General features: G+C 43.8%; 1 protein-coding gene across 1 annotated transcript; it reads right to left on the bottom strand.

Moving 5' to 3' along the window:
• Positions 1–15,756: 15,756 nt before the first annotated feature.
• Positions 15,757–58,485, bottom strand: ZNF704 (zinc finger protein 704). Its single transcript, XM_021706863.1, has 7 exons — positions 58,362–58,485; positions 53,928–54,160; positions 37,271–37,371; positions 29,466–29,733; positions 24,357–24,461; positions 18,501–18,598; positions 15,757–17,116 (listed from the first exon to the last, which is right to left on the bottom strand). Exons 1-7 carry the CDS (start codon positions 58,483–58,485, stop codon positions 17,005–17,007), a joined length of 1,041 nt encoding a protein of 346 aa, XP_021562538.1. The 3' UTR covers positions 15,757–17,004.
• Positions 58,486–72,089: the final 13,604 nt, after the last annotated feature.

The following is a 72,089-nucleotide window of genomic DNA, read 5'->3' as shown; positions in this document are numbered from 1 at the left end:
ATATATTTACTATATGCATATATTAGTTAGATACAAACAACTAAATGATCACCATAATACCCAGGTCCCCTTCATAAAATAGTGCCTATTATAACATTTTTTCTTTTGAGTCAGGGGTCTCCCTCTATGTTTTAGGCTGGAGTGCAGTGACAAGATCACAGTCCTACAGCCTCGACCTCTAGGGCTCAGGTGGTTCTTCTGCCTCAGTCACCTGACTAGGCGGACTACAGGTGTGCGTCACCATACTCTGCTAATTTTTAAATTTTTTTGCAGAGATGAGGCCTCACTATGTTGTCCAGGTTTGTTTCGAACTCCTAGGCTCAAGTAATCCTCCTGCCTTGGCCTCCCAAAGTACTGGGATGACAGATGTGAGCCACCGTGCCCGGTCTTTCTGTCTATTATATCTCAGTGCAGGCCTAGATTCTTTCTCCTTTTGAGTGACTCAGGTCCTAGTGATATCATTCCATTTACTGTGCATACTTGCAACAGCACAGACCTATGTTGCAGTTCATTTCATGGAAGAGCATTCATTTTTGTTCATTTATTTGTCGAATTCTTGCCCTATGCAGGACATTTCCACATGAAATAGTATATGCTACTGTATACTTTGTCCTGTATTGACTAATGATTAATCAATATAGTCATTTGGAGTTGACAATTTTGAGAAGGCTCACATTCTTTTTTTTTTTTTTCTTTTTTGAGTTGGAGTCTCACTCTGTTGCCCAGGCTGGAGTGCAGTGGCACGCTCGTGGCCACTGTAGCCTTGACCTACTGGGCTCAGGCGATCCTTCTCCCTCAGCATTCCAAGTAGCTGGAACTGCAGGCGTGCACCACCACGCCCAGCTCATTTTTTGATTTATCGTAGAGACAAGGTCTTGCCAAGTTGCCCAGGCTGGTCTCGAAGTCCTGGGCTCAGGCAATCCTCTCGCCTCTGCCTTCCCAAGTGCTGGGATTACGGGCATGAGTCACCGCGCCCAGTCAGATTTTTAAACAAATTTTTAAAATACTGCTTAGTCCAAACAAATTTCTATGCCAGTCTTCAACATATTTACTTCTTTCCTCTGTTTTGTTCTGGCAATGGTAGGTTGAAAACAGAGAGTATATCTAAAGCCTGAAGAAATGCTCTGACAATGTATTCATTCATTCATTTATAAATTTACTGACCACCCCTATGTGCCTGGTAGTGTACCACACAAGGTGGATAAAACGACTAGGATGTGGTCTGCACCTTCAAAAAAAGTAAGTTCTTGGAAGGTATTTGAGAAGGGAGCTTTCATTTTTACATTCAAATAGTTTATGGTCAGGCGTGGTGGCTCACACCTATAATCTCACAGCTCTGTGGGGGAACTATCACTACTATTTTATCTAGGAGGAGATTTCTTCATAAAGGTTAAGTAGGCCGGGCACTGTAGTTCATGCTGTAATCCCAGCACTTTGCGAGGCTAAGGTGGGAAGACTGCTTGAACCCAGGAGTTGGAGGCCACCGTGGGCAACATAGCAAGACTTGTCTCTACAAAAAAAAAAACGGTAGCCAGGCATAGTGCTGTAGTCCCAGCTACTTAGGAGACTAAAGCAGAAGGATTACTTGAGCCCAGGAGATCAAGGTTGTGGTGAGCTGTGATCGTGCCACTACACTGAACCCATCCAATGGTCCTTCTGTGTTTTTAAGGGATATTAGTATATAGATCTCTTGGGAGTTATTGAAGATAGGGCTAACCTTTCTGAGAAAACTTTCTGTGAAAGCTACCTTCTCAAATACCCTCCAAGAACTTAGAACTTAGAGCTGTTGAGAGAATTAAATGAGATAATCACATGAAAGCGTTCAGCATTGCCTAGCACACACTAGGAGCTCGACAGGCTTGGTCCTATCTCCTGCCCCACTGTATCTGAGGAAAAGTCAAAGAGCTTAGCGTTCCCTGTGCTGAATACAAGGACATAGAGGTTCTGTGACTGTGTGGTGGGCTAGGCTAGGGATGTTGCGGAACAAAGTATGTCTCCAACTGCACCACCCTCTTGTTCTCAAGTAGTTTGAGCTATGAAACTCAATCACATGGTCCATTCTGTTAATTTTTTAAAAATGATAATCGCGTCTCAAATGTACTATAGAGATTTTTGTTGACACAACAGAAACTATTTGTTGAATGAACAGTGTTAGGTCTCAGTGGAACCTCCAAAAATGTTAGGGTCACACTCCCAGCAGGGCCTCCAGAATGTTAGGTTAGGGCCACTGGGGAGGTGGGGTGTCTGGTGTGCGATCTGTTGCCGCATGAGAGTTTTGCACAGAATTGCAAAGAATTGCACAGAAGTTAGATTAGAAAGCACGGTTTATTTAGAAAGTAAATTAGAGAGAAAGAGGAGATTCACCTCCCCAAGGGAAGGGAGGGAGCCAAACCTTAAGAAAACACGGGCTGGCCATAGCTCAAAGAGCACATGGCCACACTATAGCTTAGCAAGGCAATGACAGTGGCAGTGGCCTAGCAATGGCCCATTCTGTTAATTAATGCAAATAATGGCGATCAGGAGTTGCCAAGAAAACATTCAGATGTGGTGTATATGTTGTTTACTAAGGCAGGACATTTTCATTTTTTTTTTTTTTTTTTCCAGAGACAGGGTCTTGCCTTGTTGCCCAGGCTGGAGTGTTGTGGCGCCATCATAGCTCACTGCAGTCTCAAACTTCTGTGCTCAGTTGATTCTCCTACCTCAGTCTCTGGAAGAGCCAGGACTGCAGGCACTCACATTGTACCTGATAATTAAAAAAAAATTGTGTTGCCAAGGCTAGTCTCAAATTCCTGGCCTTAAGCAATCCTCCTACCTTGGCCTCCCAAAATATTGCCAGGGCTGGTCTCAAACTCCGTGTCTTAAGTGATCCTCCCACCTTGGCCTCCCTAAGTGTTAGGATTACAGGCATGAGCCACCGTGCCTGGCCTCATTTTCTTTTACTTTTTTTGAGTAGGAGTCTCTATCACCCAAGTTGGAGTGCAGTGGCACGCTGCTCACGGCCACTGCAACCTTGACCTGCTGGGCTCAGGCAATCCTTTCCGCCTCAGCCTTCCAAGTAGCCACCACGCCCGGCTAATTATTTTGGTTTATTGTAGAGACGAAGTCTTGCCAAGTTGCTGGGGCTGGTCTTGAACCCCTGAGCTCAGGCAATCCTCTTGCCTTGGCTACCCAAAGCACTAGGATTACAGACGTGCGCCATCGCGCCAGGTCTATTTTCATTTTAAAAAGAATCTTTTTAAGAAACTGAAAAGAGAAAATCCTGGTATTTGAAGGTACTCATCCTGGATATCTGAGGGTTCTGGAAAGTTGAGCATCCGGGCGTTCTTTTGTGGAATACTTCTCTGTGCACTGTGACATGTATTATTTCAGGTAATCCTCACAATGGCCCCAGGATATAGGAACTTCTCTGAACCAGGAGTAGGCCATATTCCTTCCCATCCTTGACTAAAGCTAATTAGACTAGGAATAATGATATGGTCCAATCCAGGCCTATCAATTTTCCTCTTTTTTATGATCATTCCTATTCTAAGGAGGAGATTAATAAAGGGTAAATCACTTGTGTAGTTTATCCATCTAGTAAGAAGGGGAAGTTAGATTTGTGCCCTTGTTTGTTAAACCCTAAAGCCTGCTACCTCGCTGAACATATGCATATATAGTTGGCTTTTAGGGTGAATATATCAAGTTCTAGTAGACAGAGATTTGGCCTGGGGAGTGTCTGCAGGCTGGCTTGGAACCAGCATGGACATTGTTTTTCCTGTGTTCTACATTGCATCTACTTGCTTGGGACAGCGATCAGCAGCACAGGGTGAGCAGCTGATGTGTCTGGATAGCCATTGCCAAGGGAATGGGTTCACGCTGTCATTAGCAGGGCTGAACACCAGAAGAGAGACATGCCTTCCACCTGTTTCTGAAAACAGCCTTGATGGTGAAAAATTGCTATGGGGGAAGATACCTCCTTGGTTTTTAATTATTTTTTTAAAAACTCCTAAGTACAACCCCAGACCCTCTAACCACAGAGAGCTTTTGGGTATAAATTAGTTATCCTGTTCTTTTTTTTTTTTGAGTTGGAGTCTCACTCTGTCGCCCAGACTGGAGTGCAGTGGCTGCTCCCGGCCACCGCAGCCTCGACCTGCTGGGCTCCAGCGATCCTTCCGCCTCAGCCTTCCAAGTAGCTGGAACTACAGGCGCGCGCTACCACACCCGGCTAATTTTTTGATTTATTGTAGAGATGAGGTCTCGCCAAGTTGCCCAGGTGGGTCTCTTTGTTTTTTGAACCCGCAGGCTCAGGCAATCCACTCACCTCAGCCTCCCAAGGCGCAGGATTACACTGAGCTACCGAGCCCGGCTTAGTTATCCTGTTCTTAAATAAACAGTCCTCAAATAGAAGCAGATACACAAAAACTTTTATTAAGTGGAAGTTAGACTGACTTCATGGTCATTAACCAGTTACAAGTGCATTTAAGTTCATGGGTGTGGACACTGTCAAGGTCGGAACGGTCTCACGGGAAGTCCAGTGTTCTGGCGTGTTTGTGCCAGTGTAACCCCAGGTGGAACCAGACACAAAGTAAGTACAGGTCAACGATGACGTCAGACTCGACTGGCAACACCATGTTCATTGTTACAGCTCAGCATTACAGAACAGAAAAGTCCAAAGACCAGAAGACTATTACTAAAGTGATTCTTACTATAAGCCTTTTTTTCTACTTCAATGCTTCCGGAGGACCAGTGTTGCAAATCCTCAACTCAGGAGGGACAGACCACATCTGTGTTTCACGCTTACATGGGCCACAGAAACTGTAAACATTTGGTGGTCCTCCTGACGCCCCAGTTCAGGGAGATGCCAGCTGTCCCCTTGGAAAAGTGCAGTTTAACTGGTGTGAGCATTTTATATTGTACATCTCCAATCTGAAATTTTTCTTCTGTTTCAATTAGCACCAGTTTATTTTAAAATATTTTTCCTGGTGTTAAATCTTTAGGAAACATTTTTTTTTTTTTAAACTAACACACAAAGTCCAAAAACAATGGAAAGCAAAAAACATTCAAAAAGTTGTTTTCGAGAACAGCATTTAGAAAAACAACATCATTTAAACATTCGACAGATCTATTTACAATGTGCCAAAAGCTGGCAAGGAGCATGGCTGAGGAACAGTCACGTCAAAGGAGTATCAACCTGAACCCCCACAGGTTGTACTGACAGTCAGGTATTCAGAAATGTAGTATCAGAACATCTGAATTTGGCTAAAAATCATATAAAAAGACACATTGCCTGTACCCCAAGAACTTCTCATTAGGTAGCAAACAATCCAGTATAACCTTAAGTACCAGGTTTAGAAGTGTGTTTTGTTTTTTCATATTTTACATACAAACAGTCAAGGAACTTTCTCCATGGGCACTGAAGAGAACCAGAATGGTAGAGAAATGGAGTTCTTGATTTCCACATTGTCAGATGAAGGAAAGAATATTTTTTTCATGCTAAGTAATGTAGTCAACCACTAATTAAGGAGCAAAGACAAATTATTAGGGGAAAGATTTCATGAAAATACGAACTCAACCGGAGGGCTGAAGATATCAGTGTATACTCTATACAGACTTTCCAAAATATAAGTAATCATCTCCATGGGTTTTGAAAGAAGATCGATGATTTGCTTTCTTAGACAATATTTTCATATTTTGTTTTTTGAAACTACATGACCCAAACCCTTTGAAGAACTTTTTCTCAGATTGAGAATTAAACACAACAGATCCAAACCTATGCTATATTTATCCAATGCGATATACTTGTTCACTTTATGCAGTTTCGTTTGCTTGTTAATGCAGCATTCCTAGGACATCCATCTCCAAAGAATTGGCCACGTTTTGCTACAGCCAACATTTCCCATTTATGCTTAAGAAGTAAAATATACACCATTTCCCATGTATTTACCTTAAAGGTGGAATTTTTTTAGAGCCTGAAGTTTCAGAGTAAAGTTTCAATATACCATCTTTAAAAACATCAGCTAGGAGAATATGGATGGGTGTCCTATATCCCGGTAAGGATATGTGTTCATGTTGCTTTTGAATAATTTCCAGTTGCGACAAGTAGCTATGAAAAAATTTTACTTGGATTTGATACAAAATACATGTTAATCTTTGCAAATGCATAGTTTATAATTTTATACATTCATTCACTAATATTACTTTTGTAAGCAAGTACTTACCCCCGAATGGTGGTAAGATTGTATTTCAAAAGATCTCTAAACATCAGATAGCACTGCCACCTAGCTTTTGACTTAGTGTCCCTGACATGTGAGCTCCTGTCATTTTCATGTGATGTCATACAGGAAAGATTGGTGTTTCCTTTCTGGCTTTCTCCTTTACTTGTTTAGCGGTACTAGAAAACAATGCTTTCTCTACTGATTGCATTTCCACTAACTATCCAATTTAAAATATTCAGTGATTTCATTTTAATATTTTAGATTTGGTGTAGACAACAATATGAAAGATAGCTTAATTTTTAAAAGCAGAATTATCTTAAGCTTTATCATGGACTAAGGGCAACAGAGATTTGCAATTATGGTATAGTTCTCTCTCCCCAGCCTGTTCCTTTGAAAAAAATGACTGTAGGCCACTTGGCATTTGCATTTGATGATAGTCGTGAACCCTTTGGGACCTAGCGATTTTTTTTCTTATCCTGAGTTCGTCCAAGTATATAGGATTTTGATACACAAACCACTTTGGACTCTGATCTAGAGTCTGGTTATTCCAGAAAGTACGTTTAAATGGCTGACCATTGACCAACCATTAATTACAAAAATAGGAATTTTAGGGTATGTTATAGGAAAATATTGATTAAAGGCATTTTTTTTTTAACATATATGATCCACAGTCCTGGGTTAATTTACACCCAGAACATTTTCAGCTGTTGAAATCATGGAACTAGCAAGTTTTGGGGGTATTTTTGAGTTCTTCCCTAAGAATCTAAGTCTATTCTAAAGCTTTCTACCAGTGACTAAAAAGATTCCCCAAGTATCTGGGATACAGTGGAAGGAGGGGCTTTGCTATGATCACAGGGGTGGTCAGGTCACAGCCATTGATTTCCAATAAGCAGAGTATAGGAAAAAGGTTTAAAAAATAAAACAAGCTTGTAATCTACAAAGTTATGCATCGCTCCTCTAACTTTTGTGGGGGACATGGGTAATTTATCATTAAGCTCTACTGTAAGTCCCTGAGGGGTGATTTGCACTTGGCGGCTGTTGGCCCTAAGAACTCTGCATCGCCCCCTTGGTCCCAGCCATCTGTGCCCAAAACATGGGAAGCAAACTTCACCAGAGTGAGGGACAGGTAGTTAGCAAATGAATTGAAGTCATTTTCCCTTTCCATAAATAAGGAATTAAAACAATTACAATCTGCAGGAGCCACTTCCTTTTTGCATATGAAAGGCCAGTTCTGTTTCCATGCTCTGTCATTGTGGGCAGAGGTCAGAGCTTGGAATAATTAAACATGGAGCCCTCTGACTTTGCCCTAGGTGTCCCCTCCTCACCTGGATCCCAACTCGTGCTGCTGGCTCAGATCACTCTATTAGTCTCACGTGTGGAAGGGACTGGTGGAGGGGGCCGGTGACTTGAATGGCGGGGCTTTGAGGCACAGTGAGAACATCAGGAATCTGCCTTGTCATCCTTGATTGGAGACTCTGAGCAAGTGTTCTGTGATGAGTGTGGCTGGCTGTACACTGACTAAGCCGCTTTCCTCACGATCACCTAAAACTGTTCAGCGAGTTGGAAACTTCTCCCCCGGAGGAAGGTGGTAGCCACATTGACTGAGCCTAACGTACCAGTCACGGTCGTATGTATCCCCTTGCACCTTAATTTAAGAGAGAGAAATCAGTAGCACACAAGCAGGAATGTCCCAGTAGGGGTTTTGGAAGCAAACAAACCTAATAGCCTGGCCTCTGATTTGGGGAGAAGAGAGCAAAGAAGGGAGAGTAACATTTCACTAGCACATTTGTAGGAGGTTGCCAAGATGGAGGAGACAAGACTGGAAACCAGAATGGGGACTGTTCTTTTCTCTCTTTTAAAAGCTCAATGTCTTCTCCAGAGTGCAATTTTTCTCTTAAGTTAGGGATGTAGAGAGAATTCAGAAGAAAATAGATAAACACCTTTTTTTGTTTAAAGAAAATCTCCTTCTTTAATAACAGCTCTCTTGCCTTTTTCAGGAGTTGCCACTGTCTACTCTGGCTTATTTTTTGAATAAAAAATTTAGGGAACTGGCTCTAATAGGAGACTGTAGTCATTAAATATATGTAAGAATTAATTTTTAGCATTTTCATAATATAAATAAAGAGGATCTTCTCTTGGAAGTTGGGAGTTAACTATGTGGATGGTGCCCAACATGAAAGAAACTTTTAAAAAAACAAGGACTGCAGTGTAATTACCATCTCTGCCTTCTTTCAAAATCTAGTTATCTGCTTTTGGAATCATAGCCTTCTTGTTCCCTCAAGCAGGGACTTTTTAAGTCCTGTGGCTGTCATACTGATGGTGCTAACCATGATAAAATGGGCTTCTTTTCCATCAGAAAAGGATCCATTAGAAAGCCTGTTAATGAAGTAAGTGTCAGGCCAAAGGTTTTCTTGTTTTGAGCTGTCTTTCAGGCTGGAGTACAGTGGCACAATCATGGCTCACTGTACTCCAAATGGTTTTTTGAGGCTCCTGGCCCAAATGGTTTTTTGAGGCTCCTTCTAGCTCCATGACTAAACTCCCTGTGAGTGGCTTTACTCTGAACTCAAGATGTCACACCGGGTAAATTAATGGGAGAAGGGTAGAATGAAATCCACTCGTATACTGGACTGCCTTTTAATTATTCACAATGGAAGAAATCTCAGGCATTGCTAACATCGTGTAAATTGCATTCATATCTAAACATGACTTTACTACATTACCAGGCATTTCCAACTTTGAGTTTCCAGTATGTTTTAACTGGATCACTGCAAATTATACATTTGAGCTGGTTTTAAATTTTCTGGCATCAACTTAAGTTTATATATAGAGAGAGATAGCAAAGGTATGCTAGCAGCAAAATGAATTTTTCCAAAGAAGTCAAAATTTTATTCAGACCATCACATCATATAATAAACTCCTACAATTAACCACCTAATTGGTTGGAATTTAGGAATTATGGATTAGCTACAGTAAAAGATATGTCTGAGGGTAACACAATTTGTACGTAGTAACATGAATGAGGAATAAGGGGGTGTTTTAATTCTATGCTGAGAGACCTGGATTGGAAGGATAGGTTGAGAACATGGCAGGTCCCTGGGTCTTCTCATATCTTGAGTCATTCTGGGTGACTGAGGTCAGAGCCAGCCCTTTCAAGAGTCCTTTCTCTCCTCCTTGCAAGCAAACTGAGATTGACTTCCAGGTTCAAGACTATCCTGGGTTGGCCTTAGAGGTGGGTAATGGTGACTCTGAATATTCCTATTCTACACCGGATTCTTATGAAGATCAAATGAAGTGATGTGTCTGAAAGAGATATATTCTATTATACATGTGAAAGGGTTAGTGATTATCCCAATACGAATAGGACTCTGATGTAAGGTTCGGTTTAAAATGACTCAGTCCATCCAAAGGAAGGAAGCAACTTCTGATTTTTTTCATGACACACGTTTTCCCATTTTGGTTTTGCCCTAGACAAAGATGCTAAGGTTTTCTATGTGGAAAAACATTCTTTGGGGGTTGGTGGGTACTCTACAGTACCTGAGTGCTGACGAGTTCTGAAGCCAGGCTCTTGCGACAGCAGAGGCGAAACAATGGTAACCTGACATTGGAACGAAGACTCATGGGGCAGGTGGGGGAGGGAAAGGGTGTGGAGAGGCTGGCAAAGGGCTTTGGCACAAACGTGTGCTGTCTTCAAACTTCAGAGGCTCCTGGCTGCTTTCTCTGAAGGCACAAGGCTGCTCTTTGCCAGCCCCTCATCACAGTGGTCACGGTAGTGAAACAGTAAGAAAACTGGGATTACAGCTATTCAATGCTTTGGGGGTCTGGCCCGGGCAAGCCAGGAGGCAGAGTGAGAGAGCTGGATGATGCAGTATGTTTTGATCAGATGCAAGGCTAAAGACACATTTCTATATTCAAGTCTTCCATGAGCATGGTTTCTGGGGAGAGAGGATTCTCTTTTCCTTCTTTTAATTTAGTTGCCCAGACAGTGCCAACATGTGAGTTTGGGGGGCTGATGGATGGACTTGACCTGATTGATGTGGAGTGTGAAATCTACTTCCCCCAACAGTTGAAATTGGTGGCCCCAGGCTGGACCTGCCCACATCCAGCTTCTCTTTGGTCTGCACAGTGTTGGCCAAGAATCTGAGTTAGTTGTCAGCACTTAAATGTCAGGTAATATCATATTTCCAAGTCAGAAGATTTAGTAGCCCTGGCCTGATTTCTTGCATGGTTCTGATTGTCTAGAGCTGAGTGTGGGTTCCTCTTTGAAGGGGGCATGTGTTCTCCATTCAACTGGTCTTTACCATTCTCTAGCATCCTCTTTGCCTGATCTGCATCATCTATTTAACTTGTCTGGCCCTTCTAAGGCATCTACATTTGCAATCTCTGCCATACCAATTAAAAAGCTTCTATTTAAAGAGGAAATGAGACTCATTTGGCTCAAAACTGTACAGCAATAAACATTTCTTGGGGACTTTAATGCTCATAATGGAGATGTTCCAAGGAATGGAGATAGAGATTTGAGATGAGGTTGCCTCGTCTCAAAGACTGGGAGTCAAGGGAGTCCCTAATTCTGTGCATTCCTGGTTCTCATGTGTGCAAATTCTAAAGCCTATTTGAAACCAAGGTTTCAGTGACCTTCTGACCAACTCAGAAGAGTTGCCCAACGGGTATGTGGCCCTTCTATCTCAGCTTTTCTTTTGATGTTATCTGTATACTTGGCTAATTAGGCTGGCTTTTGGATTACTAAACTCTTAGAAAGAAAAGATGCTTTCTTGTAACAGTGAGTGGGCTTGAAAAACCATACGGCGTTATGACATGGTTTTGGCAAAGCTCAGAATTATTTGTGCAGTTAATCAACTCTCCGCAGCTCCCCTCTTTGTCTCCTGACTCCTGGGAACAGTCACTTTCTGATCACAACCTCGTGTGCCTGTGAGCTCTTCACAGTGAAAAGTCAAGCACTCGTTCTGATAGGGAAATTACAGTTATGTAGTTAGTGCTTAGGACAAAATTATTTTAAACGCTGCTGATCACCTAAGCATTCTCTCTTTGGACCTGTAGACTGATTTTAGACATCGCCACCAAATGGCACTTGCTAGTTAGGTGCAAGCATCTGTGGTTCTGGCAGGGCAAGTGGAAAACTTGTCACTGTGGCATAGAATTTATCATTTTAAACTCTTAAAAAGATTTTATAAGAGTATTTCTCCCATGGCCTATAAACATATCTGTTAACATTTTAGGTTTGCAACATATGAAATGATTCTTAAAGTGTCTTTTCCCATAATATTTTGAAAACACACTGGTAATGATAAAAGGAGTAGTTGTTGCTGTCTTGAGTCTCTTGGAATAACCATTCCATAGATCTGCATTTCTACCCTTGCTGCAGAGGGTGAGTCAAAAAGACATGCAGCAAAACACTTGCTTACAAGAGGCATAGCCCTTTGTTTGGTGAGCAGGAATTGCGTGTAATATTAACACTTCCTGTCTGGTAAAATAGTCTATTTTAAAAAATAAGCTACAATGTATAAAACCAAAGTCATTTCCCACAAAATGTTCATGTTCTTTGTGATTACAAAACACTGTATCTTTTAAAATATTTCCAGTTCTGAGGAGTTGAATACTCATGCTTCTTATAAAAGTGTTACGTCTCTTAGAATTGTAGAAGCCTAAGCAGTATATTTCTTGTGTTACTTGGAAAATTGAGTTTTAATTAGTATTGTTTTTAAGATTGTATTTGCCACAACATATTACCATTGTGATTCCCAGACCAACAAAAGTTATAAAACATGAGATTGTCTTCAAAAAAAGGAACTATTTACAGCACAGGACCAGAAGTAAAATGGCCATTTTGGTTCCTGGTCCTATGAGCGATACACCTTTTAAAGCATATATATCATTGGACATGGGCTTTTCCAAAGTCAGTCACGATAAGCAAACCAGTTGGTCTTAAATACATTTTTATACTTTCTTGTTCTATTGGTGTGCATTACTCAGTGATACAATTGATACCTAAAAGTGCTAGTCTCACTTTATTTATTGACTCCAGATCTGGCTAATTACAATGCAAAAAAGACACAATGAAACAGTTCCAAGATGGAGGAGACCTCCACAGGTATGAGGGACGGGGACAGTCTGTGTGCTGCCAGTAGGGTTACTTGCTTGGAAAAATGAAATTTCTAGTTGACCTGTGTGCCCACTGCCTTCTCCAGAATGATTCACATCCTCATTCATATTCATGAATCCTGCTCTGTTTCCACTCATTTGTATGCACAAATCCTTTCCCGAGTTCACGCAGGTCAATGCTACAGATGATGTGGTCGATAGAAATTCTACAGGGTCATGAGAAAAAGCAGCACCTTGTCCACAAAAGTCCATGGAATTTTGTTCGTTAACATGCTATTAAAGCAAAATGTACATTTTGAACGGCTTCCTTTCACCTACAGAATTCTTCTTATAGCTAATAAACAGTCACCCAACTGGGTAATTATAAAAAGGACTGGCAAGGCTTTGTATTCACAATTACATTCAGAAAAAGCCTCACAGGAGTCTATGAGTACCCTCAGGCACTGTGCTGGGGGTTCAGATGTCAACCATGGACTACAGGTCAGCTACCAAAAAAACAGCCCCTTTGCAGAGGGTATCCCTCACACCCCACAAATGTCGGTACTATCCAGTTCCCGTAATTTGTCTTGAAAGGTTATTACATCCATTTGGAAAAATGGTATTGACTAGAAAAGACTTTAGGGATAATAAAACTCTTCCTAGTCTCAGGATTCTCCAGACCTATTTTTCGCATGCCCTTTATTTTCCCTGAGGAAATGAATATTATTTACAGTATTTTGCTACTCAAGGTATTCTCTCCTAGGTGTCCAGTTCTTGCCACTGTTTTCTGAACCTTCTTGAGTGAATGCTGTACTTTCGTTTTCCAATGAGGAAGGGGTGGGGGGGGCATGGATTTCACAGGGCCAGCCCATTCAGAACCCAGGGCTGCTTTCCAAAGTGTGCCTCAGTGTGACATCAGACTGAAAGCCTGCATCTTGAAACGTAATGGGGGACAGTGCAGTTTCAGAAGTCTTTTGCAACACACGTGACTATCTCTTTGAAACGTGTTGGCTGGGTTCAAGAACCGCAACACGCATCGTTCTCTGTTGATAATTTTCATCTGCAACACAGTCATGGCCAGGCGAGGAACTGTCTAACGAAGGGTACCTTGCTGGTGCTCAAAGCTGCAGGTGGGCACTCTGCAGCTGAGCCTACACATTCCTGGTCAGGAACCTATTACTTTCCTCACACTGGCTTCTGCCCCGAGGGAGGGCACCTTCAGTTGCCAAACGAGGAAAGAAGTCCCCACGTGCTAGAGATGGCGACTCGAGATGTGCGTGGGGCCCTGACTCTAGCCCAGAGTCCCTTCCCCTAAGGTGGCACTCTCCTGGCTTCAGGCAGCCACTTCCAGAGGGAGAACCCGGCCATTCTCGGGGAGGTGTTCTGGGACACCAACCACTGGCTGCCCAGCACCCCAAAGACGAGCGAGAGCCATGTCCACAGGCCTCTTGTATCTCTTCCCTGATCCACTTCCCACCCGGGTGCTTTCTCCGAGTTGTCCCACTACCTCCTACCAACTGAGCACACGGCTTCTGGGGGGGATGAGGGCTTAACATCCCCGCCTGATGAACATTCTGCTTTGGAGCTCTCTGGAGAGTGCCTTGCCAGTCGCTATGAAATGCCTTCTTTCGAGAGAGATGAGAGGCCTTTTCTGAAGGAAGGGGCGTTGGGGGGAAAAAAAACCAAAAGGCTATAACTATAACATGCCTTATTTAGACATGTTTTGGGATCAGAATTCACTGTACCGCCACTCATTTTGCACAGACAGGCCTCTGAGCTCCCGGTGGAAGACGGGGTTCCAGTCATGCAGCAAGCTTGCTGTTGGCCTCTCTCCTCCCACCCTTCCCCTTCCTCCCTGCCAAATGAACACAGAAAATAGCAAAAAATGGAAGTCTGGCTTAACTTGGCACTTCATGTAGTTCCAACATATAACAAAATAACTCTACATTTTACAAAAATTAACTTTTACAATCAGTGGCTGTATATTGAAATTCATAGCTTTCTGGGTGGCTTGTAAAAACGTAATCCCTTTTTTTCCAAGGCCAGTCAGGTGTCGCCTGGTGGTCTCCTTGTTATTACATGCCTCAGTACAGGGAAGTTGTGTCTGTGTGTCCAGGAAGGTACTGAGGGTCTGTCTGTACCTGAAGCCAGAGAAGTACATAGAACCCTGGGCTAGTTGGCAGAAAAGAGGCCCGACCTGGCAGGAGATAAAGAACAGTTTGTGTGAAGAAGCCTTCAGGAAGAAGTAGTCCCGGGAAAGTTGTATCCAGCGTTACAGTTCTGATTACATCCGGGGACTGGCTAAAACCCAGGTAAGGAGTGAGGTTGGCTCAGCTGAGGCAGAACTCAGAACTGCTCATGGGCCATGCCTCAGTGGGGAGAGCCCCGAGGCTTTGCTCCAGCACTGCTCCACAGCAAGGCTCTCTCCTTCCTTGTGTTTCTAAGTTCTGGTAGGGGAGACGGATTCCAATCCCTCCTCACTGGACTATTTTTTGATTAGTAACAATTCAAGGATCCAGGGCCAGGGATCTCTGCTGAAGAGCAAAACCTTGAGTCTAGGATTGTACCCTGCTATTTAAGTACACCATAAACTTGCTCAAACATCTGACTAGCCCTGGCCTCCCATAGCCACTAGCCATTGCTCGGGGCCGCCTGGATCAGGCCGGAGCATCATCTCACAGCAGAGGCTGTAGGTGAAGGGACAGGATACCAGAAGAGAGGACATGTGCTGGAGGAAGCAGACACATCACTGCATTTTAAAAAATGCCCTTTCCTGGCTGATCTTGCAAGTACTAAAGCATACAGCATAGCTGGTGCTGTGGCTAGTATGGGTTGGTAATCAAGATACAGAATTAGATGAAGCTCTTTTTCTGTTCTCTTGAAATAAGTGTTTTTAAAGAAAAAAAAAAAAAGAAGGAAAAAACCCAGGATCTCTTCCAAGGAATAATTCTTAAAAAGTTATATGAGAGTTTAAAAAATAAAACAGCCATAATATATGAATGCACACATTGTAGCTGCTGCACTGTAGAACTTCCTTATACTTTCCTTTGCTTATATTTATATATATATAAAGGATATCTGATATTACTAGATGACTTCTTTCTACTCTTTAAAAAAAGTGTACGTACAATCTCTAAACATATATTAAACTTTCCTCTGTGCAATTTCATTTAACATTCCTATGGCTGATCCCAAGTCCTTGGTCCCTACACAGTGCCTCCCATAAGGTGCTCTTACTTCTTTGCATACGTAAAAAGAACTCTTTAGCAGGGCAATTGAGAGCAGGGTGGATGGAGAATGAGCTTACTCACAGGGGCTTGACAGTTACACCCCTTTTTCCACACTACTACCACCAAAACACACACACAGGCAAGCAAATACACCAGTTTAGAAAGCCCAATCACGGCACATAGTGCCAGCCCTGGCCCTACTAAATGGAGAGGTTCCTATACCAACATGCATTTTCTTTTTGGTGTTCTGCATGTTCCCTTTTGAGTGAATGCTTAATTAATAGCTCCAATCTTTTCCTAAGAAAAATAAAGGTTTGGGCCTTCCATTTACCCATGTAATGTTTATATTGTTCATCAGCTAATCTCCCAGACATGCTAAAGCATCAAACCTAGAAAAGTGCACTCAGGATGGAAGGGGTCTGTCGACCTAACTTGACGTTCTGAACGGTGGTGACATGCCGGCTATGCTCTGTTGTTGAAAGCAAACTTGCTGGGAGAGTCTGGAGATCTCTACCTTTCCTGAAATCAGTCAGTGGTGGAGTTTGGAGGGAAGGACCCATAACCCACCGACCTGGCTACAACCTTGACAGACAAGCAATAACAAATAGAGCCGAGCTGCTGTTTGTGTCACATCCCTGAAAGAAGCATCGAGGCTTACCCAGATGGCTACAGGTAGGTGCCAGTTCTTGATTGAGTCGTGGCAGGTGGAGAATGAGCTGTGCTACCCTTGGGGAAGAGCTTCTTACTGATTCAAGGAAGACTCCTAGGTGTTTCCCAACAGTGACAGCTGGATTTCCTGAACTCAGCTTGGGGCTGAAGTCTGCTGGTGATTTCCATGGCCAATTGCGTTGTGAGTTTATGCCATCTGGGGTCCTTCAAGCTCACAGCTCTACCACGGTTCAGTGTGGGGCCATTCTTAAAAACAAAAACAAAAACAAAAAGACATAGAAAAGATCCCCCAAGTGCTGCACTTCCTTGCAGCACATCACGGTGTGGAGTGCTCCAAGAAGTCAAATGGAAAACAGGGAAAAGACTATTCACAACAAAAGTAGGTATCATTCTTTGTACAAAAGCTACTGAATAATGTGTAGCTTATGTGTTTTTTTTAAGTGTCAAAAAATTTTGGAAACGGCATAATTCAGAAAGCTTATCAAAATATTCCTCCTTTCTAGGTAAAACGGGCTTTGTTGGTTCAATTGTTACAGAACCACAGTTTTAAGACTAGACATACAGCAAAAAATGTTGACTTTTCTACTGAAGGAAAAACTAGTCAGAGCTGCTCTAGTCTGGGTTCTTAATAAGAGCAGTAAGGGTGGTGGTTTTCTTTTCTTTTTTTTTTGCTGTTATTCCACCAAGTCTCCTGGAAGTGCTTTTCCTGGGCTTCAAGTGTGTTTTATTCAGAAGGAAAAGCTCTTTCCAACACCTTCAGCGGAAGGCCAGGGCAGGAGTGGTGCAGGGCCCCGGGCCCCTGTGCCTAGGGCCTCTCAGTCGATGAACCTCTGGCAGGCTTTCTTCCAGCGGCAGGCGGTGCACCACATGTCTCGGTTCTCCATCCCATACACCTTCCGGCACTTCTTGCCCTCTCCCCTGGGCTTCCTGTCAGACAAGGAAGATTAGTTTAGTGGGGGTGGGAGCGGGGGAGGATTCAATGGGCATTCTGTGGAGAGCTCTAAATCCCTTAAAAGAGTGAGGAAAAAGTTAGGAAAGACAGTGGGCTTCTCTCTAGGTTCAGACTTTAGTATGTGCTGTTTGTTTTCACAAGCACTAAGTATACTTAACTGTTAAAATTTACTCCTAGAACACTTAAGCATCTATTCATTTGTGGATATATCCAAATAGTCATCTTCCTACAATTGCATTCAATAAGTAAATACAAGAAATGCTAACAGAGACCAATGTCACTTTCAAGTTTTTAAATATGTACTGTCAAGTGCTCTGTCAATTTTCAAATGTATACTACAGTAGTCTCCACTATCTGTGGGGCACGTGTTCCAAGACCCCAGTGCATGCCTGAAAATTGCAGACAGTATAATACTGTGCATGGATTTCTTTTTCCACTTCCACAGTGTCATGAATAGAAGACTCATTCTTACTGTAGATTTTAGCAACCTCAGGAAGTGTTTTTTCTGTCCTTAGTAAGTCAGAAACTTTCACCTTTAAAAAAAATATTTTAAAGATGTAGTGTACAATTCAGGATTAGGTATACAAGTGGTCATCATACAACTTTTATCTTTTCACCTAAAGGAAGCACTTCATGGCTTCTCTTTGACATTGCTGAATTCCAGCATCACTACTCTGACACTCTGGGGCCATTATTAAATAGAAGGGTGACTTGAACACAAGAACAGTCTGCGACAGTCAATCTGATAATCCAGATGGCTACTAAGTGGCTAACAGGCGGATAGTGTAGACAGCTTGGATACGCTGGACAGAGATGATTTGTGTCCCAGGCGGGATGGAGCTGGATGGCACAAAATGTCATCACACTACTTAGAATGGCACGCAATTTAAAACTTACAAATTGTTTACTCTGGAATTTTTCATGTAATATTTTTGAGCCACAGTTGACTTCAGGCAACTGAAACTGCAGAAAGCAAAACTGTGGATAAAAGGGGACTACTGTATTCTGGTTAGGAAGCGCCTGGGGAGAAGAGCCTCCTTGATTTGCCTTAAAAACTATAACTTAATAATTCATTTAATATGGAGGCTAATGCAACATGGTTTTACATAGACTCCATAATCATCAAGACCTTTTCGGAAAAAAAAACTCTACACCATTACTCACTCCCCTCCCCACCAAAAAACCCTAGCAAATCTTTGCTAAAAGTTAATGGATAGGAAAAACCATGAAAAGAAGAGAAAAGATGTTTTGTTGATTGAGGAGAAATTTTATAGAAGACCCTGTCTGGTTTCTCTTCACTGTTCTATCTTACAGTGAATGCCTTTGAGATGAGGTTTGTGCTGTTTCAAGCAGTCATACCTTAGGCTGACCGTCCCTCTGGGTGGAGAGGACAGGACCGTATGGGCGTGCTGTCTCTGCTCCCCTGTGCCCACTGGATGATGATGTGTTGGTGACACCTGGTAAATACATGGAAAACAAAGTTGATGGGGCAGGTTCTGAACTGTTGTTAGCCTTTGCTACAGAGGCAACAGTCTCTGCACGTTCCACGCAGAGATGAAGTGCTTTCTTCACTGAGACCACAGGTTAAAACAGATGGGGGATGCTCATGGCAGGATTTAAATGCATTCTCAAACAGAAAAGACCTATCAGCAGCCAATATTTCAGAAATCTTTGTTACTTCATAACTATGTCTTCCAAGTTGCCCCTAATATCACATTTTCACTTGAATACTATTTCATGCCTTCAAGTACATTCCTGTCTATTTCATTTAGCCCTCATGAACTCTGTCATGTAGAGCAAGCCTCGTGATTCCCTCTTTAGAAGATGAACAATACCTAGCGATGTTAAGAGATTTATCTAAGATTATACAGCTAGTCAGTGACAATGACATAACGCATAATGCTCTATTAGATCAATCACAGTCACTAAATAAATGGATCCTGGTATAAGACACTCCTGCAGCAGACACGTTCCAAGACCCCCAATGGATGTCTGAAACTGCAGATAGTACTCAGCTCTGTATATACTAGGCATGGATTTCTTTTTCCTTCTTCATAATTTCACAGATAGAGGATTCATTCTATTCGTGGGGCCCAAACAGGAATAAGGACGAAGAATAAAGCCTGAGCACCTCAAGACCAAATGCCATTCATGGAATACCCACTGTGCACTCCCTACCTGCCAGGTATGCTGAACACAGCTTCAATTGTCACAACTACCCCATGTAGTAAGTACTATTCTCGTTCCCATTTTATAGATAAGAAAACCATGGCAGAGGGAGGATAATAACTTGCCCAAGGTCATGGCACGGGAAACCACACAGCCAGGGCTGTGCTGTGGCTCTGCCCGCTCCAGGGCATGTGTTCCAGCCCTCACACCTCTGCCCCTCCATCATAAGTGAGAGGTAGGCAGGCCCCTGAGGTCTCCATCCTTCCGGGGGTGGGAGAGCACCACTTTGTCCCTTTGCTCTCTTCACACTAAATATGTTCCCAGCTCCTGAAATTCTCAAAAGCAGCACAAACATTAATTTTCAGAACGAAAGAAAAATGTTTCAAGTAATTAAATGGTATTGTCACACACAGAAAAAGCAGATGTTTCATAAATACAAAAATTAAATTCAATAAAAATTAAAAAACATTTAGAAGCCAATGTGGCCATAGAAATACGACTGCCAGTGAATAATCACAAAGCATTCCTGAGACTTACAGAACTGATTTTCTCCAGTATGGGAACTGGTACTTTCTCTTTTCTTTTAAGGTAAAGGAATATGTATCAGTGTTATTTTCCCAGACATTCATTTGAATGCTATGGCTTGAATTTCCCCTCCAAAGTTCATGTTGCAAACTAATTGTCATTGTAACAGTTCTAAGTGGTGGGACTTTTAAGGGTGATTAGACCAAGCCAGCTAAGCCTCTGACACTTTAGGTCTGGAGACCCACCCCACCAGCCTGAAGCCTCCTAGAACTGCGCTTGGGGAGCAGGCTGACAGCTCCTCTTGCTTGTTTGGGGCTCTTTTAGGCAGAATGTTTGTATCCCTCAAAATTCATATGTTGAAGATATAACCCCCAGTGTGGCTGTATTTGGAGATAGGGCCTTTAAGGAAATAATTAAGGTTAAATAAGGTTACAAAGGTGGGGCCCTGTTCCAATAGGATTAGTGTCCTTATAAGAACAGATACCAGAGGGCTGGTGCATCCACTCATGCTGGCTGGCTCTCTTACCCTCTTGCTTGCGTTTTCTCTGTCTCTCTCTCTCTCTCTGTCTTTCTCTCCTCCCTCTCTCTCTCCCCATCCCTTCTCCCTCCACACACAAAAGACAGATGTCAGGGAAGACATAGGCATCTATAAGCCAGGAAGAGAGTCTTCCTCAGAAACTGAATTGGCTAATACCTTGATCTTGGATTTCTAGCCTCCAGAACTGTGAGAAAATAAATTTCTGTTGTTTAAGTCACAAAGTCTGTAGTATTTTATTATAGCAGTCTGAGCTGATTAATAAAGGGGCTAAAAGCTCTTAGTTTTCTGTCATGAAAAGACAGAGAAAGAAATGGAAATAATTAGAAGAAAAAGCAGGTCATTAGGGAAAAACATGTCAAAGAAAGTTGTAATTAATGAAGGTCTCCTTCCTACCCGTCTCCTCACAGCCTTAGGCTAAAAAAGACTGAACTTCCAGTTACATTTGTAAATATGCAGCTCAGCCTTCTGGCTACACACCTCCGGAAAGAGGTCTTACCCAGGGAACTTATTAAAGCTCGATGTTCAGAAAATCTAGCATAGGCAAATGCATAAATAAAATCTTGCAACCCTTGAGATTTCTCAGAAAGGGACTCTGCCCCCCACTCTCTAGGAAGTGTATAAGAGCATCTTCTCTTCAATGCCAGGTCTCAAAGATGTGGGAGAAAAGTAAAACCCTAAGTGAGGTTGACAACTTTGGGATATTTGTTTTGGAGTACAAAGAAAAAGGGTTTTTGTTTGTTTTTGCAAAGCATTTTATAACACAAAAACTGTCTATTCAGTTTGGACACAGTTATAACCATCATGGATACTAATTCATTATAATTTAAAACTTTCAAACTTATTATGTCAATTTAGAAGGTAGGAATTAACAGGTTCTTAGATTCCACCTGGTCCCCTATCTTCTAGGTGTTGGAGTAGCATGTCTGGAGAATCAAGGGACAGTTGCTGGCACCCAGTCAGTGGGTGTGTGACAGTCTTTCACGTAAGTGGTATGGGCCATCAAGAGAGCCAGCCCATCAGAAGGAGGAGGAGAGCAAGCCTCCACTTATTTTTTTTTAAGCATGGATAGAGAGTTCAGCAGTATAAACAGCATTCTTATAGCCATCTTGTCTTTCTAGAGTGAAACAAAAGCTTTTGAAAAATACTACCCTCATCCTTACCTTTAAATAGGAATGGCAGACCTGACTGCTAAAAACCATCTAAGGTCTTTGCTAAAACAAGTCACACAACCAGAAAGATTGGGAACTCTCTGGTGAAAGAACAGATTAGAGGTTGGCATAGGATTTTTGTGGAATACCTAGTTTATACACTACTCTATGTACTTTCTGGCAAAGCTCTTGTCTAGAATGTCCCTAGTAACCAACAGAGTGAAACGAGGCAGTCTGCAAAAAATCAAGGGTACTGAGATGAGGATTGAAATATACACAGTGTCCATTGCAGAGTTTTAAAATTTCATTGTTGAAAAACAATATAAGGTATCCTTGGCTGGTATGCTACTGTGCAAGACGTGTAGGAACTGTGGCAGGTATACAGCTAGTGAAAAGTCACTTGGGGCTGGGCACAGTGGCTCAAGTCTGTAATCCTAGCACTTTGGGAGGCCAAGGCGAGAGGACTGCCTGAGTTCAGGGGTTCGAGACCAGCCTGGGCGACTTGGGGAAGACCTTGTCTTTCCAATAAATCAAAAAATTAGCCGGGTGTGGTAGCTACTTGGAAGGCCGAAGTGGAAGGATTGCCTGAGCCCAGCAGGTCGAGGCTGTGGTGGCTGTGAGCATGCCATTGCCCTCCAGCCTGGGCGACAGAGTGAGACTCCAACTCAAAAAAACAAAATAAAATGAAAAAGCCACTTGGAATCATTTCTATCTACTTAGGAAGATGATTTGAAAAGCAAAGGAAAAAAAAAATCCAGTTTGGTTGGTCACAGAGATTGTCTGAGAAGGTGTTTGACCTGGGTTGCTCCATTTACACACTATACTTGTCTTTACACCAGAAGAGCAAGATGGTATATGCTCTTGAGAATTCTTACTGAGTCAAAGATGGGAATTAACAGGATGCAGAATAGCAGTCTCAATAATTCTGTAGTTGTAGCTGCTGTAGTTTACACAGGACTCTCAAAAGTGATATCAAGAGCCACTCTGGGTCTTTTTATGTAGCAAAGAAGAAAGTCCCCAAAAGGACAGTGTTAACTTCTGACACCCACATGAGTGGATCAATGTTCTTGCCAGAAGCAAAACCAACACTAACACATCTAAGCAGCTCTTTTCTCATGTCTACTAACAAGGTCGCTCTTGCAGAGCAAGCAGCAGTTACCATTGTTCAGTGAAACAGGCAACTTTAAAAATGACACCAGATCCATAGTATTGTTTTTTTTTTTTTTTAAATCACATTCTTGGTGTATTTTCTGGAAGCCATCATCTTTAAAATTGCTGCCAGCAGGATGGTTTTTATTGTTGGTTATTCTTCTATGGAATTTAATAAATATTCATCGACAGAGAACAACATAATTCATTCAGCCACTTTCATTTTTATCAGCTCCACAGAAGGCTTTGGACTTTTCTGGAAACCTCTGGGAGTCACCAGTGGTTGACAATAAGCTGCTTTTGTGAGGTCCTTGGGTAGACGGGTGGAGAAGAGAAAATAATATCTGTTCTAAGAAACCACTTTCTGAGCTTTATCAGGAGCTATCCACCACTGTGAACATCAGCAGTGTGCAGGTCTATGGGTACTCCGTGATAAGCTATAAAAGACCCAATGTATTTTAAAATGAATGCTTAGGAATCAAGTTAATTCATGGTGATTTATCAGACAGCAATCATTCAATATGCCAAATAAATTCTTATGTACTACTTAAATCTGATCGCATATTTCAGCACTCATTTATTTTCAAATTATCCATCAGTATGGGTTATTCAGGCTTTGAAAGAAAAAAATGATTTCGATTTTTTTGAACCTTCAAAATGATACCTACAAAACATTAATTTAAAAGTAATACATGCCGGGCTTGGTGGCTCAGCCTGTAATCCCGCGCCTTTGGGAGGCTGAGGTGAGTGAATTGCCTGAGCCCGCGGGTTCGAGACCCGCCTGGGCAGCGAGACCTCATCTCTACAATAAATCAAAAAATCAGCTGGGCGTGGTAGCGCATGCCTGTAATTCCGGCTACTTGGAAGGCTAAGGCGGAAGAATCACCAGAGCCCAGCAGGTCGAGGCTGCGGTGGCCGGAAGCGGCCACTACACTCCAGTCTGGGCGACAGAGTGAGACTCCAACTCAAAAAAAAAAAAAAAAAAAGTAATACATTTTATAGTTACCATTACAGTTATCATTTATACTGTAAACACCATTTTTTCGACAAAAGGACTGAGTTTAGCTAATGATTTTATTGTCTTTGGAAACGCACAAATATGCCACCCATACAAAAAAATCTCCACATCTTTCCAATAAGTTGTTTGTCAACAATTGAGGCTAGGCACGATGGCTCATGCCTGTAATCCCAGCACTTCAGGAGGCAGAGGTGGGAGATTGCTTGAGCCCAGGAGTTTGAGACAAGCCTAGGCAACAAAGTGAGACCTTGTCTCTACAAAAAATTAGCTAGGCATGGTGGCATGTGCCTGTAGTCCCAGCTGTGTGGGAGGAGGAGGCAGGGAGGAGCCTGAGACCAGAAGGTCGAGTTGTGGTGCCCTGATTATGCTACTGCACTCCAGCCTGAGTGACAGAGTGAGATCCCAACTAAAAAAACAAAAACAAAACAAAAAACCCCACTGAAACTCTCTTCTAGTTTGCTAAAACACCAGTCAAAACACTTTTTCACAGAGAGTTTGGATCGGCGTGGATCATGTTGCTGATGACTTTACAAATATCACTTAAGAAATATAGCATGTCTGGCATTCTGACTTTTGCCTTCTTCCTTGCATGTTTCTATAATTTGCTCTCTAAATTTACTCCACACTGGCTTTGACCAGATTTCTGGCTTTTCTGTTTTTCTTCTTACTGGAATGCCTGTGAAAGTGACCGGAGGAGACTGCCAGGAAATGCTGAAGCTGCTGCCATTGGGGGTGAACTTGGCCGATCCTGGAATGGTCATGGGGGGTGTGGCCTGTTAAACAAAACACAGAGAAAGCTGTTATGAAAGGACATTTTCCCCTCAGAGTCTTAAGCTCTCATTACCAAAAGAGGGCCTCAGAAATGGTCTCAGCTGCATTAATTACTTAGAATAATTATCTAATAGAAGGAGATTAAACAGGGCCAACGGGAGGAGCTAGACATTAACTATGTACATATACCTAGGTAAGGTGTAAAAGAAGATGGTTTTTGATGGTCTATTTCTGAAAAAAAAAATTCATTATATGTACATATACCTATTTTAGGACACCTGTGAGATATAGTGCCTCATTATCAAATTGGGAAATAGACACTCTCATACTGTGATGGTGGGTGTATAAATTAATATAACATAATTTGGCAATATGTATTAAAATTCTTAGCTATGTAGTAGCTGTTCCACTTCTAGAAATTCATTCTAAGGAAATGGACACAAGGATGTTCATAGCACATATATTATTAAAATACTGAAAACAACACAAATGCCCAGCCATAGGGAAATAGGTAAATAAATCATGATATACCCACAGAGTCATTAAAAATGTTGTTAGAATGGTATTGGTATAAAAACAGATAAGAAGACCAAGGAAAAGAATAGAAAACCCAGATATAAGCCCACATATTTACAGCCAACTGATTTTCAGTAAAGGTTCCAAGAACATACAATGGGGAAAGGATACCCTCTTCAATAAATGCAGGGAAAACTGGATATCCACATGCAGAAGAATGAAACTAGACCCCTGTCTCTCACCATATACACAAAGAAACCAAAATAGATTAAAGGCTTAAATTAAGACCCGAAACTATGAAACTACTGGAAGAAAACATGGGGGAAACACTTGAGGACACTGGTCTAGGCAGGAGTTTTATGGCTAAGACAGCAGAACCACAGGCAACAAAACACAAATAAATGGGACTATATTAAAATAAAAAGCTTCTGCACAGCTAAGGAAACAATCACCTGAGTAAAGAGACAACCTGTTGAATGAAAGAAAATATTTGCAAAGTATTCATCTAACAAGGGACTAATACTTGGAATATACAAGGAACTCAACTCCACAAAGTGGGCAAAGGACTTGATAGACATTTTGCAAAAGAAGACATAAATGGCTAATGGGTTCATGAAAAAATAATCACGACTTATCAGGGAAATGCAAATCAAAACTGCAATGAAATATGATCTTACCCCAGTTAGAATGGCTATTATTAAAAAGACAAAAAAAAAATAACATGTTAGTGAAGAGGCAAAAAAAGTGAACTCTTATACACTGTTGGTGGGAATGTAAGTTAGCACAATCATTTTGGAGAACAGTAAAGAGATTCCTCAAAAAAACTAAAAAGAAAAATACTATCTGATCCAGTAATCCCACTAGTGGGTATTATCCAAAGGGAAAAGTCAGTATATCAAAAGGTTACTTGCACCCCAAGTTTACTGTAGCACTATTCACTATTCATAGCAAAGATATGAAATCAACCTGTGTCCGTGGATGGATAAAGAAAAGGTGGTACATATACAGAATGGAATACTATTTGGCTATAAAAAAGAATGAAATCATATCATCCACAGTAATATGGATGGAACTGGAGACCATTATGTTAACCGAAGTAAACCAGGCACAGAAAGACATGTTTTCACTCATACAGGGGAGCTAAAATAATTGATCTTATGAAGGTAGAGAGTAGAACGATAGTTACCAGAGGTGGGGAGGGTGTGTGCCATGAGGGGCAGGGGTAATGTAAAGGTTGGTTAATGGGTTCAAATATCCAATTAAACAGAAGGAATAAGAGCTAATGTTTGATAGCAGAGTTAGGGTGACTATTTTAAATTTCAAAGTCACTAGAAGAGAGGACTTGAAATGTTTCCAACACATAGAAATGATAAATACATGAGGTGATGGATATCCTAAATACCCTGACTTGATCATTACATCTTCCATGAAAGTAACAAGATATTACATGTACCCCATAAATATGTATAGACATTCTCAGTTTAAAAAATTCCCTTGTTGAAGAAGACTCATAAGCATGGGACAATGTTCATGATATATTAAGCGGAAAAAACAAAGCATAGTGAAAACAATACTACAATAGATCCTTTTTAAAAAAATGTATACATGAGGGGAAATGTGTATATATAGACAGAGAACTCTTAAAGGACATACAAAAAAATATTAACCAAGGGGCTGTCTGGTCCCCTTGGTTAATTAGGGAATTAGGGATGAATTTTCTTTTGTTGCTGTGTTTTTAAACATTTTCTATGTTGAACATTTACAGTATCTATAAACAGAAAAGTCCCATTATTATGAATATATGCTTTGGGAAGGACCTTCTAGATTAACTCATGTTCCAGCTTTCTCATTATATAGATGAACAAAATGTTCTGAGTTGGTTTAAGCTCATGATTTCTGACCTAAGTGCAACACTGACAAATAAGAAAAAATGAATTCTTTTTTTTTTTTTTTTTGAGTTGGAGTCTCACTTTGCTGTCCAGGCTGGAGTGTAGTGGCACCATCCTGGCTACTGCAGCTCTGACCTACTAGGATCAGGTTGTCCTTCTGCCTCAGATTTCCAAGTTAGCTGGACTACAGGCATGTGCCACCACACCCGGCGTGTGTGTGTGTGTGTGTGTACGTATGTATGTATTTATTTTAGAGATGATATCTTGTCATGTTGCCCAAGCTGGTCTTGAACTTCTGGGCTCAGGAAATCCTCTCACCTCAGCCTCCCAAAGTGCGGATTATAGGATTATAGGCATGAGCCACTGTGCCTGACCAAGTTACTATTATTTTTTTTTTACCAATGTACCAAGAGTCAGGAATAAAATTTACTGTACCAACTAACTTAATATTTACTCTATTCCACTGCTCCTGAGTCTGCTAAATAAGGGTCTGAATTCTTCCTCTATCGATTTGGTGAATCCAACTACAAATATATTTGCTAGTGACAGTGGTCTTTGTAACTGGCACCACTGGAAAGCATTCTGGCAATACACAAGAGCCATAAGTTGTTCATTACTATGATATCCTCTGACTCAATAATTTATCTTCTGAAAATTTAAAGAAAAAAGCTATAGGCAGAAAGATTTTCATAGTAAAGCTATTAATGATGGTGAAATAACTGGATAAATTAAAAAATAAATTCTTAACAAAATGATTAAAACAATTTGGTGTTTCAATTTAATTGCACACTATTCAGATATATGAAAAGTTTTTATAAAACAAGATTAGGAGAACACAATTACAAGCATGTAAAAGATATTTTATAAGTTGCATAAGGTAGTTGAAAATTATGGGAGAAATGATTTCTCAAAATTTGAATGTGTTGAAATTTTATTAAAACAAACCAACATTTAAAAGAGTTATATTTTAGGCTGGGCATGATGGTTCATGCCTGTAATCCCAGCACTTTGGGAGACAGAGACAGGAGGATCACTTGAGGCCAGGAGTTCCAGACTAGCCTGAGCAAGATAGTAAGACCTCGTTTCTACAAAAAAAAAAAAAAAAAAAAAATTAGGCATGGTGGTGTGAACCTGTAGTTCCAGTTACTCAGGAGGCTGAGGCAGAAGGGTTGATTGCCTGAACCCAGAAAGTCAAGGCTGCAGTGAGCCATGATCATGCTACTGCACTCCAGCCTGGGCAGCAGAGTGAGACCCCAACTTATTAAAAAAGAGTTGTATTTTATAAAATGTAACATAATTTCTGGGGGTAAGGAAAGGCATCTCAACCATGTCCTAATTTGGCAGGATTTGTCTCTAAGGTCTCGTCAGACTTTGGCATGAATCAGAATTCCCTGGAGGGCCTGTCACAAAATGCTGGGCCCTAAACCCAGCTTCTGATCTAGTAGGGCTGGGGTGGTCCCAAGAATTTACATTTCTAGCAAGTTTTCAGGTAATGCTGACACTATTGGCTTGGGGAACACTAGAAACCAGTACTCTAATCAGACAGGCTTAATTACCCACTTAGAAGGCAGGCCGTGAATTCCCAGATTTGGGGTACAGGGTGATTCTGTCATTGTGCCAAAGCTTTCCAGTGCTCACCTTTCTATTTATTCAATTTTAAAAAATTTAACAGATACTCATGCAATATGCCAGGCACCATTCTGAGGACTTTAAAATATTAAGGATTTTAGTCTCATAATGACCTCTAGGGGACTGGAGCTACAGTTAGCATGGGGGAGTCTGAGAGTAACCCACAAGACCCATCTGTGTGAGGTCTTGGCTTAAAAAGGAAAAAAGAGGCTGGGTGCAGTGGCTCATGCCTGTAATCCCAGCACTTTGGCAGGCTGAAGCGGGAGGATTACTTGAGCCCAGGAGTTTGAGACCAGCCTAGGCAACACAGTGAGAACTTATCCCTAAAAATAAATAAAAATTAAAATAGAATTAGTCGGGTATGGTGGTGTATGCCTGTAGTCCCAGCCACTCAAAAGGCATTGGCAGAACGATCGCCTGAGCCCAGGAGGTTGAGGCTGCAGTGAGCTATGATCATGCCACTGTACCCCAGCCTGGGTGACAGAGCTGATACCTTGACTCAAAAAAATAAAAAATAAAAATAGGCCAGGCTCGGTGGCTCAGCCTGTAATCCCAGCACTTTGGGAGGCCGAGGCGAGTGGATTGCCTGAGCCTGCGGGTTCGAGACCAGCCCAGGCAACTTGGTGAGACCTTGTCTCTACAATAAATCAAAAATTAGATGGATGTGGTAACACGTGCTTGTAGTTCTGGCTACTTGGAAGGCTGAGGCAGAAGGATTGCTGGAGCCCAGCAGGTCGACGCTGGGGTGGCCATGAGTGCATCGCTGCACTCTAGCCTGGGCAACAGAATGAGACTCCAACTCAAAAATAAATAAATAAACAAATAAACAAATGAAGAAAAATAAAAAGTGAAGCTACTAGATTGCAGGGTGTGATACTGCTTTTCTACTGAGTTATCTTTTACCCAGTGGCCGATGGCAACTGCTTTTGGTCAAGGTCAAAATGATTACCCTCCTGGTCCCTTGCGCATCACCTGGTAAGCATGGTCGGTGTGTACGAGGTAGAGGGTAGTGGGAGCTGAGCGGCTCAAGGGTGTCATCAATTTAGTCTCGGTTTTGGCACAAGGAGTTTCTGTTCGGCTTGACTCTGGGATGGGGAAGGTGGGAGGCGAAGCCAGGGACTGGGAGGGCGACACCGGGGCCAGGCTGCTCAGTCCATCTGCCACCGAGTCTGTGTTGAGCTTGATCTCAGTGTAGTAGAAGTCCTCTTCTCCATCACTGTAGTCAGAGTCCCCAACACGCCTAATGCGAAAGAAAGCAAAACAGTCCTACTAAGCCGATCTGTTTTCTTGCCTCGAAATTGCCCAGGAAGCTCCCTCTGTCTGGAATGCTTGTCCTCTTTCTTGTCTGGGAGGCAGACTCTTGCTTATTACGCAATACTCAATTCAACTGTTCATCCCTGAGAACCCTCCCTTGACTTCTTAAAGCAATTCATTCATTCACTATTTCCATCAATTATTCCACAACAATTTATTGAGAATCTGTATGTCCAGGCACTGTTCTTTGGTTTTCTGATATTACAGTGAATAAAACGTAAACTGTGCTCTGATGGAACTTACAGTTTAGTAGGGATAGCAGACAGGAAACCCACAAAAATAGATACTTAACAAGTGGGAGCTAAATAATACGGACACATGGACACAAAGACTGGAATAATTGACACTGGAGACTTGGACGAGCAATTATCTGTCGGGTACAATGTACACTGTTTGGGTGATGGCTATGCTACAAGCCCAGACTTCACCACTAAGCAATATGTCCATGGAGCAAAACTGCACTTGTACCCCCTAAATCTGTAAAATAAATAAATAAATAAAATTTAAAAAAGAAAAATAAATATAGCAGGTGTTGACAAGTCCAGAAGGAAATGAAGCAGCATAATAAGAGGGTCCTTAAACAGGGCAAGTGATGGGAGGACACTATTTAAGACAGAAGTCTCTCTGAGGAGATGACATTTGAGCAGAGACCTGCCCGAATGAAGAGAGACTATGCCGGAACCTGTGGGAAGAAGACACCTGGGAAGAGCCACACGGAGCCCTCAGGTGGGCGAGCCTGGCAGCGAGGCCAGCAGGGGTGGGGGGGGGTGGGGGAAGCAAGGAACAGGCGACAGGAGTGAGAGCGAGCCAGAGGCAAGATCTCTCTGTGGCCCACAGCGAAGGCTCTGGCTTGTATTCTGAATGTGATGGGGAATTTTGAGAAATTTAACTTATTTTTGAAAAGGATCACTCTGGACACTGTCTGGAAAATAGAGGACAGGAGGAAGAGGCTTCCAAGGAGCTGTAGTCAGCAATAATCCAGATGAGCACTGACAGGGGCCGGGCAGGGGTAACAGTGGTAGAAGTGACTAGAAGTCAAGTTCTGGGTATATTTTAAAGGCTAGGCTTTAGGACTTAACTCCTGATAGTTCTCTGTGCTCCCTCTGACATGTGTTCATCCCTTTAATTATGGGATATATTTCTGCAATTTTTTAAAGACTCTTTGTCACCTCACTATGACTGTGATTCTCTAGGGCTACCGTCTTGTTTATTGTTGTGTCACTCCACACACACCAGCGTATTTGGCACAGGGTAGATACCTATTAAATGTTGAATGGATGAATGAATGAAGCTGAGAGTACTATAGCACAATGATTAGGACCCTGGATTCCAGAGTCAGACCTGCGGGGTCAAATCCTGACTCCTGCGTGTTCTAGTTGCGTGTGTAGACTTCGGCAGCCTACATGTAGCCCTGTGCCTCTGTTTTTTCATTTATAAAATGGGACTAATGTTAGCACCTGGTTGTTGTGAGGGTTAAGTAAATAATTAAAAAGTGCTTACAAATGTACCTGCAGGCCAGGTGTGGTGTGGCTCATGCCTGTAATCCCAGCACTTTGAGAGCCTAAGGCGGGAGGAATGCTTGAGCCTCTAAATTTGAAACCAGCCTGGGCAGCATGAGACCTTGTCTCTACCAAAAAAAATTAGCCAGGTGTGGCGGCATCTCACCTGTAGTCCCAGCTACTCAGGAGGCTAAGACAGGAGGATGGCCTGAGTCCAGGATGTCGAGGCTGCAGTGAATTGTGATTGTGCTGTTGCACTCCAGCCTGGGTGACAGAGGGAGATACCTGACACAGACCTCTGACCTATAATACTCACTATGTAAGTGTTTATTAAATAAAAACAAGGACGGGAAGATCTCCCTTCTTACTATCACGAGGAAAAGTATCTTCTCGGGGAATCTGCTTTCAAAGTTCTTCTCCCTGAGATATGGAACACTGTACTTTTCCAAAGAAAGTTTTGAGTAAAGTAAAATAACTTTCTACAACCTCAGGAAACATGTATTAGATGTGTTGGTTTCTAAAGAAGAGGCATGTATCTAGCAACCTGGGTTTATGGGATGGCTGGGCAGAGGCCATGGTGGCCCCTCAGTTCAGGGTGCCTCCACCAGCAGCAGGTTACTGACTCAGAACACATTTTTTTTTCCCCACTAATGAGCTCTATATAGAACCCCAAATAAAAATACACCCCCAAACTATCCTCAGGCTTTTCTGTTTGTCCAAATCAGTGGCTTGTCCCAGTCTAATTCCATTTCCCCTAAGCTCTTCGGTTGAGGCGCCCGGAGAGGTATCTTTGTACCATGTCAGGTCTGACCAGGCTTGGATTTCTAACCAGCATACCATTAAAGACCCCAGAGAGCGAGACTAAGAATGAGCGTCTGTTCTATTCCTGTCCCCACTTCCTTTCCAGTTAAAGGCAGACCAAGTTGCTGCTGGCTGCCAAGTACTACTAATAGACACACAGGCCTGGGGGGAACTGTGTCCTGCAGGGACAAATCAGTATCAGCTGCTGGTGTACAAGAACAGAGTGAGATTTTTTTTTTGAGTTGGAGTCTCACTCCATTGCCTAGGCTGGAGTGCAGTGGCACACTCACGGCTACCCCAGCATTGACCTGCTGGGTTCCAGTGATCCTTCCGCCTCAGCCTTCCAAGTAGCCAGAACTATAGGCATGTGCTACCATGCCCGACTAATTTTTTGATTTATTGTAGAGATGAGGTCTCACCAAGTTGCCCAGGTCGTTCTCAAACCCGTGGGCTCAGGCAATTCCCTCACCTCGGCCTCCCAAAGTGCTGGGATTACAGGCTTGATCCACCATGCCCGGCCCAGAGTGAATTAAGAGAAAACAGCGTGTTTTTTTTTTTTTTGAGTGTCACCCAGGCTGGAGTGCAGTGGCAGGATCATGATGATCAGGTTAATAAAGCCTTGACCTGCTGGGCTCAGGCAATGCTTCCATCTCAGTCTCCTGAGTAGCTGGGACTACAGGCGTGTGCCACTGTGCTTGGCTAATTTTTTTGCAGAGAGGAGGTTTTGCTATGTTGTCCAGGCTGGTTTTGAACTCCAGTGACCCATCTGCTGTGGCTCCCAAAGTGCTGGGATTACAGGCACGAGCCACTGTGTCTGGCCTGGTGTACTTTTCATATTGACATGTTGTGTACTGCGGATACATCAGATGCAAAGATGTGTTTGGGCTTTGATATACTTCCTTCCTCATCCTGATACAGAGACCCGCTATTGTCTGTCCATATTGCCACAACCCCTAGAGAAGGGTATCGCCAGGGTTCAAGTGCTCCTGCCTCTGTCAACATTCCTGAGAGCTAACAAAAGGTGTGCTTCCCCTTATCTCCTATGCACCCCAATAAGTGACTTCATAAGAACTCTTGATTTCCTCCAGACTGTGCCTAATTAACTGAAAGATGTAAACTCCCTTTTCTTAGTAGTCCAGGTTTGAATAATCTAGTATCCAGGTCATCCTTGTGATTTGTATAACTTTTGCATATAACATGTAACAATGTATGATGTCTTAGGCCCTCTTAACTACCTTTACTCTATGGCAAGCTTGATTAATACTTCTGATGGGTGTTACTGATAAAAAGCTGTGAGATACCTCTGGTAACTGGCGCCAGGAAATGTGGACCATAAAATGTCATTATTAACAAAATGCGGCTATGACTTAGGTGTTATACAATGCCCTGTTAGTCACGTAGTCAATGTATAGGCAGCAACTACGCTGAACTTATAAAAGCAGACCGTAAAACTTATAGGGTAGGCAGAACCATTTTAAAGGGGCCAAAAGCCCAGTTCGGCTCCCTGGATTCGAATTCAGAAATAAACCTCTTTCTACCAGTTCCCTGCCCCTTTGATTTATTGGTATCAAGGGAGAGCAGCCGAGCGTTACTCGGACTATAACAATCCCCCTGATCCCCAGTCAACTTATTAAAAATCACCTTATAGTCACGTAACAGAGTTCATGGATTAAGGCAGAGGTGTGCTGTCTCTCCCAGTCCACGGGAGAGCTCAGGCCTCCGGCTTCACAAACATAGATTAGCCCTGCGGTCCTGATAACCCAGGCCTATTCCTGTGCAGTGGCTGGCAGGGATGTGGCCCATCACTCACCAAGGCAATTCTAAAAGCATGTCAGGGGAAAGGGGGTCCTGGGGAAGCAAATCAAGTGGCTTCATTTTGAATTCCACCCATTGCAAGAGCACCCCGGGAGCACAAAGGAAAATGGTGTGATCCACTTCCTGCCTATGAGTACATATTCATAGAATGTGCTTCTGAGTGGAGCTCACTAGGGTTCCATTTTCTGGGCAGGCAGATGAAAACAAATACCACACCTTCTGGCAATAGCTTTGGGAGGTTTTTTCTAAACCTTTAAATAATGCTGGCTGAGCCCTTTACACAGTGAATTGTCTTAACAGTGAGATCTCAGGGGAGACACTGCAGAATTTCCTCCCCTGAAGGCTTGTGGGACAGAAATGAGGCTTCCGCCCTTAGGTATCTCAGTGTGCTGCTGCTGCTTTTTTTTTTAATTTTTATTTTGAAATTGTGGGGTACAATTCAGGGTTAGGTATACAAATGTTCATTGTGCAAGTACCCTTATTGATGAGGTGTGCCCCCCCTTCCCCAGGTGGATATCGACTGCTGTCAATCCCAGTTATCCCCCCACCCTCCTCCCCACAGTTTCCCGCTACTTTCAGTCCCTTTCCTACAGAAAAAAAAGATACATGCACACGTATGTTTATTGCAGTGTGCTGCTTCTTCTTTTTTTTTTTTGAGTTGGAGTCTCACTCTGTCACCCAGACTGGAGTGCAGTGGCTGCTCCCGGCCACTGCAGCCTCGATCTGCTGGGCTCCCGTGATCCTTCCGCCTCAGCCTTCCGAGTAGCTGGAACTACAGGTGCCTGCTACCATGCCCGGCTAAATTTTGATTTATTGTAGAGATGAGGTCCCGCCAAGTTGCCCAGGCGGGTCTTGAACCCGCGGGTTCAGGCAATCCACTCACCTCAGCCTCCCAAAGGCACGGGATTACAGGCTGAGCCACTGAGCCCGGCTGTGTGCTTCTTCTTAGACATGAAGGTAGGCCTTCTGGCTAGGGGAGCAGAGGTTGGCTTCTCTGGGCCATATCCCCAGTGCTTGTGACCTTCAGGGCGCTGTGCTCTGGAAGGCTCTGGTGTATCCCCATCCATCAGCCTGAAGGGTGAGAAAGCTAGGCCCCTGTTTCTCTCCACAGCCGCCGAGGAGCCACCCTTTGAGCTGAGCGACATCACCTGAGAACCTATTTTTGTCTTCTGCCTACACCACTTGTTGTGGATGACGCATTTCCTAAATTTTATCCCTTGCTGTGTTAAGTGACTGTTGCGTTGATTTCCCCACACTTATCTCGCCAAAAGGACTCCTCTGTGTCTGTGCATGTGGGAGCTTGGTCATGCATTTGTGTTCTCCTTAGGAACACTGGTTATGACTCACAGCTTCTCAAGGTCTTGTCTACGTTCCGGATTCCTGGACAAGACAGACTGAGGGTGAAAGCACAAGCTGCTGGACCGCCACGGCTCCCCTTGGTGACTCTTAACTGCTGTGGCTCCTAAACCTTCATTTCTCTTTCCTTTAGAAAGATGGTTGTATAACAGGAGGTCAAGTGTAGATTTTACAAATAAAGGGCTTATTTGAACAGCAGAAGGTGATCGGGATAGATCATTAGGCATCCTAAGAACAGCAACAGCGAAAACAGGCACGGTAACTCATGCCTGTAACCCTAACGCTTTGGGAGGCCAAGACAAGAGGACTGCTTGAGCCCAGGAGATTGAGACAAGCCTGGGCAACATAGCAAGACCTCATCTCTGCCAAAAAAAAATTTAGCTGGGTGTGGTGGCACACACATGTGGTCCCAGTCACTCAGGAGGCTGAGGGGGAAGAATTGCCTGAGCCCAGAAGGTCGAGGCTGTGGTGAGCAGTGATCGTCTACTGCACTCCAGTCTGGGGGAAAGAGCGAGACCCCCCCATGCAAACAAAAACAAAGAAATAAAGGAAGAGCAACAGCCGGACTGATTTGTGTGGTGATTCTTACACCCTTTTTATTCTATATACAACTTTAAGACTCAAAGTCTTAAATATTCTCCATTGAAAAAACAAATGTACGTTTCATTTCACAGATAATTTCAGGGGGTTCAAGGACCTCTTGGAGTCCAACTAGGGTAGGGGATCTCAGTCAGGAACCCCTACACTGGTGTTTTATACTGTACAAGTCTCTCCATAAATGAGAAGGAAATCCCCCAAAACGTCAGAATTATGTGTTGGAGGGCAAGCCCCTAGTAGTACAGGCTTCCTCCACTAGGTCAGTGTTCTAGGGACCCATCAGCATCAGTGTGCCAGACAGTGTTGTTTGTGAGAGGCTGCATTTGGCTTCAGTGAATTTTTGGAGATTCTTTCAAAATGTTTGCCCATTTCATGACTGGTGATTTATGTGTACACCTGTCCACACTGTGCTGAGGGTTCAACACTTTTTGATTAAAAAATGGAGCCGGGCTCGGTGGCTCAGCCTGTAATCCCGCGCCTTTGGGAGGCTGAGGTGAGTGGATTGCCTGAGCCCGTGGGTTCGAGACCCGCCTGGGGAGCGAGACCTCACCTCTACAATAAATCAAAAAAAATCAGCCGGGCGTGGTAGCGCACGCCTGTAATTCCGGCTACTCGGAAGGCTGAGGCGGAAGGATCGCCGGAGCCCAGCAGGTCGAGGCTGCGGTGGCCGGGAGCGGCCACTGCACTGCACTCCAGCCTGGGCGACAGAGTGAGACTCCAACTCAAAAAAAAAAAAAAAAAAAAAATGGCATGACAAGCCCTATGCCCCACACTTCTTAGTCACCCAATTTTGCCCCGAGAGACTTTTTTCTGTTTCCCTGGATGAAAAAAGTCCTCAAAGAGAAACATTTTGCTGATGTGGAAGTGGTGAAACAAAAAATGGCAGAAGCACTAAAAGGCATCGAAACTGATGGGTTCAAAAACTGTTTTGAGCAGTGGACAAAGCATCTCGATAGGTGAATTGCAGCAAACAGAGAGTACTTTGAAGGTGACTGAAGTTTAAACATGTAAGAATAAATACACAATTTTTATAAGTAAATTCAGGTTTTTGGGAGGTCCCTCTTTTACACTTTATCTCTGACCCTCACACATGATCCTGCAGAGCTGACATTATTATTCATGGTCAGAGGAAACTGGGGGCTCAGAGCAGTGACTTGCCTAATGTGACTCAGGAAGTAAATTAGGAGGCTTTCAAATATTAAATCCTCATTCTTTCCACTGTGCTCACAGGCCTGGATTATCTGCAGTGGCCCTGTCTCTAGAGATTAGGAAGTCCAAACCAGCCCAGTACCCAGGACTTTTAATGCACGACGTGGTGTGTGCTTTCTGAGTGCGGGTGGCCCCAGTCTAAAATGACAGAGACAGCATCGAGCTCTGAAGGAAGGGCTTCCTTACCCCAGGTGGATGGTCCGGATGTGCTTCTGGATGCCTGCCGCAGTGCTCAGCACCTTGCCACAGTTTTTCCAGAGGCATTTGAACATCACCTTCATGGAGTTCTATAAAGGGGAGAGAAAGGTATAGCAAGATGAAAACTATTTTCTAGCAACATTTTCCTTCTCTCATCCCAACATATTTTTTCCTTCATTAGAAAAGTAATAGCTTCCCACCCTTTTTGACTGTAACTCGGTGTGTTCTGGGATCTCCCCTACCCCCACCCCAGGCTGATGAGTACCTCCGACATTTTCCCACATCTTTCATGAGAACTGAGCTTTGCTGGAATATTTTAGATCTTTCTCATGAAGGTGGTCACAGGGCCATTTAGGCTGTAAAAACAGAGGCCAATATTCACTGAGCACTTACTATGTGCCGGGTAGTGTCTTATATGTTTATCTCATTTAATCCTAAAAGATAAGATACTATACATGTCTCCATTTTACAAATGCTTAGAGAGCTACAGTAAAAAGTGTCCAGTCAATGAACCAGTTACTGGACGAGCTGGAATATGAATCCAGGGAGTCTAGCTCCAGAAATCACCCTCTCTACCAGTACACGATTTCACCTTCTTCAGCGAGGGTCTCAGTGTTTTCTAAAAACATCCAGCACTGTGACTAAGACCACTGACTTTGGACTAACGGTGAAAATTTCATTTTTATTTTTTTATTTTAAAATTGTGGGGTACAATTCAGTGTTAGGTATACAAAATATTCATTGTGCAGGTACCCTTGATAATGAGGTGTGAACTATGAAAATTAAATGAGGTCATAGAAATGAATCAGTTTGTAAAATGGTGACAGGAATAACCATTCAACCAATAGCAGCTATTATTTATATTTATTATTATATTATTATAGTATTATTATAATTATGCTTTCTGCCATGAATTTTATAGGGAGTTTTTCCTCCAGAAAGGTCCCTCGTTATTGGGATACCATCTTTTTGCTGATTGTTCCCTCGTTTATGGTAACAGTCATTTCCATGTGTTCACCAAGACCCATTTCCTTTCCCTCCTGGGCAGACAGCAGAACAGCACATGAGTGAATTAGGAAAAAGTGACATGCATTCTTTCTTAGCCTCACCCCTAAACTTCCCAGTGTCACCCCAGCCTGCTCTGCTGACGAGATGCAGAAACCACCAAGGACTTAGGGGACAGCAGAACCACTAGATCAGGCATTCTTAATCTCTTGTTTGCCATGAACCCTTTTGGCAGTCTGGTGAGACTTATGGACCCTCTCTTGGAATAGTGTTTTTGGATGTTAAAATGAAATACATACAGTTACAAAGCAAGGCAAGAGTACTGAAACACACTTATAAAAATATTTTGTGATGTGGCAATATATGTACGCTCTAATTAACAGATGAAATAACAAGATCTTGAAGTGGGTCTAATAACTACCATAATATTTCATGATGTTTACTAAAATTGTAAATTGATATGAAATATCTATGATTTCTTTGGGTATTAAAGTAACACAGGTGGTGCTAATATTATGATGATTTAATGCCTTCAAATCATAATTGCAGACAATGTGAAATTGTAGTTAAGAGGTTGGTGACGATATACACATCTTCCCCCATTCAAATTCTCAGACTCCCTGAATTCTGTGCACCCCTTTGGGGATCTGTGGACTCCAGATTAAGAAACCCAGCACTAGACGCCTAGGACCCTGGAGGGCTGTTTGAAGCAGGGACACCCCACACCTTTCCACCCACCCCCCTCAATGACCTGACTGGACTGTGACATGAGAAAGAAATAAACCTTCACTATATTAAGCTACTGAGGTTTGGAAATGGGTTGTTCCAATAGTAAGCCTACCCTGACCAACAAACACAGTGGTGATGATACCTTCCCTGAACTGATGAAACTGTTCTATTGTGGTGTATGCATCTGCTAGGATTTCTGCCATCAAGTACTTGTGGTGCCCACCATCATACTCCTGGTTCTCAAAGGAAACATTTAGAAGATGACTCATCTGGCTATTACTGACGGAATCAGTATGTGGATGACTTATCTAGACAGCTACTCCCAATGAAGACTACCTCTAGGTTTCTGAATTGAAAAAGGTACTTGGGGCAGGGGCAGGTGCTATGGCTCACACCTGTAATCCCAATGGTTTGGGAGGCTAAGACGGGAGAATCACTAGAGGCAGGAGTTGGACACCAGTCTGGGCAACATAGTTGAGACCCCCATCTCTTTACAAAAAAATTAGCCAGGTGTGGTGGTGTGCTCCTGCAGTTCCAGCTACTCAGAAGGCTGAGGTGGAAAAATCACTTGAGCCCAGGAGTTTGAGGTTACAGGGAGCTGTGACTGCACTCCAGCGCTCCAGTCTGGGTAACAGAGCAGGACCCTGTCTTAAAAAAAAAAAAAGAAAAAGAATGAATGAAAAAGAAAATGGCACTTGGAAATGTCCAGAATTGAGGCATGAGCACATGTTGGTGAATGGTTGCTTTTAACATGGCAAGCAGAAGACAAAGCATGGCAGCACATTGCTGCAATCTGCTCGAGGAGACTGACAACTGAAGGAGCCTACCGTTCACGTGGGCTTTGTTAGCCCGGTGGTCCACTGTGTCCCAGAAGCACGCCTGGGCAGCCACACTCACAGCACAACCACCCAGCTGTTCATTCTGTAGCTCCTGTACCACACCCAGCTCAGTGATGCTCCCCCTGTGATGTGCAGTGTTGAGCCATGGGTGCCAGAGCCGAAGCTCTTAGAGGGATGTGAAGTAACTAAGAAATACATAATACAGAGACTTTAAAGACCATGATCCTCATGAGTCTGTGTTTACTCTAAGGAGACAGTTCACAAGTTTCCCTGATCTCCTTGGGCCACTGACCTAAGATGTCATGTAAGATGAGGCAGAAGGGGCTCATCCCACTTTGCCCCCAACATCCAAGGGTCACAAAAAGGATTTCTGCTTGTTCTGTTTTATACAAACCATAAATTTGACTTAACTATATTATATTAGTCCATTCTGTATTGCTATAAAGGAACACCCGAGGCTAGGTAATTTGTAAAGAAAAGAGGTATTTAGATCATTGTTCTGCAGGCTGTACAAGAAACATGGTGCTGGCATCTGCTCAGCTTCTGGTGAGGGCTTTTGTGCTGAGTCAAATCATGGCGGAGAGGAGAAGGTCAAAGGGGAAACAAGCGAAAATGTGCAAAGAGGGATCAAGCCTGAGGAGTGTCTTTGCTTTATCATAACCTACTTTGAGAATGAATCCATTCCCTCAAAAATTAATCCAGTCCCACAAGAGCGAGAACTCACTATTAGAGCACGGCACCAAGCCATTCATGAGGGATCTGCCTCTGTGACTCAAACACCTCTCATGATGTCCCACCTCCAAACATGGGATCAAATGTCAACCTGTGATTTGGTAGGGTCAAACACACCGTATCAAACCATGGCAAATACCAATGAACAAATCCTCATACTATGAGTGACTTCTGCCCATTTTTCAAATGATGAAGCTATACTGTAGAAAATATCTTCCACTTAACGACATTTACGACTAAAACCAAAATTACAGGTACCCAAGTATATGTCTGGAAATGAAGTCATGATAGATGAAAATATTTTGATTTATTCCTAACTTTTTTGCCAATGGCATTCTTTCATTCATTATACCAAGTATCTATCTAGCGAGGAATATTCTAGGTGCTGAGGACAGAGAACAAAAAAAGAAAAGAAGCTGCTTGCAAGGAGCTGAAATTCTCATGGGGAAGAGATGTAAATTATAATACGCAAGGATCACTTCAGATATAGCCCGAAGCCTTGAGAAGGTGATTTTGAGTTTGAATTTGAACGCTAGAGAAGGAGCCAGCCAAGCGAAGAGCTAGAGTTTTCCATGTAAAGTAAAGAGTTGAATACAATACCAAAATCAAAAATGTTGATTAATTAAAAAAAAAAAAGAAAGAAAAGGCAAAGGCCTGAAGATGACAAAGAGCTGAGCTTGTCAAAGGCCATAGAGAAAGACGGTGTGTGTGTGTAGAGTGAAATGAGAGAAGGAGTGATCTGTTGTAGATAAGGTGAAGTGGCAGGCCTGACCTCACAGATCATGCGAGGCTTTGCAGATAAAGGCAAGGAATTTTGATTTTATGCTAAAGAAGTTACTGAAGGAACAGAGTGACACTATATGATTTAGGTTTATACAAAAAGATGATTCTGTTTCTGGGGAGAGAACAAATAAAGCCACCAATGTGGATACTCCTGCAGGTTAGCAGAGATGGTGGCTGACAGAGTTGGGATTGCTGTCCCCTCCAAATCTCAAATTGAACTGTGATCCTCCGCGTTGGAGGTGGGGCTCAGTGGGTGGTGACTGGGTCATGGGTGTGGGTTCCTCACAAATGGCTTGGTGCTGTTCTTGTGGTAATGAGTGAGCTCTAGCTCTATTAGTTCACACAAGAACATCGTGTTGTTTTCTGAGTTGAGGTCTCACTTGCTGGAGTGTGGCGTCACCATCACAGCTCACTGCAGCCTTGACCTCCTGGACTCACGTGAGCCTTAGCTACCCAAGTAGCCGGGAATACAGACTTGCACCACCAAATGCGGCAATTTTTTTTTATTTTTAGAGACAAGGTCTTGCTACGCTTCCTAGCCTGGTCTTGAACTCGTGGGCTCAAGCAATCCTCCAGCGTTGGCCTCCCAAAGCGCTGGGATTATAGGTGTGAGCCACTGTGCCTGGCCTACGAGAACTTATTGTTTAAAAGAGCCTGGCACCATCTCCTCCTCCTCTTGCTCCTGTTCTCACCATGTGACATGTCTGCTCCCTCCTTGCCTTCCACCATGATCATAAACTTCTCGAGGCCTCAACAAAAGCCCAGCAGATGCCAGTGCCATGATGATCTATAAGCCAAAATAAACCCCTTTCCTTTATAAAGGACCCAGCCTCAGGCATTTATACCATGCAATAATACAGTGGCTTAGAAGTTGGGGAGAGAGGATGAAGAAAAGTTGCCACATTCCAGACATATTTTGGAGGCAGGTCCTATAGGACTGGCTATTGGGTTGAATGTGAGAAATGCTAAAAGGGATGGTATCAAAGATGACTTCTAGGTTTTAGGTTTGAGCAACTGGGTGAATTGTGGTTCTGTCTTAGATATGTTAATTTTGAGATGTCTAGTATATATCAAAAGGAAGCAGCAAGCAGGACACTGGATACAGCCTGGAATCAGAGAAAGGCAGGACTAGAGATATATATCTGGAGTTAGGAGCTGCAAGGAACATTTAACAAACAAATGGAATACTGAGAGAGACGAAAGCAGAGCCCCTTGTATAAAGGAGTTTTGGGAGTGCCCCTTCACCCCAAACAGTTTCTGGTCTTCCCACTGTATGAAATGATGCTTCTGAGTCCACATTTGCAACTGCCTCACAAATCAACCAGAACTTTCTCCAGCTAGACCTCTAGAATGCAATGTTGTCTTCCAACATGCCGGTGGCTCGAGTCATTATCAATTAGACAATCAAGTTTTCTACAGCAGATTTTCCATTCTCTTTCTGAACTTATACCTTCTTCAGGTAGCTACCAGTACAGGGCGTCTATGGTTGAGAGAGAAATGTACTATGGAGACCGAAGAGAAATCATCTATAATTCAGTCTTCCCAACACAAGGCATCACCGTGGACCTCCCCTAAGAAGCTAACTTATATTCATGTAAGATAAGCAGTGTTAATTGTGCTGGGAAATGTTTTTAAAATATTAAATTCTACAGAACAATCCTTTTTTTTTTGACAAACACACCTGAGAACATCATTCCATCAAGTGAATTTCACAAATAAACTAAGACATCTCGAATGTGGCTCATCTCTGAGGGCTTCAAAACACAACTTTCTGAGATTGAACATAACAAATATGTCCTGAGCCAGATACTGTATTGGGCACCGGGACAGATTACTGGGCAAAAACCCAGGGTTCCTACTCTTAAAGAGCTTACCATGCTAAAAACTCTTTAGTCTATCACCAATATGTTTCTTGAAAACCTCAATAAAAGAGAAAAGAAAAGGGGGGGAGGAAAAAGGCAAAAAAAAAAGCAAAAAAAAGAAAAGCAAAGTTCACCAAACACCTTCATCTCCATGACCTAATTTTCTTTGGGCAACAGATTTCTTTGGAGTCCTTAGTCAGGGCTCAAGGGAGGTCTATGTGGAATGGATGAGGCAGATTAACAATTGCAGGTGGTAGTTCCACTAACTCCAAGGGACTTACGGAGACTATTGGTCAGCTTCCTTGTATTTTGGGGTTTTGACACCTCTGTATTCTCTACTTGAACGAATGAATGATAACCATGGAAAGGAGTTAAACCAATGACATTTATTTTTCTATAATCAGGACCAAGCTGTACATTACAAAACAGATGTGTGATGTACTACTGCAGGGACGAAGAACAGTGATCTTATAAATATCTGGTATGGTGTGAAAATACCAGTGTGGCTGTTATTCTTAAAACAATTGGCAATTTGAAGCCTTAAAAAAATTCCTATGATGTAGAAGAAATTTGGTTTTATATATTGTATAACACTATCACATTAATTATGAAAGCTTGTGTCTAACTGAGAACCATCAGATGACACTGGGTCAAAGTCTCCTAACTTTTGGGGATTGTGTTTCCCACCATGAATATGGAACTAGTATCACATGCTTTGCCCTTTCCTTCCCATGCTCTGTGGCCATCGTTTCATCCTTCCTGGGCCTCCTCAAGCATCACACACAGCCTCCTTTCTTCATCCTCAGCTTTGACTTTACTTCCTACCTCACTGAAAAATTAGAAGCATTCATAAAGGAATGCCTTTTCCCCTCTTCTCCTCCACCAAATCATCTGGTTTTCCTCCGTTGGGAGTGGAGAACTGTCCTGTCTTGTCTGAGGGAACCTCTCCCCCTGTGTTGTGGGCACTGGCACTACTGTCTTCACCTCCTGGAGAACCTCACCCTGCAGCTAATGTCTCCACAGCATCGCCACCTTCTCCTTGTTCTTGCAGTCATTCTCAGCAGCAGAAAAACTCACTTTGGTATCACTCTTTACAGACCTTTGGCTTTTTTTTTCATCCCAATAGCTTTAGGGGTTAAAAATAGTTTGGGGTTGTATTGTGTAGTGGCATTGTATAGTGGCAAAGAAGTCTGAGCTTTAAGTACCCACCACCCCCACCTGTGCACACTGAACCCAACAGGTGATTTTTCATCCCTCCGTCCTTCCCCTCCTCTCCCTTCTGAGTCTCCAGAGTCCATTATGCCCTTCTCTATGCCTTTACAGACCCTAAGTTTAGCTCCCACTTATACATGAGAACATGTGGTACTTGGTTTTCTGTTCCTACGTTAGTTCACTTAGGATGATGTTCTCCCATTCCATCCAAGTTGCCACAAAAGACATTATCTCAGACCCTTCCTTGACTGTTCAGAGATCAGCAAAGTTTTTTGAAAACATTGGCACTTGTTCTCTCCATTTCCTTGCGTCCCACTTGCTCTCTAGTCCATGCCAGTCTGACTTCCATCCGCACCACTCTGTGAGACCTGCTGCTGTCTGGGCCACCGCAGCCCCCGTATGCCAAATCCAAGGGACACTTTCCAGTCCTCAGTCAATGCAGTTGGTCACATCCTTCCTCCTGAAGTACTTTCTTCTGTTGGTGCTTTAAAAAGTGCCACACTGTCCTAACTGATCCTGTCTCAGACTGCTCCTTTTCAATCTCCAACATAAAATACTGGATGCTGCAGCTACCTGGGCCCTCTAATCACATCTAGCTGCATTTTTCCCTAGGCGGTCCCTACAGGTCCATACCGCTCCTTTCTGCACCATGCTTGGGGCCTCAGGGGCCTGACCTGAAGGCATTGTGTCAACAGGACTCCTTGCCCATGGATTCCTGGTTGGACTTGGCCAATGGAAGGCACTGGCGGGAGGTTGGGAGGTAATTGAGATTGGAAGGCAAGGAGGCATTGATTCCTCTTGGCTCCCTTTCTGCCTGGTCACAGGTGGGCAGTGGCTACAGTGCTAATCCAAAAGCTGCCACTTTCGTTGGGTGACCTCTCCCATAGCTGCATTTCCAGAGTTCTGACAACCCTTCGCTTCTGGAAACCCCCGCCCTTATGCACTTTTCCAGGCTTACAGTGGTATTGGTCTTCCTCAGTATTAGTCCTTGGGGTCATGCACCACCCCCCACTGATTTCCTCTAACCTTGCCTACACCTTTGTAAAGGGTCTCTTCCTTCAGCTCTTCTTAAGTACTCCATTTGAGTGTGCCACCTGTTCCCTGCCAGGACCTTGAGTGATACAGAGGAAAAGGAGGTTATGGAAGAATATGAGGTTAGGTGTGGTGGTTCACACCTATAATTCCAGTGCTTTGGGAGGCAAAGGTGGGAGGATCACTTGAAGCCAGGGAATTGAGACCAGCCTGAGCCAAATCCCATCTCTACAAAAAAATTTAAAAATGTAGCCAGGCATGGTGGCACACACCTATAGTCCTAGCTACTGATGACCAAGGCTTGAGGATGGCTTGAGTCCAAGAGTTCAGGGTTACAGTGAGCTGTGATGGCGCCACCGCACTCTAGCTTGGGTGACAGAGCAAGATCCTGCCTCAAAAAGAGAGAAAAGAACATGAGTAACATTATTTTTTTGGGAGGAGTAGTAGGCAACACCAATAAATATGTGTTACTGCATGGTAGATATATTGGGGAGAGGCATCTTATTTTTACGTTAATTCCAAATTTTAAAAAGTTACTCTATTTTTAAAAAGGTAGTTTTTTTTTTTTTGAGTCAGAGTCTCACTCTGTCACTTAGGCTGGAAGGCAGTGGCATGCTCACGGCCACCAGGACCTCACCCTGCTGGGCTCAGAAGATCCTTCCACCTCAGCCTTCTAAGTAGCTGGAACCCCAGATATGTACCACCATGCCCAGCTAATTTTTTTTGATTAATTGTAGAGATGAGGTCTTGCCAAGTTGCCCAGGCTGGTCTCGAACCCGTGGGCTCAGACAATCCTCTCACCTCAGCCTCCCAAAGTGCTGGGATTATAGGCGTGAGTCACCGCACCTGGCCTAAAAAGGTATTTCTTTAAACAATATTGACTTGGCTAATATTCCTTGACTAGTTTAGGAGAATAAAAATATTCTAGTAGAATGATCTCAACTTGAATGAAAACAGGTGGCTTCTCTTGACACAGGCCAAGGATGTTCTTGCATCAAAGTGTAAGGCCCCTTGAATGGTAGCTTAGTGCTTTTCAAAGTCTCCTAGCTACATGCAGTTGAAACGAATCCTTTGTCTACAAACAGACTACTTGCTGTTACACGAAAGGAAAGCAAGCCATGGGAGGAGGAGAACACGAAAAAATAGCTAAATAAACAACGCCCAGATTGCTGCATGGCTCCAAGCTTACCCAAGGAAGCCAAACCAAGCAAGGCTGCTGGCAGAGGTGCAGCGTGGCCCAGTCTGAACGGGCCCATCTGTGCTTCTGCCCTGGCTTCTCCTCCTGGCTCTAGCAGATGTGTGCAGGGTTGGAACATCCACCTGCACAGGGAGCAACAGCTGAAAACGCCCCCCTGATGGAAAGCAATTTTGCTGAACACCAGTGTCAGCAAAGACTTCAAATTTAACAGGCTGGCCTTCCTCGTGTGAGCAGAGGGGACAGAGGAAGGGCAGAGGGCGGCCACTGTACACTGGGAACTGCTGTGCTTGGTCCCAACCTAGGAGCGTCCACACACTTCCCTTATTGAACGCTCACAATAACCCCAGGAGGAGCTGGAGCTCTGGGCACTCGTGGAACCTCACACATGCCGGGGGTGAGAAGCACAGAAGCTTCCAGACCAGTGGATTAGAATCGCCCAGCTTGGGGCAACCCCCTCGGGTCCCCTCTCACTCTGGAAGCTTTTCTGTCCTCTCAATAAATCCTTCTTTAAAAAAAAGAAAAAAGAATCACCCCCAGCCCCCAGCTCGGTGCTGTGGCCTGTAGCGGTTGGACACATTCACGGCAGCTCCTGGGGCTGTCTCTCAGAGCAACTGCTCTGGGGCCATTGGCTGAGCCTTTAGCCAGGGTTTCCCTGATTGTCTCTCCCCTTGCCCTTCCAATGGCAAGCCTCAATCCTGTTTTTAAATGGTTTCACAGTTGGAATATATGGGGTAGTTCCTATTTCCCTGGCAGAACCCAGACTGGTGTTAAGGGCAGATGATATGACCACTGAAGGTCACCTTTAGTTCCAAGAATGAAAACCTGGCTGGATTTTGAAGTAGTACATAACACTCTAGTCAAACACATTAGTCAAAACTCATTGAACTGGACACTTAAAATGGGTTCATTTTATTGTGTGACAATTAGGCCTAAATAAAGTTGACTGAAAATGATCTCTGCAACAACAAAAGGACTCCCGAATTAATAGAAATCTCTAGTCAGTCTGTGTTTTCTCAATCAGGAAGTTCTATTTTATTTTATTTTTAAAGATGGAGTCTCGCTATGTTGCCCAGGCTGGTCATGAACTCCTGGGCTCAAGTGATCCCTCCCGAGTCACTGGGATTACAGGCGTGAGCCATGGTGCTCAATTTCAATCGATGACTTCTAAGGGCGTATCTCATTTTTGGAGTCACCTGTACATTAGGATAGACATGACTGAGCAGTCTTCTCACTTGGAAAGGTTGAGACTGCGCTAGATTTCTGGATTCATTTGAACTCTCTTACCCTGGAGCCTATGTACTGCACGGCAGGCTCCTCTAAGATCTCTTAGCTAAGTTTCCTGGAACTCACTCTTCCACACCCTCAGCCTCCCTCTGAGGCCAATCAGCAGCCCCCCCCCCCACCCCCCCCCCGGCCCACTGACGATGCTGTGTCATCACCAAGACACCCGTGCAGTTGACCTGAGCTGCTGCTGTTCTCAGCACCGCCCTCCGCAGCAGTCCTAACAGATGGGTCTATTTCTGGAGCAGCAGTTCTTGCAGAAGGCACCCTCTGCTCGAAATTAGTGGGTTAGGAATTAAGTCAGTGGAGAGACTGGCAACATGCTTATTCGTGAGGGCTTTACAGGCTTGTTTTCTTTTTTGGAGCAGTCATTCACAATTTAAAGTGATTCACTGCCTTTCGGTTCTGAAAGACTGAAGACGTAGAGTGCAGCAAATGATTAATTCATTGTTTACTACTGCGCAACTATTGCTGAAGCGCCTTATGTTAACTCAGTGCTTTCTTCTCTGATTTGAGCCTCTCCCCAGTACGCAGGTAAAACTGTTTGTGGTCGAGACACCCTTGAAATAATGATGACAGAGGCGGGCACTTAGTAATTGCCTCTGAGGTGCCAGCAATGTTCTGAAATATGGAGTCTTGAGTCAGGTTTCCTTGCATGTCCCGAAATTCTGCAACTGTCACGCTGCGGCCGCCCCGTGCATTGCAGGGGGCCTCTCAGTGCGCTCCCAAAGGAGCACAGGGTAGCTGAGGGGTTCCAGAGTTGTCCTGAGCCACTGTGGCATCGGGATGGTCAGTGTGGGTCAGAAAAGAGGGTGGAGGTGAGCACCTCCATCCCCCAATACCCATTCTTCTCCAGTTTCCCATCCAGGCGGGTGCCACACGGTCAAAAGAAAAGAAAAGTTTGAGCAGCTAACATTCATTGCTTTTCACATATCCTCTCATATAATTCTCGCAAGAGCCACATCAATATGGTGCCACCATCAACCATATTTTACAGAAGAGAAAACAGGTTGGGAGAGGCTAAGTGACTTGTTTAGGTCACATAAATATAGGAGCTGATGCGCCAATTTTGGAATGCACAGAATCTGGAATCTGACGGAATCAGGAATCTGGCATAGAAAGAGCATATAAAAATATAAAAACACTTTGTTTTCTAGAGGTCTTGTGGAATTGATGGTTGATTCCGGGAGAATTTATTTCTCCCACCGACTCCCAGAGTGGCCGTATTTAGGGTCACTGCATCACCTTGTGGTCATAATGGGAATTGCACCTCCTCAAAGTCTACGAGTCCTGGCTCACACAACCAGGGTTCTCTCTGAGCTTGCAAGTTCTATGAGTCTATCTCGAAATCCCAGAGAAAAATTCTGCTAGAACCAGACTTGACAAAGTGGCTGGCTGACCTCCAGAGATAGGAGAGAGAAGGCTTTCATTCTCGCATTCCCTCCTATTCTGGCTGCAGGTTCTCGTAAGAGGGGTGGATGCTTCCTGTAGGGAGTCACACCTCTCTTGGCAGACAGCCTGGAGTTTTACCTCTGCTCTTAATTTCCTTCTGAACCTTCTACACCCTGCTCCCACCCTGCCACGCAGTGTTGGCTGTAGCTGCGTCTGACTTTTTTCCTCCATGTTTTCTCCTCTGTGGACAGAAGGAAATGTGGATTCTTTTTTTTTTTTTTTGAGTTGGAGTCTTACTCAGTCGCCCAGACTGGAGTGCAGTGGCCGCTCCCGGCCACCGCAGCCTCGACCCGCTGGGCTCCAGCGATCCTTCCGCCTCAGCCTTCCAAGTAGCCGGAATTACAGGCATGCATTACCACGCTCGGCTGATTTTTTGACTTATTGTAGAGATGAGATCTCGCTGCCCAGGTGGGTCTCGAACCCGCAGGCTCAGGCAATCCACTCACCTCAGCCTCCCAAAGGCGTGGGATTACAGGCTGAGCCACTGAGCCTGGCGAAATGTGGATTCTTAACTTGCCTCAACAGTCTCCTCTTTGCTGATTTTATCTCTGCTACATTGTCAACTACACAATCTTGGACAATTTACATAAACCTCAATGAGCCTCTTCTGCAAAATGGGGGTAAGAATATGCCAAAGATTTTGAGGATGAATAAATGAAATGCTGCACTTAAAACCATTTGGTAAACTGTAAATATGCAAATATACATTTCTTCCTCACTACCGATGATTAGCAATAAGGCCTTGTCTACCAGTACACCTCACACTTTCATCTCCTCTACAAGTGGAACAATGGATCTCCTCGAGAGTGGGAGCAGACAGCTTCCATAACAATGAGGAAGGTCAGGACTGTTGCTTCCTAACCAGATATAGGCCATATCCCCTCCCCCTTTGTTTAGGGGGCCTCAGATGTCTATTACACTTCTTGCATTTATGATCAGTTGGTCTTCATGAATGTCCTGAAAGAGGTGTGGTAATACCTGTCTGTCTGCTTCACAGATGAAGACACTGATGATCAGAGAGGTGAAATAACTCTCTAAGGGCCTCAAGGGAGAGTTAAGAATTTGGCTCTTTTTGATTTCCAATCAGGGCATTTAAATTTACCACATCATATAATCTCTTTCTAGCCTAGAACAGAAGCCTCCAAACTTTTTGACAACGAGCCACAGTAAGAAACAGTACACACGCTCACACGAAAGTACATGACTAAAAAAAAAAGTCAAGAAACAGTACTTACCCTGATTATGTACAGTACCCTCTATTCTGTCCTGTTAATTAAAGAGTGCTGTTCACGACTCATTAAATTGATTCACAACCCACTAGTGAATTGAGACTCGCGGTTTGGGAAAAAACTGACGTAGAAGATTCTCAAATAATCCCCACAGAATATGTGACCATCACAACTGCCCATGTGTTTCAAATGGATTTTATGAATCTAATGCAATGCAGAAGAAAATAAGATGAATTCAGAAAGTTCCACCAACTAGAAAGTATTGTCAGGTTTAAGCAAATTAACTTAACTCTTAGTAATCTTTTGGAACAAGATTTTTAAAAACCATCTAAAATAACAGAGTATTACAGTTACTGTGTTCTATCACACCATGAACATTTATCACTCATATTATTGCTTCCTTAGACATCAATCTCTAGCCACCCAACTTTCAATACCTTGAAGGAAGGAACTATGCTTTATTCTCAGGGCAATAAGCATTTTTTGCTCATGGGTACTCAAGAAATATTGGGTCACTTAACAAATAAAAAGTGAATAGCAACAGTCTCACTTTGCTATTTTCACTATTCAAAGTAACTTTCATCACAGCACAATTCACAAGTGCAAAGATGTGGAATCAACCTAAATGCCCATCAGCTGATCAGTGGATAATGAAAATGTGGTATATACACACTATAAAATACTATTCAGCTAGCAAAAAGAATGAAGTCATGCAGCAACTTGGATAGAACTGGAGACCATCATCCTAAGTCAACTAACTCAGGAACAGAAAACCAAACCCCGCATGTTCTCACTTATAAGTGGGAGCTAAACTAAGAATCTGCAAAGGCATCGAGGATGTTATAAAGGACACTGGAGACTCTGAAGGGGCAGGAGGATGGGGTGGAGGGACGAAAAATCACCTCTCAGGTACAAGGTGCGCAGGTGGGGGTGGGTGGGTGCATTTAAAGTTCAGACTTCTTTGCCAGTATCCAAATGCATCCATGTAACCAAAAACTTTGTACCCCCCAAATCTATTGAAATTAAAATAAAATATATAAAACAGGTCAAAGAACATACAGCTCCACAGACAATAACATAACACAAGCTCCTATTTAAGCTCATAAATGAAGTAACTTTAGGTTCAAAAGGCCAAGGCAAGAACTGATCTGTGTAAAATCCACACAGTGAAAATCAGTGGCTATGAGCTTCACTCTATCGGTGCCATTCGGGGAAATCCAGAGTCTGAGCAGAAGGAGACATCATAAAGAAAGAGGATCAACATGGCTCTTATTCATTCATTCATTCCTACTACCCCGCTTCTTGTGGAGTAGGCCAATGGCCTGCAAATAAACGCCACTTTGTGATGAAAACTTTTTCTTCTTTTTCCTTTGGTGACTGGACTTTCCTCTAATTTAGTTAAAGCCTGTAGACCTTCAATATGTGCCTGGCTAATGCAACCTAATTTTAAAGGAAGAGTGTGAATTTTGGCTTAGTGGCTACATTAGAAATGTAAGGCTTTGACAAGCTTTCAGCAACGCACCTTAAATAACATCAGGGTTCCCTGTCCTGAGAGTCCTTGCCACCACCCTGGGCCACGCTTGATGAGAGTCAGGACTGTACATTGAGACAACCCCAGAGAGAAAGTGTGCAGTTTGAAGCAACAGGACAAGACTTCAGGTCCCTGCTGCTATCTGGCCTGCAGGCACTGTTGCAGGTGCCAGTCAAGTGAAGACTTGGTGTCCCTGGGGCCGACCTATGGGACGCTAGAACAACTCCTGCCCCCTGCACGATGGACCAGTGTGAAAGAGTAACTCTTCAGGTCACTGCCTCTGGGAAGGACAGGGGACTATATTAATGTCCCCTTCTCTGGGCAAAACAAAAACAAAAAACGCTGGCCTTTATTCACACAGGCACATCCAGAGAGAATGCCTGTACCACCTCACTGTTAAACGCGCTGCCGAGTGATGCTGGGGACGCAAGGAGGGAAGGTGCTGTTGGATCAGGCCCATCTCTTGGCTTTCCTCTTTGAAATGAATTGGGGGAGAAAAAAATGGCGGCACTGCAGTCCTCAGAGCTTTTACTGGATTTTTGTTTGTGAATGGTCACTAAGAATGATGCGACCGATGCAACATTTAAAAGCCAGTATGTGAAATGACAGTCTCACGTTTACATGGTAATTTAAAAAATAATGCCAGGCCAGGCGCGGCGGCTCAGTCTGTAATCCCAGCACTTTGGAGGACCGAGGCGAGAGGACTGCCTGAGCCCGGGAGTTTGAGACCAGCCTGGGTAACTGGGTGAGACCTCATCTCTACAATAAATCACAAAAACTAGCCGGGTGTGGCGGCGTGTGTCTATAATTCCAGCTACTTGGAAGGCTGAGGCAGAAACATCGCCTAAGCCCAGCAGGTCAAGGCTGCGGTGGCTGTGAGCGTGCCACTGCACTCCAGCCTGGGTGAAAAGAATGAGACTCCAACTCGAAAAAAAATATTAATAATGCCAAAACAATTTCTAGATTTGGCAAGTAGTAGTGCTTTATGCTATGAAATGTTTTTGAAAAACTGCGAGTGAACGTGATAGTTTAAATGTACCTAAAGAGAATGAAAAGAATATGAGCTTGAGGCTCAGGGAATTCTGGGTTTGAATGGTGGCTCTGTTTCTTTCTAACCTGCCGACAGGGGCCAGTGAAATGTGTACCCTCCCTGATTAAATAAAAGTATGGATTTTTACTAAATAAAAATATTAAAAGTGATCAATGACTTGGTTAAATCAATTAATTAGATGTCCTTTTTCACTTTTAATTGAGTAAATATATTATTTTTGGTATGTAAGCATGGGCATATGCTTGTATGTCAGCTTTCACATATATTTCACACCAGGGTATATAAAAGTGAGATATAAAATATTCTTCCCAAGAATCCTCCAAGGCAGATTGCAACAGACAAGAGAAAAGGATATTCATCACATTTTACATCTACACAAGGTCAGTCCCAGAAAGAACGTGAGTTCAAACCCAACCAAGCCTGAAGCCCCATTTCCCAACTTCCAGTTACTGGCTGAGTCCTAGGCTAGCAATTTGTAACCGGAGGATGACGGTGCCTGTGCGTACTTCGGGAAAGCATCTCCATACTCGAGTCATTTGTAATGGCCTTTCATCACGACAGTTTACTTGGAAGCCTCGGAGAGCGCTGCGGGGGGAGAGCCAGGGGCTCCTGTTTCCAGAAAGGGCGGGTGGGCTGGAGGAACTCACACGCGACCCTCGAAGGGGACAGAAAGCCACCGGGAAGGGGGGGGCGGGGGCCACACGCCTACCTTTCTTTTCCTGGGGATGGGCTCGTCGAAGAGCAGGTTGCTGACCTCCGACTCGTCGATGCCGTCGTCCGGCGGCGCGGGGCTGCGGTAGGGCTTGAAGCTGTCGGCCGAGAGCGGCGGCGACGGCGTGGACGGGTTGGACTGGTCGCTGGGGGCGCTCCAGCTCCAGTAGCCGCTGCTGCTGCTGCTGGAAGGCACGCCGCCGCCCTCCTTCCAGGAGCCGCTCAGGCCCTCTGCAACACAGACAGGCGTGAGCGCCCGGCCGGGGTGGGGGGCCGGGCCGGCCCCTCGCGGCCCGCTCCGTCCTCTGCAAGCCGCTGGGCCAGCTTTCGCTCTGCCTCTGCCTCTGCCTCTGCCTCCTCCTCCCCAAAGTCACGTACTCTGTAAACGCTTAGTTACTGCAACCGCATGACAGCAGGCTTTGCTAAGGGCTTTCTGAGGGGTTTTGAATTGCGCCACACGAGTTCCTTGCTGAGGATATATGAGGCAAAGGAAAAAATAGATTTTCTTGTTTACTACGTGTGCGGAGCGCTGGGTTTACCGACGGCAGGCTTGCTAAGAGAGGAAGAGCATTCTCCCAAATTGGTCACAGGGTTCCGTCTCACCCCCGCCCCCCTTCAATTTCAACTTTTTTTTTTTTTTTTTAAAGAGAGGATTTCTTACAGGACTGTGATTCTTAAAAATACATCTCTAGGAAGTGGGTCTAAGGTTTAAGATTCTAAGAGAAATAATTTCTGGATAGTTATCTGAAGTCATTTTCCCATTCTGCTTGTTTTAATAAATAACGGTGCCCTATATTTTTTGTTTTACATCTTACAAAGCTCATGGCACAATCTCAAGCATTCTCGCAACATCCATCTCTTAAAGTAAGGATTATTACCCCCATTTTACAGATGAGGACCCTAAGGCCGCAGAAAGTTACGTTGCTTGCCATTTAAGTATCCTTGATGGGCCTGGTGCCCAAGCGCCGGCCTGCATGTTGGCCCTCTTCTCAGTGCATGCAGGCCCTGTGCTGTGAACATCCTCCTCTCTCTGGCAAGGCTGGGATAAGAATTTATTGGCCGTAATTACTGATGAGATTGGTGCTGAATTTTACCTTTCCACATGTGGTGGGAAACATTATGAAATATTTGCTAACATGGAGAGATTATCGCCCAGTTACAGTGTCTTCTGAGTGCTCTTTTAATCACCGAAGGCTTGCTCTACCTTTCAAGATGCATAATCTTAATTAGCATTTGTATAATTTCTACTTCCTTTTTGGAAAACTTCTCCTCCATATTTATGTGCATTTTGAATATATTAAAACTATATTTTAACTACAAGAAGGAAAAAAAAATCCCCAAATGCCTCATTAAAAAAATACTGTTGAGGTCTATATAATTAGTAATGAAGTGAGGACAAATGGTAGGCTAGCATTCATGGAGAAATGTTACCTATTTTCACCTAATTAGAGATTCCCAGCATATTCCTCGACCATGTCAAGTAAGAAGTTAAGTTACAGGAGTAAAGTTTTAAGTTGAAATGGAAGAAGTAAATTACTCATCTTATTACAGTAAGGTTCTTTTAGAATCAAATGGTCATTTATGCAGGCTTGCACCCTGGCCATCATCAACAAAACCAAATGAAGGTCTCACTCCCTGCAGCCTACACAGAGACTGATGCACTCACTGGACCAGAGTCGCCTATGATAAACAAGAACGTTCCATTCGTACTACAGGACATTAAGAGGAGCCTTATGCAAGGACTTAGGTGACATTACCAGGTGTGAAAAACTCACTTGGCAGGTCCAGGTGGCTTATAAATACACTACAGCATGCACTTGAAAAATAAAATTAAATTCATGGTGCTGGATGTGTAATCATGTTACATGGGAGGAACTAAAGTCATTTTGAGAACTTACTACTAGTACTGTGTGGTTACATGGCTTCATGTCAATGCCCAAAGTTAATTTGTTTACTGACTTGTAAATGACATTCCTTTAGAAACACTATTTAATCAGAAGGATCAAGTGAATGGAAATGAATTTTTCAGAAAAAAGTCTGAGCTGACTCATAATATTCTTGGGGACAGAGCCTCCTTACGTTAAACAAACATTTGCCAAGAATGTGGACAGGCACTGCTGGTCTCTTAACCTCTTTGCAAGCTTACTTCCTGATAGAATGACCTTTTTCAGGCACAGACAAGGACCATAACAGTTTCCAAAGATACACTGATATACAGTAATTCTAGAGAAAATCCTTTATTCCTAAATTGCTTTCCCTATTTAAGAATTTGCTTCCTGTTACAGACTGAACGAGAGATAGCAGACAATTAGGGGTTATTAGTGGTTATTTTTTAAACCATAAATGAACACAGAAATACTATTGTGCTAATAACAGTTTACACTGAAGAATCAAAAGGTTAACTTTAATTCTAACCTTAAGCTGGGCACAGTGGCACATGCCTGTAATCCAAGCACCTTGGAAGGTGGAGGCGAGAGGATTGCTGAGCCCAGGGGTCGAGACCAGCCCAGGCAACTTGGTGAGGCATTATTTCTACAATAAATAAAAAAATTAGCTGGGCATGGTGGCATGTGCCTGTGGTTCCAGCTACTTGGAAGGCTGAGGTGGAAGGATCACCTGAGCCCAGCAGGTCAAGGCTGAGGTGTATCATTTGCTGGGTACCACAGATTCATGACATTGAACTGTTTTCCAGCATTTTGATCATTATTTCCACTTTTAATGAGTTTGGAGAAAGTTTTGGTGAGGACTCAGTGGATGTTCAACACATTTATTTTAACACCTCATGCTTGCATTCCTCTGTGAAAGCTCTTGCCAAAGCCATCAGTGACCTTCTTAATACAAAATTCAGTCCTTTTCACACATAACTTTATGAAGCCTAGGATACCTCTCCCTGAAACCTCCTCTTCCCTTGGCTTCCTTGAAACCACACATTCCTGGTTTCCCTTTACCTCTCTGGCCACCCTAGGCTTTTCCTGGGCTCTTTTTCCTCTGCCAGTTTCTCACATGATAGTGAGCTTCACCACTTCCCCTTGGCCATCTTCTCCTTGTACTTGGCTTCTACAAAATTCTCTCAGGGTTATCTCATTTACTCTCATAGCTTCAAAATGTTGCCTTCTAATTCTGTATCATCAGCCCAGACCTCCCAGGCTGTGCCTAAATCCCCACCAGACGTTGCCCTGTGAGCGATCCTCAGTCACTGTGTGCTAAACATGCTTCCAGAGGACCCTACTGTCTCCTTCAGCCACCCCATCTCTTGCCCCAAACATTCACCAACAGATCTATGTCTGGGCCTCTGTTCCCCATCTCAGGCAACAGATTCCCCTTGCTGAAGCCCACCGACTTCCTGGAAGTCGCCCTTGACACACTTTCTCCTTCATGCTCTCTGTCTACCACCAAGTCCTGTTAATCCTACCTTCTTCACATTTCTCAGTCGTGTCCTATTCACCTCCCCTGTGACCACCACAGTTTTGTCTTTTTGGAGCTGGTAAACCTAATCAAATTTTCCAGTGCCAGAATCACTATAATAAAGACCAAACTCCTCTCCAGACAGACATGACCCCTTCCTCACAGAGCTCCTGCCAGCCTCTCCAGTTTCAGCTACTACTGTCTGTCCTCCCGATTTAGAGAATTGGATGATCAGAGAACAGATTTAGAATCAGAAAAATAGAGAGTAGAATTTCAGTTCTGGCATTTATAAGCCAATGAATCCCTGTGAGCCTCAGTTTACTCACCTTTAAAATAGTGGTAACAACATTTTATATAGTTGTTGTGAGAATTATGTGAGATAAAGCACACATAGTATGTGTTCAGTAAAGGCTAGTCATGAATATGTCTATGATTGATTAGTCTCCCCCCCCAAAGAGACTGTGCACTACAGGAAGGGTGGATGCTGTTTTTCAATCATGTATTCAAACCATCTAGTATGGTGTCTGATAAATATATAGACCAAATCATTCTATTTGATTAACAGAATAGACCAAATAATTCTATTTGATTTAGGTGTCTGCTTTTAGAAAATATTTAATCTTCTGAGAGGTCTTTGATCCAACTACCTCTCCAACCAAGCAGAAATAATGTTATGGTAAATAACTTCATTAGATTAATCTACATTAATTTTCATTGGATGAATCTGCATTTACCCGAGACAAAAGGATCACAAGTACTGCAAAGACACGTTCTGGAAAGGCAAAAACCAAGTAACTGAGCTCAGTAAATGTGAGGTGGATGAACAGACACATGATGGAGAGGCAGCAGGCTCTCTGGGAAGATGAGGAGGAGGCTGACCACTCTGGGGCCTCCATTTCATCCCCTTGCTTCCTGCTAATGGGTGAGGGCTAATTGTTCATGGTGTTGGACGGAAGTGAGACTCCGGTAAGAGTGGCCCTGCTTGTGGTCAAAGAGCTCATCCCTCAGTCCCATATCCCAGGCTTACCATTTGGCCTCACAGGAGGGCTCCGGACCAAAGGGCTGGTTGACAAGCTGGTGAGTACCATTGCTGCTGTCACCTTGTCCATGTCCAGTTCCTCTGACGATTTCCTGTAAAACAAGAAAGTCATTGGTAGCTGTGTTCACTCTGCATCTGCTATTGGGTAAGCAAGGTGCCATATGCTGCCATCCCGGTTTACTTCTTTAACCTACTCCCATGGTCATGCAGTGCTCTGCTAGCTTTATTTTACAGGCGAGGACGTTGCAGTCCAAGAGGCTAAGGGAGTCAGTCAAAGTCATACAGTATCAGGAAAACAAGGATATGTTTATCCTTAATTCCCCTAACAATTTTTTTTTTTGGAGTTGAAGTCTCACTCTGTCACCCAGGCTGGATGGAGTACAGTAGTAGCACAATCATAGGTCACCTCAGCCTCAACTTCCTGGGCTCAAGTGATCGTTCTGCCTCAACCTCCTAAGTAGCTGGGACTAAGTAGCCATGCCACCACACCCAGCTAATTTTTTGATTTTTTTGTAGAAACGAGGTCTCACCATGTTACCTAGGCTGGTCTTGAACTCCCGAACTCAAGCAATCCCTCTGCCTTGGCCTCCTAAAGTGTTGGGACTGCAGGCCTGAGCCAATGTGCCTGGCACTAACAACTATTAATTGAGAGTGTGCTAATGGACTAGGCTCCATTCTAGGCATAAGTGGTATGTGGTGAGCAACAAAGTTCTTGCCTTCATGGAGCTTAGAAGCCGGTGGGAGGAAACAATGATCAGTAAACAAGTAACTAGGCCAAAAAGGAACATAATCATTTCTGATAGCGCCAAGTGCTATGGAATGCATAAACAGGTTGACATGACAGTGACAGGGGAGGGGGACTGCCCTTTAGGTGGCAGGAAGAGCACCCCAAGCAGAAGCAGCAGCCGCGGAGAGGAGAGGCAGCAGGAAGGTGCGTGGACGTTTGAAGGAGGACCCAACAATGTGAGATGGAAAGAGTGGAGCAGAGCTAGTCACCTGGGGTCCTGTGGTCATGGAAGGGGTTCTGATTTTATTCTTTTTTTTTTGAGTTGGAGTCTCACTGTCGCCCAGACTAGAGTGCAGTGGCCGCTCCCGGCCACTGCAGCCTCGACCTGCTGGGCTCCAGCAATCCTTCCACCTCAGCCTTCCGAGTAGCCGGAACCACAGGTGCGCGCTACCACGCCCGGCTGATTTTTTGATTTATTGTAGAGATGAGGTCTCGCTGCCCAGGTGGGCCTCAAACCCCGGGCTCAAGCAATCTACTCACCTCAGCCTCCCAAAGGCGCGGGATTACAGGCTGAGCCACCGAGCCCGGCCTGATTTTATTCTAAGTGGAGTGAGAAATCTCTGGAAGGCTTTAAGCAAAGCCTAGTGAAGGAATAGAATTAATGTTTATAAAATAATGATCTGAGCTGCCGTACAGAGGATGGATTTTAGGGAAGGCAGAATAGAAGCAGGGCGGCTAGTTAGGAGATGACTGCTAGGAGACCAGAAGAGAGGAAATGGTTGCTTGGATTAGGATGGGGCCAGTGGCAGGTGACCCAGCAGGACTGGCAGATGCACTGGGTGTGAGAGATGCAAAAAGGGAGTGATCCAGATGGCCCCCAGGTTTTGGCTGAGCACTAGCTAGAATCAGTACTCAGAGGGGAGAGACTGGAGGAGAATGCAATGAAATGAGGGCTGTTTCAACTCCAGGGCTGGAGTGCAGTGGCATGCACGCTCATGGCCACCCCAGGGTCGACCTGCTGGGCTCTGGTGATCCTTCTGCTGCAGCCTTCCAAGTAGTTGGAACGATAGGCAAGTGCTATGCTTTTCTTTTTTTTAGCTACACACCCTGCTGTAGGAAGAATAGGTCATAGGAATAGGTATCATGTTGTTCAAGGGAAGTGCTGCTAGTAATCATTCATTGAGATGGAAGGGTTGCTCTGGGTCATTCATTTTGGCCAGTCAACCTTGGATAAAGGCTCATCAGATAATGATTGTGGAGACTGGAGTCGGCTTGCTGAAGCTGACTTCAGTTAAAATCGGAGGCAAAAATTTACGTAGTACATTGATATCAAATAAATTGTACCACCTCCTGAGAGATGAACATTTTCAAATTAGAGAACAGTTGAAGAAGCACAACAGAGGATTAATAAGCCATATCCACAAATGAATTGTCACTTTGACAAATGTGGCTTTCATTCACAGGTGTGCTGTATAATTTGTAAAAGCAATGAACTCTTAGAAACTTCATAGTATTTCTTCACAACACAGTGGGAAAAGAAATTGAGGAAAAATCAAATGGTTCTAATTCGGGGGCACTGCTTGATTAATTTCATTGTGAAATTACAAAAAATTACTACATTGGCTCTCTGATGTCCACCACGATACTAAATTATTAAGCAAAGCTTACTCTTTTGATCCAAGGTACCAAAACATGGAAATACTTGAGATTTTCTTCTACAATTCGTTTCAATGCACCTAATGCACTTTCTCAGCAAATTGTGCCATCAAAAGACAAAGTACTTGTTTCAGAGATCAACAATTAAAATACTTCTAAGAAGCAAGCTTGAGAGTGCACAATGAAATTCATTCCACAGAAGTTTTCAAGACAATTTCATACACTTAGGGGGGAAAAAAACCCCAGCTCATTCATTTGGCAAGCAATTTAAAGATTTTACAGTATTCACAATTTACAAGATCCCTGCACTTGGGAGTAAAGGTGATGCCAGTTTCTTACAGAAATGCAGCTTCTTAAAACAGCAGCACCAGGGAAAGAAGGCAAAGTGCTTTCGGGTAACTTTGAATGTTTTATGGGCTCAATCTCCCTGGGTAGTGGTGGTCACAGGGGAGGGGATAAGTTGGGGGTCTTGAAGGAGATACTCCTCCTATTGCCTGTTCTCTCCAGAGCCCAGCTGCCAGGGTCACCCAGAGTGGGGCATACCCGAGCCAGCCCCTGCTCTCATGGTCTCCAAGATCCGATTACAGGGGCTGCTGACTTCTCCCTCCAGATGCCATCTTCTCTTTTTCTCTTACTAACAAAAGGTTGAAGAACCAGGAGAAGAGGCCTATGCACCTGTTCCAGGGGACTGACAGGACTTTGTAGGGAGAAGGTCTGCTCACCCCCTTCCTTGGTTCCTAAAATGACATAATGTTATATACTTTTTTCCCCCTCTATGTCTTGGTTTTAGAGAACTTTCTGTTCCTCCCTCAATCTGTTTTGTATCTTTTTTTGTTTTGTTTTGTTTTGAGTCGAGGTCTCACTCTGTTGCCCAGGCTAGAGAGCAGTGGCATGATCACCGTTCACCACGGCTTCAACCTCCTGGGCTCAGGTGATCCTTCCGCCTCAGCCTTCCGAGTAGTTGGGATTAAAAATGTGCACCACTACAACTGGCTTTTTTTTTTTTTTTTTTTGTAGAGACAAGGTCTATGTTGTCCAGACTAGTCTTGAACTCCAATGCTCAAGCAGTCCTCCAGCCTTGGCCTTCAAAAGTGCTGGGATTACAGGTATGAGTGCCCGCACTCAGCCAGCATCTTTATTTTACATGCCTAAGGTGAACATTTTGTTTTAGAAGTCTAATTGATAATTAATTCAGATCCTGGTTTATATGTTTTTTAAAATTTGACAATCAATAGAGAATGCACAATTATAAAATATGCATTTATTTTGCATTGCCAAAATCTACCACTACATTTCAAAGTAATTATTGAGCATCACAAAGAAATTTCCAGTGAAGAATGAAAACAGGAATAAATATTAGTAAAGTCGGAGTGTTTTTGTATTTGGATTACCTTTAAATTTCCCATTGGTACTGGAAGTCATGGACAACAACAACAAAAGTCAAAAGAGTATATCACTAATCACTCCGTTAACCTATATTTCCCAGAGATTATTTTAATCATGGTAAATGAAACACTACCAGATGAAATGGCTTTGTGTTTTTGTTTTTATCTTTGTTTAATTTCTTTTGGTATAGTACTATCTAATTACTGATTAATTGGTGCTGTAAATTCAAATCCTTATAATTAAACATGAAGAGATTATATATAAAGTAGAATTTGTTACACTTTGAGAAAAGGCAAAGGCCTTCTGGTAGATTTAGAGTCACTGAGAAAAAACAAACCAGTAGTGGTGATATTAAATAGTCTCTCTTAATTTGAAACTGAATTAGAATCTACTATTGAAAACATACAAATCACTTGTTTACTAAAGGCTGAGACCTTTTCAATTAATCTTTCCTCCAGCCTTACTTGAGTATTATGGAACTTAATGATATTTGGAATTATTTTTAAAATACAGGTTGATAATCCCTTATCTACAATGCTTGAGACCAGAAGTGTTTCAGATTTCAGTTTTTTTTCAGACTTAGGAATATTTTCATACACATAATGAGATGTCTTGGGGATAGGACCCGTCTATACATGAAATTCATTTAATACACTTTATGCACATAGGCTGAGGGTAATTTTATTTTACCCTTGGGGATGAACATTGTGTGCTGTGTGTCTGTGTTTTGACTGCAACTAGCGAAGGGGGTCAGGTGTGGATTTTTCACTTGTGGTGTCATGTCAGTGCTCAAAATTTTTTAGACTTTATAGCATTTCAGATTTTTACTATTACTTCACCTATAATTACTATTACTCAACCTGTAATTGTAAGATTTATTGTCACTCTATATGCAATTTTTTCCCCTTACATTGACCTGGCTTCTGAGGATGAATAGGATTTCAAGATGGGGGAATAACATCAGGGAAGGGAAGCAAGTGGGTCTTAGGCTTGCTAGGAGATTTCTTGGGGGTCCTACATGAAGGATATGGTGGGAGATAAGTGGGGGTGGGCAGAGCCTGGGCTCAACCAGGGGGCCATGTGTATACCAGGCTGAGGTGTTTATCATATTCCTGTAAGCTGAGAACAGCCACTGAACATTCATGAGCCTGGGAGTGAGATGATCTGTATTTAAGACACATGTAAAGGTTAGGTGCAATGGCTCACACCTGTAATCCCAGCACATTGGGAGACCAAGGCAGGAGAATCACCTGAGCCCAGGAGTTTGGGACCAGCCTGAGCAACATAGCAAAACCTCATCTTCACAAAAAAATTAGCCGGATATGGTGGTGTGTGCCTGTTGTCCCAGCTACCTGGGAGGATAAGGTGGAAGATCTCCTGAGCTGAGGAATTGGAGGCTGTAGTGAGCCGTGATCGTGTTGCTGTATTCCAGTCGGGTGACAGAGTGACACCCCCAACTAAAGAAAGTGTAAAAATGGAAAGAGAATAAACTAAAGGCAGGTGAGTCAGCTATTTTTAGTTGAGTAAAGTCTCAATTCAAACTCAAAGTGTTAAATTAAGAGGGACCTCTGTCCTTCTATGCAGAGATACTATTCAGTCTATAAGCACAGACCTTCCTTGATTCTGCTAAGGCTGTGTTCCAGACTTCTCCAGGAGAGGCATCAAAGATAACGATGAGGAGTGCAGGCTCTGGAATGAGTTAGATAATGTGGCTTTAGATCCACTCTCCACATTACTATCTGTGTAACCTTGGAAAAATAACTTTAAACTCTCTCTTTCCTCATTTTTATGAGGAAGATAAAAATAGATTTGTTGCGAGGTTTGAGAAAATGTCCATGAGCTCTAGCACAGGCTTTGCCCTAGTCAGAGTTCTATGGATGTTAGCCGTTATCAACCTTCAAATGTCTGACTACACCCATGGCATGTACCCCCCGTGAAAGAGGACAGCATTAGACAGCTTCATATGCTCTTCTTGTTCAGCACCAGCAGTTGTTGCTTTTCTTTTTGGGGGGTGGGAGAAGGGCGGGTTGTTCTATCTCGTAAATAACAAATCTTTTATAACTTCCTAAGACTTCCTCGATAAGAAGTGGCGATGGCATGTGGCGCATGCTGGTCCCTCACTAGGGCTTCCAGTCAGTGCTTTGGCAAAGACTTGGCTTATTACATAATAAGTCTTGGCCAGACCTTCCACAAAAAGCCAAAGCCTAGAGTGCCTGTTTGGATTTTATGCTTAAGAGTTCATGCTGGGGCGGGGGGAGGGAACCAAAAAAAAAAAAAAAGAGTTCATGCTTTCATATTCTTACTTATAAGTAGGAGCTAAATGAAGGATCTGCAAAGGCATAGAGAAGGGTATAATGTGGTGGTCCCCAACCTCTTTGGCATCAGGGTCCAGTTTTGTGGAAGGCAATTTTTTCATGGGGGTGGGAGGCGGAGATGGGAGGTGATTTCAGGATGATTCAAGCACATTTATTGTGCACTTTATTTCTATTATTATTACATGGTAATATAAGATAATCTAATGCTGCTGCTGATCTGCCAGAAGATGGAGCTCAGGGAGCAATGTGAGTGATGGGGAACAGCTGTAAATACAGAGGGAGCATCGCTCTTGCTCACCTGCCTCCAGCTGTGTGGTTCCTAACAGGTACCAGTACTGGTCTGTGGCCTGGGGGTTGGGCACCTCTGGTATCATGGACACTGGAGATTCAAGGGGGAGGAGGGGAGGAATGAAAAAATCACCAAACGGGTACAATGTGCAAAGGTGGGGGTGATGGCTACATTTTAAAGCCCAGACTTCTCTGCCACTAGAGAATGCATCTGCATAACCAAAAGCCATTTGTGCCCCCTAAAGTTATTAAGATTTGAAAAAAAATAAAGAGTTTATGTTTCCAGTACTCATCCTTAAGCAATACGAGCTAGGGGCTAGATAGATACGAGAATTACAGTCTCGGTAAAAATGAAGTCTCTGTCCTCTTGAACACCAGCTAGTGGAGAACCAGACCTTAATCAAACACACACCCAAATAAATGTAAACTTACAAATGTAGAAGTAGTATGGGTTTGATGAGGAACCTAGCTGGGTGCTCCCAGCTAATGGGAGAATAGAGTTGAGACTGGAAGTGAGTATGAGAGTTGCCTAGCTGAGGAGGTGGAAGAGCTTTTGGGCAGCGGAAGAGCCAGGGCAAGGCTGCCTTTGAAAGGATGGGGAAGACAGTGAGCAGTGTAGTGTGCCTGGGAGGGGACAGCTCAGGGAGGACCTTCTGAGTTCTGTAAGGGTTTTATCCTTATCTGAAAGGCCCTGGGAAGCACTGGAGTGTTTCAAGCGGAGTGGGGCTGGGAGCGGCTGGGATGATGCTATCAGATTAGCTTTTCAAAAAGCTCATTCTGGCGCCTGTGTGGAAAATGAGTTTCTTGGGTTTGACAAGCGATCTTTTATCTGAAGAATTGATTGCCTGGCGACTGTGGCAGCAGGTTGCAGAATGACATCATCTGCAACACGAAGTGGCAATCAGCGCAGTGCGCAGCATCAGCAAACACCCCTGGCCGGGTCTCACGCAGGGTGGGCATGGTGGGTCTGGCCCTGAGCACTCAGCCGTGGTCTGTGTTTACAAGTTCAGCTATTGTTTGTGCTGCAAGAAGCCTTATTTCTTCTTTTGAGCCACGTAGTGCCTGGATGCTGTCTACTTGGAGGGTACGTGCACACAAGCATGGTCTCCCCTGGCTAGCCCCACCAGCCAAGGGAGAGACGGAGAGCCAGAAAAGGCATTTACCTGCAATTGAAGTGCTATAGTAACAAATGGAAATAAAGATGCATAATACACCCCTTAGATTAGCACTAATCCAGTTCCTTAGCAACTATTGAAATCTGCTGTCTAGATCATTCGGTCACTTTTAAAAACTTGTGATATTCTTAAAATAAGAAATAATATCTGAAAATAAAATCTCTGCTACTGGAAAGGCTACAATAACCCCCAATTCTGGGAATGCTTTTATTAAGAGTTTGGAAAACTGGATTCAGTAACTATTAAATGTGATTAAGTACAAATGCTTCCTTTTCATTCTAAAGGAATTTTGGAGTAGAACTGGTAAATGTAAACCTTTCCAATTTAATTTCAGTTTCTGTTTCTTTTAAGGCAATCAGGAAGTCAGTATTCTCCAAAACTGATGGAAAAAGAAAAAAAAAAGACTATAGGGTAGATGAGCAAACTGCCTGTTGTAATAAAGTGTTCAGTGGCCTTGATCGAACAAGAAGGAAAAACTAGAGCAAGTCCATTATAACACAAGGTAATGTAGGTTAGTACGTCTAAAACTACTTGTGGCGAAGGATCATTTTAAATACACTTCTAATCTGTCATGGATCCATACTTTTGTAAACTATGAAAAAACAGTGGCCCTGTGGCAGTCGTAGCAAACTTCTAAACTACTTCCTTTTAATTTCCGCACCTGGCTAAGTGTGTAACAGTAACAGAGTTGGCCCACAGAACACACTGTGAGTACCATGGAGCTGGGCAATTGCCTTGATTTGCATTAAACATTGCCTGAAAAGACAACATTCACTCCTGCTGCTCAGTTCTCCCACTTGCTGTTCTCTCTCTGGACTCTCTTGAACCTTTTTCCCTCCTGTCATTCTGCCTGCTGGGCCCCACTTTCCATTGTAAATGGACTCTCACATGCGTCCCCTGTTACAGCACCTGGGTATCCCCTAAGGGCCACGCCACCTTTCCACTGGTGTTGCTCATCCTGCCGCTCCTGCTGAGGTGTCCTGTCGGCCTTTGACCGGCCTCCCCGAGGAGACCATTCTCCCTTCACCCTCACGCAAAAACTCCTGGTCTTTGGAGCCTTGGGCCATCCACTTACCTTGTTCTTTCCTGTTTCAGGCACCAGCCAACCTTCCCATAAAATACATAAATTACAGCCTTTATTATTATTATTTTTTTACCCTACCTGGAATTATGATCCCAGGAGATATACTAGAAGCAGCCACTATCCTAACTTCATAATTTCTGTTCCCTTAATGCCAGCAACAATCAGCAGAGTACTGACCAGGAGGGAAAAGGCGTTGCAGTCAGACAGACTGAAACTCAGTCCCCAGAACCTCCCTTTACCAGCTGAGTGCTTTTAGGCAGATCTTGTAGCTCTGTGAACTTTCTATTCCTCATCTGCAAAATGGGAATGATAATAATACAGACCTCAGCCGGGCTCGGTGGCTCAGCCTGTAATCCCGCGCCTTTGGGAGGCTGAGGTGAGTGGATTGCCTGAGCCCGCGGGTTCGAGACCCGCCTGGGCAGCGAGACCTCATCTCTACAATAAATCAAAAAATCAGCCGGGTGTGGTGGCGCATGCCTGTAATTCCGGCTACTTGGAAGGCTGAGGCGGAAGGATCGCCGGAGCCCAGCAGGTCGAGGCTGCGGTGGCCGGAAGCGGCCACTGCACTCCAGTCTGGGTGACAGAGTGAGACTTCCACTCAAAAAAAAAAAAAATAATAATAATACAGACCTCATAGGGTTTTGGAAGAATTAAATAAGATAATACGTGTAAACTATCGAGTATATACTAAACATTCAATAAATAGTTACTATTGTCATCATCCTTTACCCAAACTCTTTTTTCAGTGAACCATTTTCAGGTTAATAAACTGAATTTTACCTATTGAAGTATTTATAGGTAAAACAGCTTGAAAACTGAGATTTGCTTTAATACATTACAATTTTCCACAACCCCACACCCAAAAGCGTGCATTGGGGATGATCTAATGAAATGAGATGGACGAAATGCTGACAACTGTTGTAGCTAGGTGATGAGTACTGGGGGATTCGTGAGAGTGGTCTCTCTCCTTTTGTGTGTATTTGAAACTTCCACATACAAATTAGAAAGGAGAACATAACATGGACATGCACCGGGTCTTTGGCCGTCACCTGCTATGGCTCCACCCCAACTTGCCACTCTCCCCTTTCCCTTCCCTTCACACCTCTCACTGTCACTGCCCCTGCTCCTCCATCTCCCAGAACGGCTGCTCTCTGGATCCTGTTTCCTCCCAGGCAGTGGAGGCTACGGAACGACTAGGCTGACCTCCAGAAGTTCACAGCCGTCCTCTGCCTCCCTCTTGTCTGGGTTCACTGGTGGCTCACCTGTGTCTGGGTTCCCATTTTGCACTGGGTGCTCCTCTCATCAGCGTCTTTGAAACCTCAGCCTTGCCAGCCTTTTATTTCACTGGCCCAGAAGAACCAGTCCCTGCTGAGTCCTCCCTGACCACTCTTGACGCTCCCACTCCAGAGCGTCAGTCCTGATGGAAAACTCCGACTCTGCTCACCGGCTCCATCCTCAGCACACAACACACACCTGTGCTTCATTTCAGCAGGCCCTTCCCCTGCCCTTGGTCATCTCACCCTACTGTGTCCACCTTTCTCCACTTGGTTCGACCTCTGCCAACCCAAACAGCAGATGACCTTTCCCCCTAGATTATGGAGAAAACTGGGGCCTCCAGGCACGGTATTTGTCATGCTTTGTCTTTCTTGCCTCCTTGCCTCAATTGTATGGGGAAGTAAAAGTGGTGCTTTTCCTGTTTGAAGCCACTGCCTCTACCTGTACTGTCTTCATCCTCCAACAAGACCTTGCTCCCATCTCTTCTCTCCTGTTCTACTAGTTTTTGTTTCTGTTTATTAACAGGCTTTTGTTTTTTTCACCACCTATACTCAGGGGCACCAAGGAGGAACGATCAGAGAGGCAGAACAGAAAGGAGGAGTAGAGTGATCACAGACACTAGAGAGGAAATAAATTTAAAGGGGGGCTGGGTTAACGGCATCAAGTAATGTAGAGATGAGCCAGTTGAGGACAGATGGGGAGTTTAATTGAATTCCCTTGAAATTAGGCAGAGACTTTATTAGGAGTGGAAGCAATTGCTTGTGCGTTGAGGGGTGAATGAAATCTAGGAGGTGAGACACTGGAGGCAGTGACTGTATAGTACTCTTTAACGAAGCTTGACTATGAAGGGAAGGGAAGTGTGGTTTCTAGAGGAAGTCAGAGTATTTGTTTTTCAGATGAAAGGAACTCTGGCATATTTAAATGTTGATGGAAAGGAGAGACTGAAGATACAGCAGAGAAGGGGTAAGAATGGACAAGATGTTTAGGAGACAGCACAGAGAGAGTCCTGGGTTCAGATGGAATTAGCTTTAGACACAACCAAATCTTGTGACTGGAGTGAGAACAACTATGGGCTGGGTGCAGGCACACTTGTAGGGGCAAAGTCCAGGAAGCCAATGCTTCTTTCTGAGGGTCTCTCCTCAGAAGGAGCTATGTTTCTCCGTGGAGAGTGGGAGAAGGGACTCTGGAGTGCTGAAGGTTTGGAATCACTGTTATGGGTAACAGGAGAGGAAAACGGAGCAGGGCACCACACGTCTGTCAAGCAGCAACGAAAGCTTGGCTGAGGTTGGAAAGCTTGAATCCGTCGTCATGGTCACCAGAGAGGGGTTCAGATGGCTGTGCCAGAGCCTGGAGTAGGACTGTGTGGTAAGACTTCTGGACTAGCACTATGCTGGGTTTTACGAGGTGGTTTCAGTGGAGAAGAGCACAGAGAGGCCAAGGTTTTGGTAAAACTGTGTTTGAAGAGAGAGCCAGAGATTTTTGGCTGGATTGGACAGAAAATGAAACTGGAGGGTAAAAACAGAGGAGCAAATGGAGAGAAACCAGAGATTTTTTTTTTTCCTTAAGAGGTGGAGTCTTGCTCTGTTGCCCAGAATGGAGTATAGTGGCGCAGTCACAGCTCACTGCAGCCTCAAACTCCTGGGCCTACGAGATGATCCTGCTTCAGCCTCTGAGCAGATAGGGCTATAGGCACACACTTCCACACTAGCCTAATCTTTTTATTTCTTTTTTTTTTTTGTAGAGATGAGGGCTCACTATGTTTTCCAGGCTGGTCTTGAACTTCTGGCCTCAAGCTGTCCTCCTTCCTCAGCTTCCCAAAGCGCTGGGATTATAGGTGTGAGCCACTGCGCCCAACATAGAAGTCTTGATGAGGTCAAAAGTAGGTAATGTGGAAGCAGAAGAGAGGATGAGCTGGAAAACCAGGAGCTTATGAGCAGGAGAGAGTACTGGAAGTGGAGATCTCCCATGTAGAAAAATTCTGGGAGATGGCAGAGTCCAAGGTGTGGCCGTGGAGTAGAGGGGAGAGGCAGAGCAGAGGGGAAAGTCACTGAATCAAGAATGGTGAGGCTGATGACATCCAGGACGATGGCAGGATTGAGGAGGAGAGGGAAACTGTGGCCAGGTGGCTCAAGCCTTCAATACAGGGCAAATGGCCAGGGTCAGCAGAATCGAGGAAGGGGGCGCAGTGAAGAAGCCTCAAAGCAGGAGCTTATGCAAAAGTGGAGGGGAGACAGCTTGTTCATGGCAACGGGGACACAAATACGTTCTTGGGAGGCTCCTCTGCCTTCAGGAGGGACTCTGACTCCTGTGCAGGCAACACTCGGCCTGCTCTGGCCTGGGTCTCCCTACTTCTCTGCCCACCTTCCCACAAGGATTCTGCAGGGCAGCTCTTCCAACTCATGACAATTTTTCCCAACAAGATGTGTGCTCTCCTCTTTATCCCTTTGCACCAGCTGTGACCTCTGCTTGGAACATGTTTCCTCCTCCCTGACCTGACCTGTTTCTACTCACCCTGGTACTCTACTTGGTCCTGACCCTGTAAGCCTTCTTTGGCCTCCCTCGTTGCTCTGGAATGGGGTGGTGGGGCTGCTGTGCTCCCTCCTCCTCCCCACCCAAAGGCCAGGGCTCAGTCTTGCCTCTCTCTATTCCCAGCATGTGGCATAGCTCTTGCTTAGGGTGACTTCTTAATGAAGGTTCTGTGGATAAATGAGCAGTAAGTAAGGGTGATGACAGTCCTGGAGGGGTGACAGGGAAAGAGAGACAGCCCATCTGAAACCTGTCCCCTGTTCAAGCTCTCCCACCTTATCAGACCCAGTGATTTATTTGGTTCCTCTTGCAGAAAAACAATTACTCAACAATTTAGCTATTAAGTAGCTCATTCTTATGAATCCTTTTTTTTTTTTTAACCAGCTCTAAAAATTGTTGGTCTATCTAGGCAAACATTTTTTTTTGTTTGTTTCAGTGTCTGCAATAATTCTTCTATATTCACAAAGGCTCACAGACCCATCAGTGAACTCCAGAATGTCAGCAATAACATTATTAAATAATAAGTTTCAAATCCCCTGGAAACAATTCTGTGTGATTAGCTGGGCTTCTTGATGTGAGCAGGCTGCAAAAAGCAGCTCAGGGAGGCATCTCAAACATCCCTGGATGGCCTTTTTGCTTTGTAGGTTTGGCGCTTTTGATTGCAGTCAACATATTCTCCCAGGAGTCACAAGGCCAGCCTTAAACCAACACAAAGCCTTCTGTGCACACGTGAGCGCCTGTAATCTTGTGGAATAAGTAGTCTCTCTTCCTTCTGTCTCCTGGTATACAACTCCTAAAGTCCTTAGAATCTCCAAAGTGAAGAGTGTCTTTCTAACTAATGACTTGACTGGTGGGCTGCAGTCCCTGGGTAGCTTCAGGATGGGGACTGGCCTCAGGAAAGACCTAGGCATGATTAGAGGGTTGACACTTTCAGCTCCACCCCCCAACCTCAGGGCAGGGGAGAGGGGCTGAAGGTTAAATGGATCTCCAGTGGCCAACTGTTTAATCACTCATGCCAACTAAGGAAGCCTCCACAAAAAGACAAGAAGACAGGGTTCAGAGTGCATTTGGATAGCTAAACACGTGGCCATTCCTGGAAGGTGGTGAGCCCCGGAGGGCATGGAAGCCCCATACCCTTCCCACATACATGCCTCACTCTCTGCATCTCTTCACCTGTACCCTTTGTAGTATTCTATATAATAAATGGTTAATGTAAGTGTTTCCCTGAGCTCTGTGAGCCACTCCAGCAAATTAATCGCACCCGAGGAGAGTGTTGTGGGAACA

This window comes from Carlito syrichta, unplaced genomic scaffold (assembly GCF_000164805.1).
Source record: "Carlito syrichta isolate Samal-C Ts95f unplaced genomic scaffold, Tarsius_syrichta-2.0.1 Scaffold316167, whole genome shotgun sequence".
NCBI classification, from domain to species: Eukaryota; Metazoa; Chordata; class Mammalia; order Primates; family Tarsiidae; genus Carlito; species Carlito syrichta.
This window is presented reverse-complemented; position numbering and strand designations above follow the sequence as displayed.

Bases quoted from the DNA above. Each gene is read 5' to 3' on its own strand.
- ZNF704 (XM_021706863.1), bottom strand. From the start codon at position 58,485: ATGACTTTCTTGTTTTACAGGAAATCGTCAGAGGAACTGGACATGGAC. The intron at 54,161-58,361 runs GTAAGCCTGGGA...TCTGTGTTGCAG, and splicing joins CCCTCCTGTGAGGCCAAATG to AGGGCCTGAGCGGCTCCTGG. The intron at 37,372-53,927 runs GTAGGCGTGTGG...TCCCCTTTATAG, and splicing joins CCATCCCCAGGAAAAGAAAG to AACTCCATGAAGGTGATGTT.